At 41.0% G+C, this 72,089-nt stretch overlaps 2 protein-coding genes across 2 annotated transcripts; one reads left to right on the top strand and one right to left on the bottom strand.

Moving 5' to 3' along the window:
• Positions 1-35,893: 35,893 nt before the first annotated feature.
• LOC128659906 (gastrula zinc finger protein XlCGF26.1-like) lies at positions 35,894-41,941 on the bottom strand. The gene is made up of 2 exons (XM_053713495.1): positions 41,882-41,941; positions 35,894-40,225 (listed from the first exon to the last, which is right to left on the bottom strand). The coding sequence occupies exon 2, from the start codon at positions 39,912-39,914 to the stop codon at positions 38,574-38,576; it is 1,341 nt and encodes a 446-aa protein (XP_053569470.1). The 5' UTR covers positions 39,915-40,225; positions 41,882-41,941; the 3' UTR covers positions 35,894-38,573.
• Positions 41,942-54,159: 12,218 nt separating this feature from the next.
• LOC128659215 (serine/threonine-protein kinase PAK 4-like) lies at positions 54,160-56,591 on the top strand. The gene has a single exon (XM_053712893.1). It carries the CDS (start codon positions 54,178-54,180, stop codon positions 56,134-56,136), a length of 1,959 nt encoding a protein of 652 aa, XP_053568868.1. The 5' UTR covers positions 54,160-54,177; the 3' UTR covers positions 56,137-56,591.
• The last annotated feature ends 15,498 nt before the right edge of the window (positions 56,592-72,089 follow it).

The following is a 72,089-nucleotide window of genomic DNA, read 5'->3' as shown; positions in this document are numbered from 1 at the left end:
GTTATATGTGTAAGAACTAGTGTGTGACCTGCTGCCTTATACTGATAATATACTGACAGTTATATGTGTAACACTAGTGTGTGACCTGCTGCCTTATACTGATAGTATACTGACAGTTATATGTGTAACAACTAGTGTCTGATCTGCTGCCTTATACTGATAGTATACTGACAGTTATGTGTATAACAACTAGTGTCTGATCTGCTGCCTTATACTGATAGTATACTAACAGTTATATGTGTAACAACTAGTGTCTGATCTGCTGCCTTATACTGATAGTATACTGACAGTTATATGGGTAACAACTAGTGTCTGACCTGCTGCCTTATACTGATAGTATACTGACAGTTATATGTGTAACAACTAGTGTCTGACCTGCTGCCTTATACTGATAGTATACTGACAGTTATATGTATAACAACTAGTGTCTGATCTGCTGCCTTATACTGATAGTATACTAACAGTTATATGTATAACAACTAGTGTCTGATCTGCTGCCTTATACTGATAGTATACTGACAGTTATATGTATAACAACTAGTGTCTGATCTGCTGCCTTATACTGATAGTATACTGACAGTTATATGTATAACAACTAGTGTCTGTCAGTATACTATCAGTATAAGGCAGCAGGTCAGACACTAGTTGTTATACATATAACTGTCAGTATACTATCAGTATAAGGCAGCAGATCAGACACTAGTTGTTATACATATAACTGTCAGTATACTATCAGTATAAGGCAGCAGATCAGACACTAGTTGTTATACATATAACTGTTAGTATACTATCAGTATAAGGCAGCAGGTCAGACACTAGTTGTTACACATATAACTGTCAGTATACTATCAGTATAAGGCAGCAGGTCAGACACTAGTTGTTACACATATAACTGTCAGTATACTATCAGTATAAGGCAGCAGGTCAGTTATATGTGTAACAACTAGTGTCTGACCTGCTGCCTTATACTGATAGTATACTGACAGTTATATGTGTAACAACTAGTGTCTGATCTGCTGCCTTATACTGATAGTATACTGACAGTTATATGTATAACAACTAGTGTCTGATCTGCTGCCTTATACTGATAGTATACTGACAGTTACATGTGTAACAACTAGTGTCTGACCTGCTGCCTGATAGTGATAGTATACTGACTGTTATATCTGTAACACTAGTGTCTGACCTGCTGCCTTATACTAATAGTATAATGACAGTTATATGTATAACAACTAGTGTCTGACCTGCTGTCGTATACTGATAGTATACTAACAGTTATATGTATAACAACTCGTGCCTTACCTGCTGCCTTATACTGATAGTATACTGACAGTTACATGTGTAATAACTAGTGTCTGACCTGCTGCCTTATACTGATAGTATACTGACAGTTATATGTGTAACACTAGTGTCTGACCTGCTGCCTTATACTGATAGTATACTGACAGTTATATGTATAACAACTAGTGTCTGACCTGCTGCCTTTTACTGATAGTATACTGACAGTTATATGTGTAACAACTAGTGTCTGACCTGCTGCCTTATACTGATAGTATACTGACTGTTATATGTGTAACAACTAGTGTCTGACCTGCTGCCTGATAGTGATAGTATACTGACTGTTATATGTGTAACAACTAGTGCCTGACCTGCTGCCTTATACTGATAGTATACTGACATTTATATGTATAACAACTAGTGTCTGACCTGCTTTATTATACTGATAGTATACTGACAGTTATATGTATAACAACTAGTGTCTAACCTGCTGTATTATACTGATAGTATACTGACAGTTATATATGTGTAACAACTAGTGTCTGACCTGCTGCCTGATAGTGATAGTATACTGACTGTTATATGTGTAACAACTAGTGCCTGACCTGCTGCCTTATACTGATAGTATACTGACATTTATATGTATAACAACTAGTGTCTGACCTGCTGTATTATACTGATAGTATACTGACAGTTATATATGTGTAACAACTAGTGTGTGACCTGCTGCCTTATACTGATTGTATACTGACAGTTATATCTGTAACAACTAGTTTCTGACCTGCTGCCTTATACTGATAGTATACTGACAGTTATATGTATAACATCTAGTGTCTGGCCTGCTGCCTTATACTGATAGTATACTAACAGTTATATGTGTAATAACTAGTGTCTGACCTGCTGCCTTATACTGATAGTATACTGACAGTTACATGTGTAACAACTAGTGTCTGACCTGCTGCCTTATACTGATAGTATACTGACAGTTATATGTATAAAACTAGTGCCTGACCTGTTGCCTTATACTGATAGTATACTGACAGTTATATGTATAACAACTAGTGTCTGACCTGCTGCCTTATACTGATAGAATACTGACAGTTACATGTATAACAACTAGTGTCTGACCTGCTGCCTTATACTGATAGTATACTGACAGTTACATGTATAACAACTAGTGTGTGACCTGCTGCCTTATACTGATAGTATACTGACAGTTATATGTATAACAACTAGTGTCTGACCTGCTGCCTTATACTGATAGTATACTGACAGTTACATGTATAGCAACTAGTGTCTGACCTGCTGCCTTATACTGATAGTATACTGACAGTTACATGTATAACAACTAGTGTGTGACCTGCTGCCTTATACTGATAGTATACTGACAGTTATATGTATAACAACTAGTGTGTGACCTGCTGCCTTATACTGATAGTATACTGACAGTTACATGTATAACAACTAGTGTCTGACCTGCTGCCTTATAGTGATAGTATACTGACAGTTATATGTGTAACAACTAGTGTCTGACCTGTTGCCTTATACTGATAGTATACTGACAGTTATATGTGTAACAACTAGTGTCTAACCTGCTGCCTTATACTGATAGTATACTGACAGTTATATGTGTAACAACTAGTGTCTGACCTGCTGTCTTATACTGATAGTATACTGACAGTTATATGTGTAACAACTAGTGTGTGACCTTCTGCTTTATACTGATAGTATACTGACAGTTATATGTGTAACACTAGTGTCTGACCTGCTGCCTTATACTGATAGTATACTGACAGTTACATGTGTAATAAGTAGTGTCTGACCTGCTGTATTATACTGATAGTATACTGACAGTTATATGTATAACAACTAGTGTGTGACCTTCTGCTTTATACTGATAGTATACTGACAGTTATATGTGTAACACTAGTGTCTGACCTGCTGCCTTATACTGATAGTATACTGACAGTTACATGTATAACAACTAGTGTCTGACCTGCTGTATTATACTGATAGTATACTGACAGTTATATGTATAACAACTAGTGTGTGACCTGCTGCCTTATACTGATAGTAGACTGACAGTTATATGTATAACAACTAGTGCCTGACCTGCTGCCTTATACTGATAGTATACTGACAGTTACATGCGTAATAACTAGTGTGTGACCTGCTGCCTTATACTGATAGTAGACTGACAGTTATATGTATAACAACTAGTGTCTGACCTGCTGCCGTATACTGATAGTATACTAACAGTTATATGTGTAACAACTAGTGTCTTACCTGCTGCCTTATACTGATAGTATACTGACAGTTATATGTATAACAACTCGTGCCTGACCTGCTGCCTTATACTGATAGTATACTGACAGTTACATGTGTAACACTAGTGTCTGACCTGCTGCCTTATACTGATAGTATACTGACAGTTATATGTATAACAACTAGTGTCTGACCTGCTGCCTTTTACTGATAGTATACTGACTGTTATATGTGTAACAACTAGTGTCTGACCTGCTGCCTTATACTGATAGTATACTGACTGTTATATGTGTAACAACTAGTGTCTGACCTGCTACCTTATACTGATAGTATACTGACAGTTATATGTGTAACAACTAGTGTCTGACCTGCTGCCTGATAGTGATAGTATACTGACTGTTATATGTGTAACAACTAGTGTCTGACCTGCTGCCTTATACTGATAGTATACTGACAGTTATATGTGTAACAACTAGTGTCTGACCTGCTGCCTGATAGTGATAGTATACTGACAGTTATATGTGTAACAACTAGTGTCTGATCTGCTGCCTTATACTGATAGTATACTGACATTTATATGTATAACAACTAGTGTCTGACCTGCTTTATTATACTGATAGTATACTGACAGTTATATGTATAACAACTAGTGTCTGACCTGCTGTATTATACTGATAGTATACTGACAGTTATATATGTGTAACAACTAGTGTGTGACCTGCTGCCTTATACTGATTGTATACTGACAGTTATATCTGTAACAACTAGTTTCTGACCTGCTGCCTTATACTGATAGTATACAGACAGTTATATGTGTAACAACTAGTGTCTGACTTGCTGCCTTATACTGTTAGTATACTGACAGTTACATGTTAGTGATGTCGCGAATAGTTCGCCGGCGAATAGTTTCCGGTGAACATAGCTTGTTCGTGTTCGCCGCAGCGGGCGAACATATGCGATGTTCGATCTGCCCCCTATTCGTCATCATTGAGTAAACTTTGACCCTGTATCTCACAGTCTGCAGACACATTTCAGCCAATCAGCAGCAGACACTCCCTCCCAGACCCTGGACAGCAGCCATTTTAGATTCATTCTGATCCTGCATTCTTAGTGAGAGGAGGGATAGTGTAGCTGCTGCTGATTTTATAGGGAAATTGATAGCTAGGCTAGTGTATTCAGTGTCCACTACAGTCCTGAAGGACTCATCTGATCTCTGCTGTAAGGACAGCACCCCAAAAAGCCCTTTTTAGGGCTAGAACATCAGTCTTTTTTTTGTTTTTTTGCCTGTGTAATTTTGACTGTGAAACATCAGTCTGCTAGTGTAATCTAATTGCAGTTGCCTGCCTGCAGTGCCACCACTCATATCTGTTGTAACAGTAGTGTAAATTAAAAAAAAACAAAAAACTTTTTTGACTGTGAAACATCAGTCTGCTAGTGTAATCTAATAGCAGTTGCCTGCCTGCCAGCGTGTGTGCCAGGCCCACTTGCCAACTAGTGCCACCACTCATATCTGTTGTAACAGTAGTGTAATTTTTTTAAAAAAAAAACAAACCTTTTTTGACTGTGAAACATCAGTCTGCTAGTGTAATCTAATTGCAGTTGCCTGCCTGCCAGCGTGTGTGCCAGGCCCACTTGCTAAGTGCCACCACTCATATCTGTTGTAACAGTAGTGTAAATTTAAAAAAAACAAAAACTTTTTCGACTGTGAAACATCAGTCTGCTAGTGTAATCTAATTGCAGTTGCCTGCCTGCCAGCGTGTGTGCCAGGACCACTTGCCAACTACTGCCACCACTCATATCTGTTGTAACAGTAGTGTAAATTAAAAAAAAAAAAAAAATTTGACTGTGAAACATCAGTCTGCTAGTGTAATCTAATTGCAGTTGCCTTCCTGCCAGCGTGTGTGCCAGACCCACTTGCCAACTAGTGCCACCACTCATATCTGTTGTAACAGTAGTGTAAATTTAAAAAAAAAAAACTTTTTTGACTGTGAAACATCAGTCTGCTAGTGTAATCTAATAGCAGTTGCCTGCCTGCCAGCGTGTGTGCCAGGCCCACTTGCCAACTAGTGCCACCACTCATATCTGTTGTAACAGTAGTGTAAATTTTGTAAAAAAACTTTTTTGACTGTGAAACATCAGTCTGCTAGTGTAATCTAATTGCAGTTGACTGCCTGCCAACGTGTGTGGCCGGCCCACTTGCCAAGTGCCACCACTCATATCTGGTGTAACAGTAGTGTAAATAATTAAAAAAAAAAAAACTTTTTTGACTGTGAAACATCAGTCTGCTAGTGTAATCTAATTGCAGTTGCCTGCCTGCTAGCGTGTGTGCCAGGCCCACTTGCCCAGTGCCACCACTCATATCTGGTGTAACAGTAGTGTAAATAATTTAAAAAAAAACTTTTTTGACTGTGAAACATCAGTCTGCTAGTGTAATCTAATTGCAGTTGCCTGCCTGCTAGCGTGTATGCCAGGCCCACTTGCCCAGTGCCACCACTCATATCTGGTGTAACAGTAGTGTAAATAATTTAAAAATAAAAAATGTTTTGACTGTGAAACATCAGTCTGCTAGTGTAATCTAATTGCAGTTGCCTGCCTGCCTGCCAACGTGTGTGCCCGGCCCACTTGCCCATTGCCACCACTCATATCTGGTGTAACAGTAGTGTAAATAATAATAAAAAAAAAAAACTTTTTTGACTGTGAAACATCAGTCTGCTAGTGTAATCTAATTGCAGTTGCCTGCCTGCCAGTGTGTGTGCCAGGCTCACTTGCCCAGTGCCACCACTCATATCTGGTGTAACAGTAGTGTAAATAATTAAAAAAAACAAAACTTTTTTGACTGTGAAACATCAGTCTGCTTGTGTAATCTAATTGCAGTTGCCTGCCTGCCAGTGTGTGTGCCAGGCTCACAGCGTATACTGTGCCCACTTGCCCAGTGCCACCACTCATATCTTGTTTAATAGTAGTGTAAGTGTACATTTAAAAAAAAATGACAGGCAGAGGCAGACCACCCCGCAGGTGCCGTCGTGGTCGTGGTGCTGCGATTCCCTTTGGCCATAGAATAATGCCCAGTGTTCAGAGGCCACGTCCCATGAACTCGAAAAGTTCTGAGGAGGACATAGTTGACTTTTTAACACAGGACATCCAATCTTCTATAGCTTCCGCTCCTAACCTTGACGCACCATCCTCCTCCAGCTTATCTTCAAGCACCTCTCAAGTTACCACCACTCGCCCGCCTGCCGCCACCACTAGCACCATAGCTGCTTCACTTGATCTGTCAGAGGAGTTTTTTACACATCAGTTGGAAGAAATGAGTGATGCGCAACCATCATTAACAGAGGATGTAGATAACAGTGATATGTCTCAGTCAGGCAGCATTACAGACATGGACGTACAGTGTGATGATGATGATGATGATGTTGTACCCGCTGCTGCTTCATTTGTTGATTTGTCAGATACAAGTGAAGCGGTTGATGATGACGATGCGTCCGTGGATGTCACGTGGGTGCCCGCTAGAAGAGAAGAAGAACAGGGGAAAAGTTCAGATGGGGAGACAGAGAGGAGACGAGTTGGAAGCAGGGGGAGGTCGTCGCAAGGAGCTAGTGGCACAGTCAGACAGCATGCATCGGCACCCGGAGTCAGCCAGACAGCACGCCAATCAATGCATGCTATTGCCGCCACCAGAATGCCGTCATCGCAGAGCTCAGCAGTGTGGCATTTTTTGTGTGTGTCTGCCTCTGACAACAGCGATGCCATTTGCAACCTGTGCCAAAAGAGGTGCAACACCCACCTAGGTACAACTGCTTTGCGAAGGCACATGATCGCACATCACAAACGCCTATGGGATCAACACATGAGTAGAAGCAGCACACAAACTCAAAGCCGCCATCTTCCTCCTGGTCCAGCATCTTCAGCCACGTCAACCACTGCTGTCCTCCTTGCCCCCTCTCAACCATCCACCACTCCGTCTCTCTTCCGGAGCAGTTTCCATCTCCCGGTTCCTAAAATCCATGCCATATACACGTCCCCTGGCGCCGCAACTGCCTCTGGGAACCTTACCATGGGTCACAGACCGCACGTCTTGTAATTCTCTGTCTGGGAAATTATATATCTATCAAATCTATCTATTTATCTATCAAATCTATCTAACTATCGTATCTATCAAATGTATATTGCATCTATTGATCTATCTAATCTATGTATCTATCTATTAAATCTATCTATCTCATGGCCGGACTGTTTTGTGACAGCCACTTGTGTTTCGGCCAAATGTCCATCGGCTAAAAGTCCGGCCACGATTGTACGCGCAGTGCCCCAAATTTGAAGTAGGAGCCCGACCAAGCATTTTTTTCCATCTCCCGGTTCCTAAAATCCATGCCATATACACCTCCCCCGATAGGGGGAGTAACAGGTATTAAACTGATCAGAGTAGTACTACTTAACACACCACTCATATCTGGTGGCACAGTAGATTGCATGCGCAGTGCCCCAAATTTGAAGTAGGAGGACCGACCAAGCATCTTTTTCCATCTCCCGGTTCCTAAAATCCATGCCATATACACCTCCCCCGATAGGGGGAGTAACAGGTATTAAACTGATCAGAATAGTACTACTTAACACACCACTCATAACTGGTGGCACAGTAGATTGCATGCGCAGTGCCCCAAATTTGAAGTAGGAGGACCGACCAAGCATCTTTTTCCATCTCCCGGTTCCTAAAATCCATGCCATATACATGTCCCCTGGCGCCGCAACTGCCTCTGGGAACCTTACCATGGGTCCCAGACCGCACGTCTTGTAATTCTCTGTCTGGGAAATTATCTATCTATCAAATCTATCTATTTATCTATCAAATCTATCTATCTGTCTATCATATCTATCAAATGTATATTGCATCTATTGATCTATCTAATCTATGTATCTATCTATCAAATCTATCTATCTCATGGCCGGACTGTTTTGTGACAGCCACTTGTGTTTCGGCCAAATGTCCGTCGGCTAAAAGTCCGGCCACGATTGCACACGCCCCAAATTTGAAGTAGGAGGACCGACCAAGCATCTTTTTCCATCTCCCGGTTCCTAAAATCCATGCCATATACACGTCCCCTGGCGCCACAACTGCCTCTGGGAACCTTACCATGGGTCCCAAGACCGCACGGCTTGTAATTCTCTGTCTGGGAAATTATATATCTATCAAATCTATCTATTTATCTATCAAATCTATCTAACTATCTATCAAATGTATATTGCATCTATTGATCTATCTAATCTATGTATCTATCTATCTATCTCGTGGTTGTGCAAATGGACTGTTTGCGGTTGTTTGCGGTGCGTTAAATGGGGAGTTTGGTCTGTCACTGTGAAGCGGGCATAACCCTTACACTACCTGATCGATACAACATCATACCTGATGTTTTAAAGCACGTTATTCCAAACAATTTAGGAATGTTAGGTGATTTATGCCCTTTATGGATTAAAACCAGACTCTGCATCAACTATGTAATTTTCCGTGGGAGTTTTGCCATGGATCCCCCTCCGGCATGCCACAGTCCAGGTGTTAGTACCATTGAAACAACTTTTCCATCACTATTGTGGCCAGAAAGAGTCCCTGTGGGTTTTAAAATTTGCCTGCCTATTGAAGTCAATGGTGGTTCGCCCGGATCGCCCGCTTGGGAACAGTTGCGGAAGTTCGAGTCCGCCGTTCGCGAACGGAAATTTTTCAGTTCGCGACATCACTATTACATGTGTAACAACTAGTGCCTGACCTGCTGCCTTATACTGATAGTATACTGACAGTTATAAGTGTAACAACTAGTGTCTGACCTGTAGCCTTATACTGATAGTATACTGACAGTTATATGTGTAACAACTAGTGCCTGACCGCTGCCTTATACTGATAGTATACTGACAGTTACATGTGTAACAACTAGTGCCTGACCTGCTGCCTTATACTGATAGTATACTGACAGTTATATGTATAACAACTAGTGTCTGACCTGCTGCCTTATACTGATAGTATACTGACAGTTATATGTATAACAACTAGTGTCTGACCTGCTGCCTTATACTGATAGTATACTGACAGTTACATGTGTAATAAGTAGTGTCTGACCTGCTGTATTATACTGATAGTATATTGACAGTTATATGTGTAACACTAGTGTGTGACCTGCTGCCTTATACTGATAGTATACTGACAGTTATATGTGTAACACTAGTGTCTGACCTGCTGTTTTTATACTGATAGTATACTGACAGTTATATGTGTAACACTAGTGTGTGACCTGCTGCCTTATACTGATAGTATACTGACAGTTATATGTGTAACAATAGTGTCTGACCTGCTGTATTATACTGATAGTATACTGACAGTTATATGTGTAACAACTAGTGTCTGACCTGTAGCCTTATACTGATAGTATACTGACAGTTATATGTGTAACAACTAGTGCCTGACCTGCTGCCTTATACTGATAGTATACTGACAGTTACATGTGTAACAACTAGTGTCTGACCTGCTGCCTTATACTGATAGTATACTGACAGTTATATGTGTAACAACTAGTGTCTGACCTGCTGTATTATACTGATAGTATACTGACAGTTATATGTGTAACACTAGTGTGTGACCTGCTGCCTTATACTGATAGTATACTGACAGTTATATGTGTAACACTAGTGTCTGACCTGCTGTATTATACTGATAGTATACTGACAGTTATATGTGTAACAACTAGTGTCTGACCTGTAGCCTTATACTGATAGTATACTGACAGTTATATGTGTAACAACTAGTGTCTGACCTGCTGCCTTATACTGATAGTATACTGACAGTTATATGTGTAACAACTAGTGTCTGACCTGCTGTATTATACTGATAGTATACTGACAGTTATATGTGTAACCACTAGTGTCTGATCTGCTGCCTTATACTGATAGTATACTGACAGTTATATGTGTAACAACTAGTGTCTGACCTGCTGTATTATACTGATAGTATACTGACAGTTATATGTGTAACCACTAGTGTCTGATCTGCTGCCTTATACTGATAGTATACTGACAGTTATATGTGTAACACTAGTGTCTGACCTGCTGCCTTATACTGATAGTATACTGACAGTTACATGTGTAACAACTAGTGCCTGACCTGCTGCCTTATATTGATAGTATACTGACAGTTATATGTATAATAACTAGTGTCTGACCTGCTACCATATACTGATAGTATACTGACAGTAATATGTATAATAACTAGTGTCTGATCTGCTACCTTATACTGATAGTATACTGACAGTTATATGTGTAACAACTAGTGTCTGACCTGCTGCCTGATAGTGATAGTATACTGACTGTTATATGTGTAACAACTAGTGTCTGACCTGCTACCATATACTGTTTGGATTTAATATAGTGAGACAGACTAAGTTGAAGGAATAAATTATATCTTAAAGTGATATAGTACTATCTAATTTAATTGTTTGTGTTATATAGCAGTTTTCTGGCACACTGGCAGTTGCACTTAAAGGTTAAAACATTCCAGAAAAGGTTTTTAATCTTGCATCTTGCTTCTTTAAACATTTTTGTGCCCTAGTACCTTTTTTGTACTTTAGTTTTGCACAAAGCTGTAACTTTACCTGTAAACCTGTATCTAATGTATTCACTTTAAGCCGGTCAGAATGTGTCTGAGCAGAGATTTAGACATTAAACTTACAAGTGGCAAATCTGTTTATTGAACACATTTCTCAATGTAAAACTTGCAACAAAGAGTATGCATTAAACTGTCAAAAATGTTTATATTTGTAGTTTACTGCAGTGACCATGTGTAAATGGCATCCAACTAGTTACCCACCAGTGATTTTAAAGTAATTGGTATAGATCGGGTTCAATTGAGTACCTACTGCAACGTGAAAGTATGTGGATCTTCAACCTAGACACCCTTACTCCCATTGGTCTAAATGAAGAATTGAATCTTGGTCATTTTTTCTAATATAATTTCTTTGTAGCAAAAATATTTATTAATGACACCGTCAATACTGCTGTATCAATTTAGTATTTATAATGTAAATATTCTGTGAATAGCGTAAATGCTTATTAGACATGTAATTATGTTACGTTAGCTTATTCATGTTATTATTATTATTATCGGTTATTTGTAGAGCGCCAACAGATTCCGCAGCGCTATGTTCTCTTACTTTAAGAGATAACGAATATTCACCGGCACATGTTTCCGGAGGGCAAAGTACATGGATCCCTTTATAAGGAGCGGTCTAAACTGCACTCTGGTGTTTTTCCTCTCCTGTAACTCTATTTAGGTATGTGAATATTTACATAGAGCAAATGATTTTGGTTTGTTAATTTAGTCCTACATTTGTTGTACTGTTATACAATGTCTTATTTCTAATGTTTTAATTACCATGTGATGTTCAATCCTTATCAATACTTGCTATTATTCTAAAATTTATAGCTGTCTTATGCCACATTTTTAACCCCCTCCAAATTGTATTGTCTGTTTACTTAACATCTCACCCTGACCAGACCAGAATCTAACTTTCCAATTGGCCTTTCAAATTGTCTTTGATTAGCAATCAACTAAATTTAGTGGACTCAGCTGCCTGCCCTGCCTGCATATGTTTCACACTAGTATGTGCTGTGCATTGCACTGGGCTGTGCATTGCTACAACAACATATTCACATTTTCAAAGTGAACATTTTATAAGTGAGGCATTAACAAAAGAATTATACAAGAATTAAGTGAACATTTTATAAGTGAGGCATTAACAAAAGAATTATACAAGAATTAAGTGAACATTTTATAAGTGAGGCATTAACAAAAGAATTATACAAGAATTGGGCAAGGGGCAAGACACAAGGCAGGTACTTTTGTAAAATTATGTTTCATATACCTTTTTTTTTTCTTATTCAATTGCTACTGTAATTCTGTGTCTTATGTGTTTAAAGGGACAGTCAACACCAGAATTTTTGTTGTTTAAAAAGAAACATAATCCCTTTATTACCCGTTCCCCAGTTTTGCACAACCAACACAGTTATATTAATATACTTTTTACCTCTGTAATTATCTTGTATCTAAGCTTCTGCTGACTGCCCCCTTATTTCAGTTCTTTTGACAGACATGCAGTTTAGCCAATCAGTGCTCAATCCTAGGTCACTTTACGTGCATGAGCTCAATGTTATCTATATGAAACATGTGAACTAATGCCCTCTAGTGGTCAAAATGCATTCAGATTAGAGGCAGTCTTCAAGGTCTAAGAAATTAGCATATGAACCTCCTAGTTTTAGCTTTCAACTAAGAATAGCAAGAGAACAATGCAAAATTGGTGATAAAAGTAAATTGGGAAGTTGTTTAAAATTGCATGCCCTATTTAAATCATGAAAGTTTTTTTTGGACTTGACTGTCCTTTTAACTGTGTGACTGTCATGTATGTTGCTCACTTCTCAGTTTTGTTTAATAAACTCTACTAATTATATCTCAACATCAGTATGTAACTGCTCCTTTAAATATTCCATTCACATCTGCTATAAATTTCCCATCAACCTTTGGTTCTTCCGCTTGGTATTTTGTTTAACTTGTTGATCCTGAGCCACTCCTTCTGCTACGAGTTGTACTACCTAAAAGTCAGAACCGGAGAGTGGAGACTACCTGTCACAACTTGCGACCAAACTACTTGCCTTCACTCTGCCAGATCTCGAATTCATATGCGCGGTGACATCACACGCCAACTAATCCTGCAGTGAGCTAAAACACGCTGGAGATCTCGGAACTCACCAGACAGCTGTACCGGACCTTCGTTCTCAGTTAATCAGGTACAAATCTCATGCTATCGATCTTATTCATCCTGTACTTGTTGCCAGCTTGTTCTTGCAATTTAATAACGTCCTATACGGACTTAACCAAATTTGCCTGTATATTAGCCAGTAATACTGCAAGTTAGTGGTTATTTAACTATTCCTATCCTGTATATGTACATGTACACATACATTCTGTGTTAACACCTGGTCTCTCAGATCTAGTAACCCTGCTGCATCTCTTCAGTGTCTTGACACATGTGGCAGCCATAGTGTTACTTATCTATAAGGACGTTCTAACAAACAGCTATCTGAATTATGAGGGTTCCACATTACTACCAGTGGTAATTGGTGTAGTTCCCTATAACTCAATCTGCAACAATAACTCATTTCTACCATACTCAGCAGCTGAGGTTCAACAGCTCCTTTTATATTACAGGCATCCTGCTACTGCCTGACAGTAATACCAAGCCCTAAATCATGGACCCAGCTGAGATGGTGTCACATATTCAAACTCTAAACCAGAGGGTAGATATGCTCACTGATGGCATGAATACTCTTAAAGCTGAAAATGATGCCCTAAAAGCATACATTAAAGACTTTATTGAGACTAAAACACATCTCACAGAACCACAGGTTTCACCACCAGTAAAGTTTGATGGTGACAGGTCCCATTTCAGGGATTTTAAAAATGCCTGTCTGTTACTCTTTGCCCTTAGGCCCCATACCTACCCCAATGACAGAATAAAGGTACTAACAACCATCTCCTACCTCAGGGGGGAGCCCAGAACCTGGGCTAATTCCTATTTTGAATCTAATGAAAACATCCTCAACTCCTTAGAATCTTTTTTCACTGCTTTAGGACAGCTTTATGATGACCCCTATAAGCAGCTCACTGCTGAGAACGCTATGAGGGCTCTCAAACAAAAGAAAAGGGTGGTTGAGGAGTATATTACGGATTTTAAAAAATGGGCTAAGGATACCCAATGGAACAATCTCTCCTTAAGAAACCAATTCCGGCTCGGTCTCTCCGATGCTGTGAAAGATGAGCTCTCCCGAACAGAATTACCCCCTACTTTGGAGGAATTGATTAATTTAAGCATAACTATTGATAGACGCCTCAGAGAGAGGCAACATGAGAAATCATATCATGACACACCAGTCAAGAGATACCCTAGCACTAGCTCCACTACACCCACACCTAAAGCTACCACTGAACCAATGGATATAGGGTTCATAAAGGAGCCTCTCACTGCACAAGAAAAGACTAGGAGACGCAACAATAATCTGTGCATGTACTGCGCCGCAGAGGAACACACAGTTAAAGACTGCCCTTCTCTACAGAGACAGCATAGGGGTAAGTCTCATACATTGAATTACTGTTTAGGTACCCATGTCTCTCCTATTAATTACTGTAATATGCCACTTCTTTTACAGTGGGATCATCGCAGGGTCAACATCACCAGGATAATTGATTCTGGGGCAACAGCCTGTTATATAGATAAACACTTTGTTGATGTGAATAAAATTCCACTGGTGAAAAAACGATCTCCCATTTATTTAAGAGGTATAGATGGTAACACCTTTCTCTCTGGCCCTGTCCAATATCAGACTATACCAATTCTCATTTCAACTCAGGATAACTATAGGGAGTATCTCAGTCTAGATGTGATAGCTTCTCCTGTCTTTCCTCTTGTTTTGGGGTTAAAATGGCTCACTATTCACAACCCACACATAAATTGGTTAACACTCACTCTAACATTTGACTCTGTATACTGCACTACAACTTGTATACCTACACATATGCTTCATACAGATGAAACATCCACAGATTGTTCTATACCTGTCAGGATTCCTTAGGTCAAGCTATGAATCAACAGAGATGGTAATAGGTCTGTGGAATAGGTCTAAGGTAAAACATATGAGTTCATATAATTTTGTAGCTGACAACAATCTCAAGAGATCAAACTGTAAGATCTGTGAGATTATTAGTAGCAATTTATTTACTTAAGAGAGAGATGACACACTTATAGGAAAGTGAAAATAATTCTCCCTCATTAAGGTGTTTGTAGAATGGTAAGATATATATCATATAAGCTGCAGAAAGCCAAAAAATATAGGACAAAAAACTATACTGAGATTCTACTCAGAAGCAGGAATATATGTGCTTAAAGGAAAAGCAGAGCCACAAGCTTTTCCTTGAAAATAACAGAATGGACTGAGGTTTATGGTGTTTATACGAAAGTCCCGAGAGGACACTTAACATTGTATCCAAGGATATGATTCCTTTTATTATAAACACTTGTTGCAACAGGAAATGTAGGAGAGAAGGTTTGCTTAACAAAGTTATACCCAATAAGTTAAACCTTAGGTAACGTTTTAAACACTTCTTATATTCCTCCTTTCAGTTATAGTCCTATTCAAGAGTATGACAAGAATATCTTTGGCAAGTAGTACACTGAGAAAGAGTACCTGAGTTGTATGCGAGGAGGGAGCGAGGTTCACTGTGAGACGCTGGAGGCTGAACAGCTGAGAAGCGCTGTGAGGTGCTGACAGGGCTGCACTTTCGGTTTGGCGAAAACTCCAACGCCAAGGGTGAGAAGCTAAGGTACACGTTAGTTCCCAAGTTGTTACCTAAACAGGAGAGGTTGTTGTAAAAGTTCAGCAATGGTAAGTTGAGCCCCTGCAGGATCCTAAGGAGGATCCACAACTTGCGACTGAACTACTTGCCTTCACTCTGCCGGATCTCGGATTCATACGCGCGGTGACGTCACACGCCAACTAATCCTGCACTGAGCTAAAACACGCCGGAGATCTCAGAACTCACCAGTCTCATAGTAGACAGCTGTACCGGACCTTCGTTCTCAGTTAATCAGGTACAAATCTCATGCTATCGATCTTATTCATCCTGTACTTGTTGCCAGCTTGTTCTTGCCATTTAATAACGTCCTATACGGACTTAACCAAATTCGCCTGTATATTAGCCAGTAATACCAACTTCTGTCTCTGCAAGTTAGTGGTTATTTAACTATTCCTATCCTGCATATGTACATGTACACATACATTCTGTGTTAACACCTGGTCTCTCAGATCTAGTAACCCTGCTGCATCTCTTCAGTGTCTTGACACATGTGGCAGCCATAGTGTTACTTATCTATAAGGACGTTCTAACAAACAGCTATCTGAATTATGAGGGTTCCACATTACTATCAGTGGTAATTGGTGTAGTTCCCTATAACTCAATCTGTAACAATAACTCATTTCTACCATACTCAGCAGCTGAGGTTCAACAGCTCCTTTTATATTACAGGCATCCTGCTACTGCCTGACAGTGATGACCAAGGTTAACTAACCCTGCGCCAGTCACCTATTTGGCACAGAAAGGCTTATCAGACCCCTTCTACTGTCACCAATATGTCACAATCTAGCCACACCAGGCAAGCTTGTGATTTATTTCAGTGGGTGCAAGGGTTAACAACACTCTCCAGTTTGTACTAGACATAAAATAAATGCCCAAAACTCCCCTTTAATGCCACCCAACACTAAACTAACTATAATATTTATGCTGCCACCACTTATGATTTATTAAAGGGAAAATCCTAAGGAAAAACCCAGACTTACACATTAACTTTCAGAATACAATTTAGCAGAAAATACCCTAAATTATACAGTTCTAATATTCCAGTCTCTTCAGTACCGTGGTTCAATTATTAGACAAAGGCCAAAGCTTAATAAAGGAATTATTTATTATGCCAAAAATATTATGCACAATGCATTATTAATAAAAAGTTGTTACAAATAAAATTACACACAGCAAACAGGTTAAAATAAAATGAATAAAATAACAGACCTAATACTTTCCTAGCTTATAAGTCTGCCCCAGGGAGATGGGCAAGAGAAGATGGTCACTCACGCTGTAGCAGTCTCCCTTGTAGAATGAACTCTTTCAGTGTTAAAACACAAGACCCTTATACCTTTTTTTCCATAGATCAGGTTGAATGACCACACCCTCCTGGGCGGGCTAAGGAACCCCCCTGTCTTTTATGACCTCCAATAAACTAAGTCTTTGCCTGAAATTATAGAACTCATCATTTCTGCTAGGTAAATCTATTTTCATATGTACAGACTGGGAATCTCTTAGTTTCATTGGGAGAATCAGTTTGATATCAAATATGACATAGGTTGTCATATTTCCCTTAATTTAATGTCATAACAGTTTTAAACACATATATACATTATACCCATGTCCCTTTATTGACCTTATCAGTTTCTGTGACTGAGGCCCTGTTTTGCATCATGCCCGCTGCTGACAGTCTGAGCCATAAAGGTCCCCCCTGTGTGAGCATTTATGAGGCTTCTGGCACTTCAAAGAAAACACAAACACACAGTTCTTGAAAAACAAATCTTTTTTTAGCTCACAGGCTAAACAGAATTAACCCCTTAACAGCTAAATCCTGAGCTATTTGTGACAAACTGGTTCCCACTTTTGTAAAAATGCTCAATATATTACTATTCATTTTTGCAACCTCTTGTCTATAACAAACATTATTCAATTACTCCTTCTCCCTCTCCACCTGCACTGTTTATTAGCCCATCTTTCTTAAACTCACCTTACTTTTGTATTCATGAACTTTACCTATTCCTAAACACTCTCTCTCCCCCCTGCAGCTCGTCTCAAAAGCAGTCTCACCACTGCAAATCTGTATCTCATCTCATGTCACTCTCCCTCTTGCTTTTACTTACTGCTGGTGACATCTCCCCTAATCCTGGTGCCCAACCACTGCCTAGCCATGCACATCCATGTGTACCGTCCCATAGATTCAGAAAACAAAACTCTGCAAACCTTACTCACATTCCTCTTGCATCAAAAGCCACTACCCCTTTCACTTGTGCACTCTGGAACTCTCGCTCTGTTTGCAACAAGCTCACATCTATACATGACCTCTTCACCTCCCGCTCCCTCAACCTTCTGGCCCTAACATAAATCTGGTTCTCTCCCCTAGACACAGCATCCAATGCTGCTCTGTCACATGGGGGTCTCCACTTCAGCCACACTCCTAGGTTTGGTAATAGACAAGGAGGTGGTGTAGGTATTTTACTTTCCTGTTGTTGCACCTTTCAACAAATACATCCCATCTCTTCCTTTATATTTCCCTCATTCGAAACCCACATGATTCGCTTATTCTCCCCTCTCTCTGTACATGTTGCAGTCATATGCCGACCCCCTGACTCCTCAACTCAATTTCTAGATCTCTTGGCTGCCTGGCTATCTTATTTCCATTCCTCAGACACCCCTGCCCTCATTCTTGGTGACTTCAACATCCCTCTTGACAATCCCACTGCCTCATCTGCAAAACAATTTTGTATACCTCCTTGTGGATCAATGTGAGTGCCAATACCTAACTGACCTAGCAGGTCACGTCCCAATAAGTTTACTGGACATTGTGGCATAATACAAAATTTGTGCCTTAGTGTGACGTGTGGTGCAACGGTAGGGTGTACAGTAAGGGTGATTGTTTTGGGACAAAGGAATTGGACTCCACCAATGCCAACAGATCTTTCACATGTATTAGTAAATGGCCCTTGATATTCATATTTAGAAATACTAGCACTAGCTCGTGTGTCAACTAAAAAATCATAAGGAACTTGATTGACAGTCATAGAGAGGAGCGATAGCTCATCCCATGAGTGTGTTATTTGAGCCATATAACATATGAGAGTCCAGTCTGCTGGCTTTCCTAGTAAGTTTTACCAGCATTCCCGGAAATAGGAAAATGTACTGTTTTGTGACTGCATGTGCTGTTGCGGGTGTGTCTGTTCATGCTGATTTGTACCTTGGGATCTTTGTTGTGTGCGCTGTGTCTGTCGTGCGTGTGGGCATTCTCTCTGCCAATGATCTAGGGCCCCACAATGATAACAACTGGTTACCTTGGGAGGAGTTTTGGTTAACGTTTCTAGTCTGATTATTAAATGTGTTACAATTTTGTCCATTAAAATTTTGATTATTAAAATTTCCTTTACATTGTATTTTCAAACTACCTCTTCCTCTTTCCCTATTCCCTCTTCCTCTATTTCCCTGGAAACCTGCAAAGTCTCCACTAATTTGTTCCGTAGGGAACACACCTGCTGCATCTTTCTACAGTTTGCTTAATTATCTGTGCTGTCTGTGGATACATATTATTTAACATGTATTGTACATTCAATTTGCCAATATTATTATCTAAATCCAAACAACATTCCTGTATCCAGCAATCTCTAAACCTTTTCATAATCTCTGAAACCTGTTTACCTGGTTTTTATTTGCATGTTGTCGCCTTAGTAATATCTTTTCTATCTCCACATTTGTCTGTAAAATATTTAGTGATTTGCTCCCACATTGCTTCTACAAGTTCTGGTTTATCCCATGGATATTCCCCTTTATAATCAGGCTTATCATATTGTGGGTATAATTGTGGTGCTACTTCAACAGGGTCTAAGTCAGTATAGTTAGTTAAAAGAAAAAAACAGGAGTCTAATCAGGATCACCTAAACACACGTCTTGGGTTACTCTTTTTAAGTAAACTAAAGCAACAGCAGGACGTTTAAAAGGAGGATCAGATCATTTTTAGCCCATTTTGCAAGTTGTGTTGTGTCTGGGGGACATATCATTATGGAGATACCGACAGTTACAGTGGGGCAAAAAAGTATTTAGTCAGCCACCAATTGTGCAAGTTCTCCCACTTAAGAAGATGAGAGAGGCCTGTAATTATCATCATAGGTATACCTCAACTATGAGAGACAAAATTTGGAAACAAATCCAGACAATCACATTGCCTGATTTGTAAAGAATGTATTTGCATATTATGGTGGAAAATAAGTATTTGGTCACCTACAAACAAGCAAGATTTCTGGCTCTCACAGACCTGTATCTTTTCTTTAAGAGGCTCCTCTGTCCTCCACTCATTACCTGTATTAATGGCACCTTTTTGAACTTGTTATCAGTATAAAAGACAACTGTCCACAACCTCAAACAAACAGTCACACTCCAAACTCCACTATGATGAAGACCAAAAAGCTGTCGAAGGACACCAGAAACAAAATTGTAGACCTGCACCAGGCCGGGAAGACTGAATCTGCAATAGACAAGCAGCTTGGTGTGAAGAAATCAACTGTGGGAGCAATAATTAGAAAATGGAAGACATACAAGACCACTGATAATCTCCCTCGATCTGGGGCTCCACGCAAGATCTCACCCCGTGGGGTCAAAATGATCACAAGAAAGGTGAGCAAACATCCCAGAACCACTCGGGGAACCTAGTGAATGACCTGCAGAGAACTGGGACCAACGTAACAAAGGCTACCATCAGTAACACACTACGCCGCCAGGGACTCAGATCCTGCAGTGCCAGATGTGTCCCCCTGCTTAAGCCAGTAAATGTCCGGGCCCATCTGAAGTATGCTAGAGAGCATTTGGATGATCCAGAAGCGGATTGGGAGAATGTCATATGGTCAGATGAAACCAAAGTAGAACTGTTTGGTAGAAACACAACTCGTCGTGTTTGGAGGAGAGAGAATGCTGAGTTGCAACCAAAGAACACCATACCTACTGTGAAGCATGGGGGTGGCAACATCATGCTTTGGGGCTGTTTCTCTGCAAAGGGAACAGGACGACTGATCTGTGTACATGAAAGAATGAATGGGCCATGTATCTTGAGATTTTGAGTGCAAACCTCCTTCCATCAGCAAGGGCATTGAAGATGAAACGTGGCTGGGTCTTTCAGCATGACAATGATCCCAAACACACCACCCGGGCAACAAAGGTTGGCTTCGTAAGAAGCATTTCAAGGTCCTGGAGTTGCTCCAGATCTCAACCCCATAGAAAACATTTGGAGGGAGTTGAAAGTCTGTGTTGCCCAGCGACAGCCCCAAAACATCACTGCTCTAGAGGAGATCTGCATGCAGGAATGGGCCAACATACCAGCAACAGTGTGTGACAACTTTGTGAAGACTTACAGAAAACATTTGACCTCTGTCATTGCCAACAAAGGATATATAACAAAGTATTGAGATGAACTTTTGATATTGACCAAATACTTATTTTCCACCATAATTTGCAAATAAATTCTTTCCAAATCAGACAATGTGATTGTCTGGATTTGTTTCCACATTTTGTCTCTCATAGTTGAGGTATACCTATGATGAAAATTACAGGCCCCTTTCATCTTCTTAAGTGGGAGAACTTGCACAATTGGTGGCTGACTAAATACTTTTTTGCCCCACTGTATGAATGGATATGCTACGTCCGCACCTCCACTAATCTGTATTATTTCTTCACTAGCCGTGTTAGCATCTTTGTTTTGTCTGCCTGATGCACATTTCGCCTCGCCTTTGACAAAGCTGAGGCGAAATTTACATCAGGTGGGAGTAACCTGGTGTAAGCTATACCGGAGTATGTGTGAAAAATATTTCACATATAGTAATTTTTTTAATCCATATTTGATTGGGATTTTTTTAGAGCATTAATTATAAGTGTGGGGTCTGAGGGGAGTGGAAATAGGTATTGGTTTGGGACCGTGTCCCCATTTAATTTATAGTATCTCCTACACTTGGGAACTGGTGTTCCCTGTTTGTGCTATTTAATGTATTTCATTAGCAATTAATCCTTTTAGTGTACATTACATACAGGTTTCAACTTCTTTCTTTCTGATCTCTGTTATTTACGGATTGTTTTATTTTATGACTTAATAAAAGTTATTTTTTAATAGGTTTTTGCTGTAATTTTTCCTACCTACATAACAAGCAAATGTGCTCTACAGGGTGCTTCTTTCTTTCCTCATTCATACATTCATTCACTGACACTGAGCACCCTCCACACATTCTTGTGTGGATTTACATTTGAAATACTGCTTCACACAATTTATTTTTCTCATTAACACATAATCATTAGTTGATTCTTAAAGTTAGATACCAGCTGATGTATCCTGTAAGTAATAACTCAGCGTTTCTGCTATCTTTAGGTCTAAAGGTAGATTTATCGCTGACAGGACAACAGAACAAATAGGAATCCCAAAATATGCTAAAATGTATATATAGTTCCCCTTTGACCTGCATAATCCGCATTCTGCACATACCTGTCACTGACTTATTCTCTGGCGACTAGCATTTATGTGATTATGGAATGCGATTTTTTTCCCACACAGAAGGCATATCTGCCTATTACTATTTTTCTTTGTATTAGCTTATATGGATATGATATAAAGTGTTAATATTTAATATTCATGAACATACGGCCCAGCAATGCAGTGTTTACATCTTAGTGCCCACTACAAGTAAGGAATAACCACCTGTCTTACATGTGTATATATTTATTTAGGGGTAATGTCTGTGTCCATTTGTGTAATTCTAATTGGACAAATTAATATGTTTCATTTTGGGATAGATTTTGTCGATCTATACATTACCTGACTTTGCCACTTTCTAATATACTTCCACATTGGCTAATAATCACATATATTCTGATCCAAAATGGCTTACCTATGATATAATCTGGTTATGAATTCCCTATCATATTTCTTATGTTTATTCACCCATTCTGTATAAAAATGTGGATGAGCTTGCGTTCACATTGCACTGCATTTAAAATACAAGCGTACAATTGCGTGCACTGGTATTACGAGTGGAGCGCAAATATGACACTTGCGGAAGAGCAAATTTGCACTCCACTCGTAATCTAACTTATCATTATTTCTTGACTCATTTAAGTGTCAGCGCTTGGGCTTTGTTTTGGGTGACTGTCAACTATTTTAATTTAGAGTGACTAGGTCTTCACTTTTCAGTACAGCTGGAATAAAGTACCATTAGAAAGGACAGATAGTGTAAGGGGATGCACTGACTAATGGGATATGGATAACTCTGTCCTGATAATTAAACTTCACTGCAAAATGAATTATGCACCATTTTTTATTATTATTTTTTACATATATATATTTAAATAGATGTTTTTAGTTGGCTCTTGGTCCTTATGATGGTGCTTACAATGAATTATGTCATGCTTGTGATAAAACATAATTTATGCTTACCTGATAAATTCCTTTCTTCTGTTGTGTGATCAGTCCACGGGTCATCATTACTTCTGGGATATAACTCCTCCCCAACAGGAAATGCAAGAGGATTCACCCAGCAGAGCTGCATATAGCTCCTCCCCTCTACGTCACTCCCAGTCATTCGACCAAGAATCAACGAGAAAGGAGAAACCAAGGGTGAAGTGGTGACTGGAGTATAATTTAAAAGATATTTACCTGCCTTAAAACAGGGCGGGCCGTGGACTGATCACACAACAGAAGAAAGGAATTTATCAGGTAAGCATAAATTATGTTTTCTTCTGTTATGTGTGATCAGTCCACGGGTCATCATTACTTCTGGGATACCAATACCAAAGCAAAAGTACACGGATGACGGGAGGGATAGGCAGGCTCATTATACAGAAGGAACCACTGCCTGAAGAACCTTTCTCCCAAAAATAGCCTCCGAAGAAGCAAAAGTGTCAAATTTGTAAAATTTGGAAAAAGTATGAAGCGAAGACCAAGTTGCAGCCTTGCAAATCTGTTCAACAGAGGCCTCATTCTTAAAGGCCCAAGTGGAAGCCACAGCTCTAGTAGAATGAGCTGTAATTCTTTCAGGAGGCTGCTGTCCAGCAGTCTCATAGGCTAAACGAATTATGCTACGAAGCCAGAAGGAGAGAGAGGTAGCCGAAGCCTTATGACCTCTCCTCTGACCAGAGTACACGACAAACAGGGAAGACGTTTGTCGAAAATCCTTAGTTGCCTGCAAGTAGAACTTGAGGGCACGAACTACATCCAGATTGTGTAGAAGACGTTCCTTCTTTGAAGAAGGATTTGGACACAAGGATGGAACAACAATCTCTTGATTGATATTCCTGTTAGTGACTACCTTAGGTAAGAACCCAGGTTTAGTACGCAGAACTACCTTGTCTGAGTGAAAAATCAGATAAGGAGAATCACAATGTAAGGCTGATAACTCAGAGACTCTTCGAGCCGAGGAAATAGCCATTAAAAACAGAACTTTCCAAGATAACAATTTTATATCAATGGAATGAAGGGGTTCAAACGGAACACCCTGTAAAACGTTAAGAACTAAGTTTAAACTCCATGGCGGAGCAACAGTTTTAAACACAGGCTTGATCCTAGCTAAAGCCTGACAAAAGGCCTGGACGTCTGGATTTTCTGACAGACGCCTGAGTAACAAGATGGACAGAGCTGAGATCTGTCCCTTTAATGAGCTAGCCGATAAACCCTTTTCTAAACCTTCTTGTAGAAAGGACAATATCCTAGGAATCCTAACCTTACTCCAGGAGTAACCTTTGGATTCGCACCAGTATAGGTATTTACGCCATATCTTATGGTAAATCCTTCTGGTAACAGGCTTCCTAGCCTGTATCAGGGTATCAATAACCGACTCAGAAAAACCACGTTTTGATAAAATCAAGCGTTCAATTTCCAAGCAGTCAGCTTCAGAGAAGTTAGATTTTGATGTTTGAATGGACCCTGTATCAGAAGGTCCTGTCTTAGAGGTAGAGACCAAGGCGGACAGGATGACATGTCCACTAGATCTGCATACCAAGTCCTGCGTGGCCATGCAGGCGCTATTAGAATCACTGATGCTCTCTCCTGTTTGATTTTGGCAATCAATCGAGGAAGCAGCGGGAAGGGTGGAAACACATAAGCCATCCCGAAGTTCCAAGGTGCTGTCAAGGCATCTATCAGAACCGCTCCCGGATCCCTGGATCTGGACCCGTAGCGAGGAAGTTTGGCGTTCTGGCGAGACGCCATGAGATCTATCTCTGGTTTGCCCCAACGTCGAAGTATTTGGGCAAAGACCTCCGGATGAAGTTCCCACTCCCCCGGATGAAAAGTCTGGCGACTCAAGAAATCCGCCTCCCAGTTCTCCACTCCCGGGATGTGGATTGCTGACAGGTGGCAAGAGTGAGACTCTGCCCAGCGAATTATCTTTGATACTTCCATCATTGCTAGGGAGCTTCTTGTCCCTCCTTGATGGTTGATGTAAGCTACAGTCGTGATGTTGTCCGACTGAAACCTGATGAACCCCCGAGTTTTTAACTGGGGCCAAGCCAGAAGGGCATGGAGAACTGCTCTTAATTCCAGAATGTTTATTGGCAGAAGACTTTCCTCCTGATTCCATTGTCCCTGAGCCTTCAGAGAATTCCAGACAGCGCCCCAACCTAGTAGGCTGGCGTCTGTTGTTACAATTGTCCAGTCCGGCCTGCTGAATGGCATCCCCCTGGACAGATGTGGCCGAGAAAGCCACTGTGAAGGTAAGCATCCTTTAAATCCACTGTGGTCATGTACTGACCCTTTTGGATCATGGGTAAGATTGTCCGAATAGTTTCCATTTTGAACGATGGAACTCTTAGGAATTTGTTTAGGATCTTTAAATCCAAGATTGGCCTGAAAGTTCCCTCTTTTTTGGGAACCACAAACAGGTTTGAGTAAAACCCTTGTCCTTGTTCCGACCGCGGAACCGGATGGATCACTCCCATTAATAACAGATCTTGTACACAGCGTAGAAACGCTTCTTTCTTTATCTGGTTTGTTGACAACCTTGACAGATGAAATCTCCCTCTTGGGGGAGAGAATTTGAAGTCTAGAAGGTATCCCTGAGATATGATCTCTAGCGCCCAGGGATCCTGAACATCTCTTGCCCAAGCCTGGGCGAAGAGAGAGAGTCTGCCCCCCACTAGATCCGGTCCCGGATCGGGGGCCCTCGGTTCATGCTGTCTTTGGGGCAGCAGCAGGTTTCCTGGCCTGCTTGCCCTTGTTCCAGGACTGGTTAGGTTTCCAGCCTTGTCTGTAACGAGCAACAGCTCCTTCCTGTTTTGGTGCAGTGGAAGTTGATGCTGCTCCTGCTTTGAAATTCCGAAAGGGACGAAAATTAGACTGTCTAGCCTTAGCTTTGGCTTTGTCTTGAGGCAGGGCGTGGCCCTTACCTCCTGTAATGTCAGCGATAATTTCTTTCAAACCGGGCCCAAATAAAGTTTGCCCCTTGAAAGGTATATTAAGTAATTTGGACTTAGAAGTTACATCAGCTGACCAGGATTTTAGCCACAGCGCCCTACGTGCCTGAATGGCGAATCCTGAGTTCTTAGCCGTAAGTTTGGTTAAATGTACTACGGCCTCCGAAATGAATGAATTAGCTAGTTTAAGGACTCTAAGCCTGTCCGTAATGTCGTCCAGCGTAGCTGAACTAAGGTTCTCTTCCAGAGACTCAATCCAAAATGCTGCCGCAGCCGTAATCGGCGCGATGCATGCAAGGGGTTGCAATATAAAACCTTGTTGAACAAACATTTTCTTAAGGTAACCCTCTAATTTTTTATCCATTGGATCTGAAAAAGCACAGCTATCCTCCACCGGGATAGTGGTACGCTTAGCTAAAGTAGAAACTGCTCCCTCCACCTTAGGGACCGTTTGCCATAAGGCCCGTGTGGTGGCGTCTATTGGAAACATCTTTCTAAATATTGGAGGGGGTGAGAACGGCACACCGGGTCTATCCCACTCCTTAGTAACAATTTCAGTTAGTCTCTTAGGTATAGGAAAAACGTCAGTACTCGCCGGTACCGCAAAGTATTTATCCAACCTACACAATTTTTCTGGTATTGCAACAGTGTTACAATCATTAAGAGCCGCTAAAACCTCCCCTAGTAATACACGGAGGTTCTCCAATTTAAATTTAAAATTTGAAATATCTGAATCCAATCTGTTTGGATCAGAACCATCACCCACAGAATGAAGCTCTCCGTCCTCATGTTCTGCAAGCTGTGACGCAGTATCAGACATGGCCCTAGTATTATCAGCGCACTCTGTTCTCACCCCAGAGTGATCACGCTTGCCTCTTAGTTCTGGTAATTTAGCCAAAACTTCAGTCATAACAGTAGCCATATGTTGTAATGTTATCTGTAATGGCCGCCCAGAAGTACTAGGCGCCATAATATCACGCACCTCCCGGGCGGGAGATGCAGGTACTGACACGTGAGGCGAGTTAGTCGGCATAACTCTCCCCTCGCTGTTTGGTGAAATTTGTTCAATTTGTACAGATTGGCTTTTATTTAAAGTAGCATCAATACAGTTAGTACATAAATTTCTATTGGGCTCCACCTTGGCATTGGAACAAATGACACAGATATCTTCCTCTGAATCAGACATGTTTAACACACTAGCAATAAACTTGCAACTTGGTTACAATCTTATTTAACAAAAACGTACTGTGCCTCAAAGAAGCACTAAACGATTAAATGACAGTTGAAATAATGAACTGAAAGACAGTTATAGCATCAATCCTTAAAAACAACACAACTTTTAGCAAAGGTTTGTTCCCATTAGTAAAGTAACAATAATTAAATTTGAAACATAAAAATTACAGAGCAACGTTTTTAATCACAGTCAATATATAAGTCTCACAGCTCTGCTGAGAGAATCTACCTCCCTCCAAAGAAGTTTGAAGACCCCTGAGATCTGTTAGAGATGAACCGGATCATGCAGGAAATACAAGAGTAACTGACTGGAATTTTTTGATGCGTAGCAAAGAGCGCCAAAAACGGCCCCTCCCCCTCACACACAGCAGTGAGAGAGAAACGAAACTGTCACAATTAAAACAAGCAACTGCCAAGTGGAAAAATAATGCCCAAATATTTATTCACTCAGTACCTCAGAAAATGCAAACGATTCTACATTCCAGCAAAAACGTTTAACATAATAAATACCTATTAAAAGGTTTAATGTACTTTTAACAGAGTAATTCCGGTGAAATACCATCCCCAGAATACTGAAGTGTAGAGTATACATACATGTCATTATAACGGTATGGCAGGATTTTCTCATCAATTCCATTCAGAAAATAAAAACTGCTACATACCTCAATGCAGATTCATCTGCCCGCTGTCCCCTGATCTGAAGCTTTTACCTCCCTCAGATGGCCGAGAAACAGCAATATGATCTTAACTACTCCGGTTAAAATCATAGTAAAAACTCTGGTAGATTCTTCTTCAAACTCTGCCAGAGAGGCAATAACACGCTCCGGTGCTATTGTAAAATAACAAACTTTTGATTGAAGTTATAAAAACTAAGTATAATCACCATAGTCCTCTCACACATCCTATCTAGTTGCTGGGTGCAAGAGAATGACTGGGAGTGACGTAGAGGGGAGGAGCTATATGCAGCTCTGCTGGGTGAATCCTCTTGCATTTCCTGTTGGGGAGGAGTTATATCCCAGAAGTAATGATGACCCGTGGACTGATCACACATAACAGAAGAAATATAGAATACATCTTTCATCTTTATGTTTATGGCTGATGTCTATTTGATCTACTTGTTATGCCCCCCTCATACCCCTGAATGTTGATTAATCATTATTTCCTCTCTAATTCTTATCTACATATGAATAATAAGTAAAGATTCCAGGAAATAGGAAAGCTGAAACTATGCTGGGAGAAATCTACATTGTGTAAAATGTATAAAAATACTCACTCTCTAACCTCATATGTCCCCTGACTCATCTCTTTCTCCCCCCACCCCCTTTCCCCTGTCTCCGCCTCTTTTTATGTTTTTACTTATTTTTCTTATTTGAAAGAAATAAAAAACAGACAATACATGAACAGTAAACATACAGATTAACCTACTTTGAGAGTAAGTTAAATTAAAAACAGAACAAGCAATTATAATACAATTTCATTATAACAATTACAATATTATCATATCTATATTTTCTTCATACATTGTCTTTAGAAAGAAGGTTAGCCTATCTATTTATATTCATAGGTTACCCTCACTTAAAAGGAAGGACGAGGAAAAAGACAAAAGGAAAAATAAGAGAAAAAAAATAGAGGGGGGTAGGAAACTACATTTTTCATGCTGTAGGGATTTTATTAGAAAGAATCCAAAAAGACATTAGCTCTTATTTCCTTAAGTGATGTGTCATTTGAAGTTGTATATTCAGTGGAAAAGATTCAATCACCTTCAACCACTTATTCTGTAAATGTAATTATTTCCTCCCCTATGTAAATCAAACTTACATCTCCTAACACTGGCATATTAATAAACAACACTGTGGTGCTTTGATGGTGAATGGTTGTGTAAACTGGTCAGTATGAGGAAAGATCTGTATATTCCTGTGTGGTGTTTGGATTCTATCACATTGATATGAGAGAAACTGAGGTGCACATATATAGAGGAACAAAGGACAGCAGGAGAGCACTTAAAATATGGAGGTTTTATAATTTAGAAAGTATTATTTTGCAATAGGGACCTTTTTTTGCCTCTTCTATTAAAAGAGTTTGTCCTCTTTAGGATATATATTTTTTTTCTTAGTAATCTCCATTTTGGTTTTATTAGATTCATATTTTTATTTCTTTGCTCATCCGTAATAATGAAAAAGACAACATACTATCATCTATTGTACCGCAGCTGTGATGTCAGATACAAGTGGTCACACAGTCCACAAGTGCTTAAAGGGATTTTTATTGTTTTAAAAGTTAGATAATCCCCCCACCACATATTCCTCAGCCCTGCACAAAACCCATCATAGTTATACCAACATACTTTTTACCACTGTGATTACCTTGTATCTAAGCCTCTGCAGACTTCCCCCTGATCACATGACTGTGACTATTTAAAATATATTGAGTTGCATTTAGTACTGTGTTGTGCTAACTCTTAAATAACTTCCCGGGCGTGAACACATTGTTATTTATATGGCCCACATAAACTATCAGTCTCCTATTGTTAAAGGAAATACAATAGCATTTGACCAAGATGCTGTCAACAGAACCCTCAAAACAGGCAGAAATTTAAAGGTTTAAGTGTTATAAAGTATATTAATCTAACAATGCCGGCTGGGCAATGGGCAGCAAAGGAGTTATCCATCATTTTTTTATTAGGTTCATCTCAGGGCATACAGGCATTAATTAGCTGTCAGTAGAAAATAATACAGTGCAGAAAAATAAAATGACAAAGCTTACAACCAGAATACATCAAGGAAATTGAACAGTACATGTCTACATGACAGAGTAAACATTTTAGTAAAATATTATTTGCCAAGTAAACGTGAAACCTGCTTAATGACTTATGAGGTCACTCTTGGACCTCCCATGGACTTATAGGATATAAGGCTGTAGCAGGAAATGCAAAACAAAAGGACACCACTTTTGGGTCCCAAAGGGTGAACCTTGTTTTATGTTTTTTTTGCCTATATTAATATAAGGTCACTTTTGGACCTTCAAACTCTAGCAGAACACGATAACAATTGATATATATAGTAACTTTGGATCAGATAAAAAGTTAAATGAAGCTCTGATCATGACTAAGATAGGAAGTGAGTTACTAATTTTAAAGCTGTGTAACTTATTCAGTGATTTGAGGCATTTTGACAAAACATGCTTCTCAGAACTAGGATAAGATATCATAACACAGCATAGGCATAACAGAACAATGTCCGGTGGGTTAACATGAATTATTGTGGATGTTAGTAGAACAGAAGGTACAATAACCATGATACATGTTTAGCCTATGACATATGCATAATTCTAGCTAAAATAAGATGGCTGATTAAGGAGTCAACTATGGAAATGGCGTACTGTCCCGGCCGCTGGCAGCATAGGTATACCTCAACTATGAGAGACAAAATTTGGAAACAAATCCAGACAATCACATTGCCTGATTTGTAAAGAATGTATTTGCATATTATGGTGGAAAATAAGTATTTGGTCACCTACAAACAAGCAAGATTTCTGGCTCTCACAGACCTGTATCTTTTCTTTAAGAGGCTCCTCTGTCCTCCACTCATTACCTGTATTAATGGCACCTTTTTGAACTTGTTATCAGTATAAAAGACAACTGTCCACAACCTCAAACAAACAGTCACACTCCAAACTCCACTATGATGAAGACCAAAAAGCTGTCGAAGGACACCAGAAACAAAATTGTAGACCTGCACCAGGCTGGGAAGACTGAATCTGCAATAGACAAGCAGCTTGGTGTGAAGAAATCAACTGTGGGAGCAATAATTAGAAAATGGAAGACATACAAGACCACTGATAATCTCCCTCGATCTGGGGCTCCACGCAAGATCTCACCCCGTGGGGTCAAAATGATCACAAGAAAGGTGAGCAAACATCCCAGAACCACTCGGGGAACCTAGTGAATGACCTGCAGAGAACTGGGACCAACGTAACAAAGGCTACCATCAGTAACACACTACGCCGCCAGGGACTCAGATCCTGCAGTGCCAGATGTGTCCCCCTGCTTAAGCCAGTAAATGTCCGGGCCCATCTGAAGTATGCTAGAGAGCATTTGGATGATCCAGAAGCGGATTGGGAGAATGTCATATGGTCAGATGAAACCAAAGTAGAACTGTTTGGTAGAAACACAACTCGTCGTGTTTGGAGGAGAGAGAATGCTGAGTTGCAACCAAAGAACACCATACCTACTGTGAAGCATGGGGGTGGCAACATCATGCTTTGGGGCTGTTTCTCTGCAAAGGGAACAGGACGACTGATCTGTGTACATGAAAGAATGAATGGGCCATGTATCTTGAGATTTTGAGTGCAAACCTCCTTCCATCAGCAAGGGCATTGAAGATGAAACGTGGCTGGGTCTTTCAGCATGACAATGATCCCAAACACACCACCCGGGCAACAAAGGTTGGCTTTGTAAGAAGCATTTCAAGGTCCTGGAGTTGCTCCAGATCTCAACCCCATAGAAAACATTTGGAGGGAGTTGAAAGTCTGTGTTGCCCAGCGACAGCCCCAAAACATCACTGCTCTAGAGGAGATCTGCATGCAGGAATGGGCCAACATACCAGCAACAGTGTGTGACAACTTTGTGAAGACTTACAGAAAACATTTGACCTCTGTCATTGCCAACAAAGGATATATAACAAAGTATTGAGATGAACTTTTGATATTGACCAAATACTTATTTTCCACCATAATTTGCAAATAAATTCTTTCCAAATCAGACAATGTGATTGTCTGGATTTGTTTCCACATTTTGTCTCTCATAGTTGAGGTATACCTATGATGAAAATTACAGGCCCCTCTCATCTTCTTAAGTGGGAGAACTTGCACAATTGGTGGCTGACTAAATACTTTTTTGCCCCACTGTATGAATGGATATGCTACGTCCGCACCTCCACTAATCTGTATTATTTCTTCACTAGCCGTGTTAGCATCTTTGTTTTGTCTGCCTGATGCACATTTCGCCTCGCCTTTGACAAAGCTGAGGCGAAATTTACATCAGGTGGGAGTAACCTGGTGTAAGCTATACCGGAGTATGTGTGAAAAATATTTCACATATAGTAATTTTTTTAATCCATATTTGATTGGGATTTTTTTAGAGCATTAATTATAAGTGTGGGGTCTGAGGGGAGTGGAAATAGGTATTGGTTTGGGACCGTGTCCCCATTTAATTTATAGTATCTCCTACACTTGGGAACTGGTGTTCCCTGTTTGTGCTATTTAATGTATTTCATTAGCAATTAATCCTTTTAGTGTACATTACATACAGGTTTCAACTTCTTTCTTTCTGATCTCTGTTATTTACGGATTGTTTTATTTTATGACTTAATAAAAGTTATTTTTTAATAGGTTTTTGCTGTAATTTTTCCTACCTACATAACAAGCAAATGTGCTCTACAGGGTGCTTCTTTCTTTCCTCATTCATACATTCATTCACTGACACTGAGCACCCTCCACACATTCTTGTGTGGATTTACATTTGAAATACTGCTTCACACAATTTATTTTTCTCATTAACACATAATCATTAGTTGATTCTTAAAGTTAGATACCAGCTGATGTATCCTGTAAGTAATAACTCAGCGTTTCTGCTATCTTTAGGTCTAAAGGTAGATTTATCGCTGACAGGACAACAGAACAAATAGGAATCCCAAAATATGCTAAAATGTATATATAGTTCCCCTTTGACCTGCATAATCCGCATTCTGCACATACCTGTCACTGACTTATTCTCTGGCGACTAGCATTTATGTGATTATGGAATGCGATTTTTTTCCCACACAGAAGGCATATCTGCCTATTACTATTTTTCTTTGTATTAGCTTATATGGATATGATATAAAGTGTTAATATTTAATATTCATGAACATACGGCCCAGCAATGCAGTGTTTACATCTTAGTGCCCACTACAAGTAAGGAATAACCACCTGTCTTACATGTGTATATATTTATTTAGGGGTAATGTCTGTGTCCATTTGTGTAATTCTAATTGGACAAATTAATATGTTTCATTTTGGGATAGATTTTGTCGATTTATACATTACCTGACTTTGCCACTTTCTAATATACTTCCACATTGGCTAATAATCACATATATTCTGATCCAAAATGGCTTACCTATGATATAATCTGGTTATGAATTCCCTATCATATTTCTTATGTTTATTCACCCATTCTGTATAAAAATGTGGATGAGCTTGCGTTCACATTGCACTGCATTTAAAATACAAGCGTACAATTGCGTGCACTGGTATTACGAGTGGAGCGCAAATATGACACTTGCGGAAGAGCAAATTTGCACTCCACTCGTAATCTAACTTATCATTATTTCTTGACTCATTTAAGTGTCAGCGCTTGGGCTTTGTTTTGGGTGACTGTCAACTATTTTAATTTAGAGTGACTAGGTCTTCACTTTTCAGTACAGCTGGAATAAAGTACCATTAGAAAGGACAGATAGTGTAAGGGGATGCACTGACTAATGGGATATGGATAACTCTGTCCTGATAATTAAACTTCACTGCAAAATGAATTATGCACCATTTTTTATTATTATTTTTTACATATATATATTTAAATAGATGTTTTTAGTTGGCTCTTGGTCCTTATGATGGTGCTTACAATGAATTATGTCATGCTTGTGATAAATATAGAATACATCTTTCACCTTTATGTTTATGGCTGATGTCTATTTGATCTACTTGTTATGCCCCCCTCATACCCCTGAATGTTGATTAATCATTATTTCCTCTCTAATTCTTATCTACATATGAATAATAAGTAAAGATTCCAGGAAATAGGAAAGCTGAAACTATGCTGGGAGAAATCTACATTGTGTAAAATGTATAAAAATACTCACTCTCTAACCTCATATGTCCCCTGACTCATCTCTTTCTCCCCCCACCCCCTTTCCCCTGTCTCCGCCTCTTTTTATGTTTTTACTTATTTTTCTTATTTGAAAGAAATAAAAAACAGACAATACATGAACAGTAAACATACAGATTAACCTACTTTGAGAGTAAGTTAAATTAAAAACAGAACAAGCAATTATAATACAATTTCATTATAACAATTACAATATTATCATATCTATATTTTCTTCATACATTGTCTTTAGAAAGAAGGTTAGCCTATCTATTTATATTCATAGGTTACCCTCACTTAAAAGGAAGGACGAGGAAAAAGACAAAAGGAAAAATAAGAGAAAAAAAATAGAGGGGGGTAGGAAACTACATTTTTCATGCTGTAGGGATTTTATTAGAAAGAATCCAAAAAGACATTAGCTCTTATTTCCTTAAGTGATGTGTCATTTGAAGTTGTATATTCAGTGGAAAAGATTCAATCACCTTCAACCACTTATTCTGTAAATGTAATTATTTCCTCCCCTATGTAAATCAAACTTACATCTCCTAACACTGGCATATTAATAAACAACACTGTGGTGCTTTGATGGTGAATGGTTGTGTAAACTGGTCAGTATGAGGAAAGATCTGTATATTCCTGTGTGGTGTTTGGATTCTATCACATTGATATGAGAGAAACTGAGGTGCACATATATAGAGGAACAAAGGACAGCAGGAGAGCACTTAAAATATGGAGGTTTTATAATTTAGAAAGTATTATTTTGCAATAGGGACCTTTTTTTGCCTCTTCTATTAAAAGAGTTTGTCCTCTTTAGGATATATATTTTTTTTCTTAGTAATCTCCATTTTGGTTTTATTAGATTCATATTTTTATTTCTTTGCTCATCCGTAATAATGAAAAAGACAACATACTATCATCTATTGTACCGCAGCTGTGATGTCAGATACAAGTGGTCACACAGTCCACAAGTGCTTAAAGGGATTTTTATTGTTTTAAACGTTAGATAATCCCCCCACCACATATTCCTCAGCCCTGCACAAAACCCATCATAGTTATACCAACATACTTTTTACCACTGTGATTACCTTGTATCTAAGCCTCTGCAGACTTCCCCCTGATCACATGACTGTGACTATTTAAAATATATTGAGTTGCATTTAGTACTGTGTTGTGCTAACTCTTAAATAACTTCCCGGGCGTGAACACATTGTTATTTATATGGCCCACATAAACTATCAGTCTCCTATTGTTAAAGGAAATACAATAGCATTTGACCAAGATGCTGTCAACAGAACCCTCAAAACAGGCAGAAATTTAAAGGTTTAAGTGTTATAAAGTATATTAATCTAACAATGCCGGCTGGGCAATGGGCAGCAAAGGAGTTATCCATCATTTTTTTATTAGGTTCATCTCAGGGCATACAGGCATTAATTAGCTGTCAGTAGAAAATAATACAGTGCAGAAAAATAAAATGACAAAGCTTACAACCAGAATACATCAAGGAAATTGAACAGTACATGTCTACATGACAGAGTAAACATTTTAGTAAAATATTATTTGCCAAGTAAACGTGAAACCTGCTTAATGACTTATGAGGTCACTCTTGGACCTCCCATGGACTTATAGGATATAAGGCTGTAGCAGGAAATGCAAAACAAAAGGACACCACTTTTGGGTCCCAAAGGGTGAACCTTGTTTTATGTTTTTTTTGCCTATATTAATATAAGGTCACTTTTGGACCTTCAAACTCTAGCAGAACACGATAACAATTGATATATATAGTAACTTTGGATCAGATAAAAAGTTAAATGAAGCTCTGATCATGACTAAGATAGGAAGTGAGTTACTAATTTTAAAGCTGTGTAACTTATTCAGTGATTTGAGGCATTTTGACAAAACATGCTTCTCAGAACTAGGATAAGATATCATAACACAGCATAGGCATAACAGAACAATGTCCGGTGGGTTAACATGAATTATTGTGGATGTTAGTAGAACAGAAGGTACAATAACCATGATACATGTTTAGCCTATGACATATGCATAATTCTAGCTAAAATAAGATGGCTGATTAAGGAGTCAACTATGGAAATGGCGTACTGTCCCGGCCGCTGGCAGCTCCACCTCCAACAACATGTGTATACTTGAATAGAGGCCATCAGTAACATGCTCTTTCATTGTAGAGAAAGGCAGATATCAGAATTATGTTTTGGAAGGTAGTTGCCCATAGCTAACATGTTAACTCATCCCTTGTGGAATGTAGGGTTAAAATGTAGATATGGTACATTATTATCCTGGTAATTATCAGTTCCAACATTAAACCATAAGTTTAGCTCAAAGAATAAATAAAAAAAGAGGGGTGGTAAACATTTTCATATTATACAGTCATGGTGTTGACCTATCTTAGTGAGAGTGTCAAAATTCCAAATCCTTTTGTACTACTGGGGCTACAATTTATGGAGCATGTGCTAATCTTTACTTTCAGGTGAAAACTTCCTTAATAAAGGGCTAGCATTGCAGCAAAATAAACAGTGAGAGAATGTGTCATAGAAACATCACAGAGATAAATAATAGCACACCATATTGAACATTTGTTCAATACATATTTATAAGGTAGCTTTTGTTGCTTGTCTGCATACTAAAAACCAGGCATACAGCAAGCTATCATTAAGGTCCCAGAGTACAGATCCCTGAAGAGTATCAATTCAGCAGTATTTCAGTCCCAGTGGAACATCATGTATTAGAGTAGATATAATAAATGTAAGAGTCTCACGGATAAGTAGAGGCTTGATGGGCACTTAGTATAAATATGCTCCAGCCCACTCCCATGCGACTCAACAAACTGATCTGTTTGTGCAAAAATAAAAAAGGCACTCCAGAGGGAGCCTAGGGGCAATATATCGTCAGGAAGCATGAAGTGAACAGTCCCACAGTCAAACGGAGACACTGCAGGTTGGAAAAGATGCATTAACCCAGACACTACTCTCTCTGTGTGTTCTTTAGGCTCAGCTGCTGTGGGGTGCATCATCAGTGGAGAAAAACCCATTTCCCCGAAACTGACTTGTAATCCTGAGCTCAATAGAACAGCGCTGCTATCATCTAGTAGGCTTTGCAGGAATGTAGGGCCACTCTCCACAGAAAGATACTGTAGGAGCCTCTTAACTACTTGGTTCTCATATACAGGGTTAGATGCAGCACAAACTCCCTGGGGGCCCATTGTATAATCCATGTTGGCCCAACAAGGAATTTAACTATGTAAGCCATTTTTTTAGTCCTCGGTAACAGAAGTGGCATCATCATCCAAAAGTTCAGTTATCCCCTGATCGCTTCCTCTCAATTGGGAATATGGGTCTATCCGCCCACTTGTTCCAACTCAGGATCGTTGTCTGTACTACAGTCATGTAGAGGCGACTTAATTATGATCTCTTGATGCAGCAAGATTAATGATATGTCGTGCTCTAGGGTCTCAAAATACTCGGTAATCAACTGTGATATGGAAGTTTCCCATATATCAACTGCCTCTATAGTAGTCACTTCCTATGTTACGACCGTTAGAGGTTGCAGCGTATATCCTATAATTAGGCATAGGACATTACTTGAATAGCGCTTGAAAAGATCAGTAGAAAAATTTTATAGCAGCATAGGAGTTGCTCATACCCTGTATTATTATTTGCGGTTGGGGTAGAGATCCTCTACGAGGGTTGCCACAGGCCTTAATGCTTCAGATTAGTTTTCTGGTGTGGAACTGCAAATTTTTGGTATCAAAGAGTTCAGCAGAATCTGCAGAATCCTATCGGCAATGTGTACAAATAAGATGGCTTCATACACAACTGATATGTGGCGCATTATCAGTTTTCCACATGCAGCAACCAATTTTGCTACCACTTAAGGTGCCACCTGAAGAAACCTCTTTAGGATAATTTTTAAAAGCTCTTCACAATGTGCACATAAATTTTATTTTTTAAGTAAATATTTGGTGTTTTGTGATACCTTTTTCCACTTTCTAAACTTGTGTAAGGTTTCTTCCCTTGTGAATCCTTTCATGAGTTTTCAGATGATCATTTAGTCTAAAGCATTTTCCACAGTCTGCACACGTGAAAGATTTTTCTCTGTGTGAATCCTTTCATGAGTGTTTAGATGATGCTTGTTTCTAAAACCTTTTCCACACACTGTACACGTGAAAAGGATTTTCCCTGTGTGACTCCTTTCATGATTTCTCAGAGAAGTCTTTTCTGTAAAACCTTTTCCACACTCTGTACACGTGAAAGGCTTTTCCCCTGTGTGAATCCTTTCATGATTTTTCAGATAATCAAATCGTATAAAACATTTTCCACACTCTGTACATGTAAAAGGCTTTTCTCCTGTGTGAATCCTTTCATGAGTTTTCAGTTTACTTTTTAGTGTAAAACATTTTCCACACTCTGTACATGTGAAAGGCTTTACTCCTTTGTGACTCTTTTCGTGATTTCTCAGGGTAGTCTTTTCTCTAAAACCTTTTCCACACTCTGTACATGTGAAAGGCTTTTCCCCTGTGTGAATCCTTTCATGAGTTTTCAGATAATCAATTCGTATAAAACCTTTTCCACACTCTGTACATATGAAAGGCTTTTCCCCTGTGTGAATCCTTTCATGAGTTTTCAGATAATCAATTCGTGTAAAACATTTTCCACACTCTGTACATGTGAAAGGCTTTTCTCCTGTGTGAATCCTTTCATGAGTTTTCAGCTTACTCTTTAGTGTAAAACATTTTCCACACTCTGTACATGTGAAAGGCGTTTCTTCTGTGTGAATCCTTTCATGATTTTTCAGATTACTCATATGTGTAAAACTTTTTCCACACTCTGTACATGTGAAAGGTTTTTCTCCTGTGTGACTCCTTTCATGCGTTTTCAGATTATCAGATCGTGTAAAACTTTTTCCACACTCTGTACATGGGAAAGGTTTTTCCCCTGTATGGATCTTTTCATGAGATTTGAGACATCCCTTGGATGTGAAATATTTTCCACACTCATTACATGTGAAAGTTTTCTCCCCTGTGTGGATCTTTTCATGAGATATGAGATTTCCCTTGGATGTGAAACATCTCCCACACTCATTACATGTGAAAGGTTTCTCCCCCGTATGGGTCTTTTTGTGATACTTAAGGTTTCCTTTAGATGTGAAACATCTCCCACATTCTGTACACATGTGAGATTGAACAACTGTGTGAAGTGTGTGGTGTTCATGGAGATGCAAATTACATGTGAAGCTTTTCTCACATGCTGTACATTTGAATGGTTCCTCCTTTGTATGAATCATTTGGTTTGACTTAAGACTTTTCTCTTCTTTTAAATGTTTTGAAAACCCAGTAAATGTTTGTGGTTTATCTTCTGGGATAATCATTTCACTAGATAAGGCATACATGTTGTCCTCTTCTTTGATGACTAAATTACTCTCTGTGCATAATGATTGCTGCCCTGTTCCTTCCAATTCACCATATCCTTTAAATATCTGCTATGATTTCCCCAATGTTTGTGTATAGTCAATAGTGTCTAAGACTTTTGGATTCTGCGATATCAAACTGATACTTCCTGTAGTGAGGGATGGATATGAACTATTCAAGTGTTTGTCTACATAAAAATAAATGGAATAAATAAAAATAAGAAAGTTTATTCTTTATAATGGAATCCATCTAAAATGTCTTCAGTTTTGTGTTCATTTTTAAAATGATTAACCTGTAAATCACAAATTAAAACATAATTAGACAAAGAATGTAAATATATCTACATCACAATAAACTAAACCACTGATTACTAATTAAAACAATTTAAGGGTCCCATTAAACAATGAACAATGTTCTCAGCAAGGGAAACAGTACATCTGTATTCTGGTCAAGCGAGGTGGAATCCACCATTCTCATTTAACACTGCACAAGCTAATGCACATAAATCCCTGCCAAGCTCATACTCAACCAGTTGGGTGAGAACATGTCGTCTTAATCATCAAGGACTAATAATCAGTGTGAGATGTTTTGAGATGGTACTAAACAGTGATCTATTGATACTTCTTAGCTTGCTTTATTAGTTTTAATAATACTCCCTGTTAAATTAAACACACTAATCAGTGGTGGTTCTGGGGTGGGGAACACTCAATGGTGGAGTTTTGGGTGTTACACACATGGTAACAAGGTATGCGTAAGTGTAGTTATGGGTGTTCCATGAGCTGGGTCGAAGGTAGAGTTGTAAGCATTCTGAGAGCAGGTGTTGACACAAATGTAATTATAAAAGAGGCAGGTATAAATATAATAGTTTATATTTGTTTAATGAGTGATCTATTCTATTTTCCCAGTAATTAAAGTCAGCATAAAAACATAGTTTATGCTTACCAGATCATTTTATTTCCTTCTTTATAAGGAAAGTCCACGGCATCATTCCTTACTGTTAGGAAATACTGAACCTGGCCACCAGGAGGAGGCAAAGACACCCCAGTCAAAGGATTAAATACCTCTCCCACTTCCCCCATCCCCCAGTCATTCTATTGAGGGAACAAGGAACAGTAGGAGAAATATCAGGGTATAAATAGTGCCAGAAGAAAAATATAACTTAGAGGGCTGCCCATCGGAGAACATGGGCGGGGGCGTGGACTCTCCTTATACAGAAGGAAATTAAATTATCTGATAGCACTGAGAATTAGACAAGATTTGAAAGAAGATTTAAGGCAAGCTAAATATTTTCATTCAAAAAATCTTTTGCACTTAACATTCTGCTATGTTTTCATGAATGCTTTTCCTTTTAACAGTCTCATGTTTATTCCACAGGCATGTTCACATGTTCATACCTTACCCTTCTCCACATGCAATTTATATTGGCCTCTCTCTCCTTACCTTAGCTCTCATGAACTACTTTCTATTTTAAAATCAATGAACTGCACCCCCTCACAAAAATACCCCCACTGCTATAAATCTCATTCTCATCTACTCTTACTTTCCATCTTGCTGCTATTAGCATCAGGCGACATCTCTCCAAATCCTGGGCCCACCCTCATTCCCACCATTACCCAATCACGCACTCCTTATAGAAACTTTAATAAAAGCAACACACATAACCTCATTTTCATCCAATGCATCCCATATGCACACACTCCTTTCACCTGCACACTATGGAATGCTCACTCTGTCTGCAACAAACTTACAGCTATTCATGACCTGTTTATATCAAATGCTTTAACCCTTTTAGCAATTACCAAAACCTGGCTATCTCCTTCTGACACTGTTCCCATTGCTGCTCTCACACACAGTAGTCTTCACTTTAGCCATACCCCTAGGCCAGGTAAGAAACATGTTGGTGGTGTTGGAATCCTGCTCTCCCCCTCCTGCACTTATCAATACATACCTCCAATCCCATCTTTCTCATTCTCCTCCTTTGAAGTCCACTGTATTCGCCTGTTCTCCCCCTTCTTCCTCAAAGTGGCATATAATCGCCCTCCTGGACCGACCTCCCATTTCCTTGACAACTTCGCCGCTTGGCTTCCTCACTTTCTCTCATCAAATATACCAACCCTAATTATTGGGTACTTCAACATTCCCATTGATAACCCATCTGCCCCTGTTGCCTCTAAACTTCTTTCACTCACATCCTCCTTCGGTCTCTCACAATCCACCCTATTCCCGACTCACTGTGATGGACACGCCATCGACCTGGTATTTTCCTACCTCTGCTCTATATCTGACACCACTTGTCACCCTTTTCCCATTTCAGACCATCACTTGGTCACCTATAATATTAATGCAACTGCTAAACCCTCTTCTCCATCCCACCCCCGTACATGTAACGTTTCGGGATCCATTCCGTTAATCATGCATAGATACAACAGGTGTGTGCACATGCTTTATAGGGAAACACATTAACCCTTTAATGACATTTAAGCATTACTTGTATTATAGCATCACCTAGTGGATGCTATAATACAGTGGCCAAAAACCCCTATTTTCTATACAGTACCTAAGGTACATAAGAGCCTTGAGAAACCCCCAGGTCGGCCTATTGTGGCAGGAGTGAATTCTGTTTTCACTAACATTGCCACATATTTGGATAAATTACTTCAGCCAGAAGTGTTAAAATTAACTTCATACATCAGGGATACTAGTGACTTTTTAAATAAAGTGAATAATCTATCTGTCCAGAACACTAAATACATACTATTTACCCTTGATGTATGCAGTTTATACACTGTCATTAACCATGAAAGTGGCATTGAATCCAGTATGTGCACTTTAAAAAACGCTGGCATTTATACCACCCCGCAATTATATTTTGTGGAAGAGCTTTTGAGATTAGTGTTATATCACAATTATTTCCTCTTTGCTGATGATTGGTATGAGCAGGTCAGGGGAACTGCTATGGGGTCCAATGTCGCCCCATCATACGCCAACCTCTTTATGGGACAAATTGAAGAAAAATTTGTATATGAGAATACTTTGTTTAAACTCTATGGAGCAGCCTGGTGGCGCTTCATAGATGACGTGTTTGGCGTGTGGTGGGGTGACATTGGATCCCTTGTATCCTTTGTTGAACAACTTAATAACTCTGTTAATGGGGTTAAGTATACCCTATCACATAGTGAGGAAAAAATTGTTTTTCTAGATACTGTTGTATATAGGAACACTGATGGTCTATTAAATGTAGATCTACATAAGAAACCCACTGACAGAAACACCCTATTGTCATTTGATAGCTATCACCCAGATAGACTGAAAAATTCATTACCTCGTAGCCAAATGTTAAGGGTTAAAAGGATAGTAACTGACAAAACATTGGTAGAGCTGAGGTTAAATGAAATGGCTACAAGATTCAAGGAAAGGGGTTATCCAGCCCCTTTAGTTAACACAGAAAAAGAGAGAATTTTAAAAGAAGAAGTAACCTTTAATAAGAATAGAAAGGATAAAAATCAGCGTATGGTATGTGTTACACAATTCAACCCTTACAGCAAGGAGATTTCTAGAATTGTTAATAAGCATTGGAATGTCCTTAAAAATTGTAATCCTGAAATTACAGCATTTAAAGAAATCCCCATGATGGCATATAAAAGAGTGCCTAACTTAAAGGATAGGTTAGTGAGGAGTGATATAGGATCCAGTAAAGCCCAGAAGCAAACATATATCACTTCTAAAAACACAGGCACATTCCCATGTTTAGGGTGTGCCAGTTGCAATGCTGTCATTAAAGGTAAAGAATTTCTTCATCCATTAACAGGGAAAAAGTTTAAAATTAAGGAACATTATACATGTGACTCATCCTTCGTAATTTATCTCATTAAGTGCCCATGCTCGAAGATCTATTTGGGGGAGACGACCAGAAAAGTAAGAGATAGGATGAGTCAGCACAGATCCAATATACGCTGTAAGGATATGAATGCTCCTGTTGCTTGTCATTTTATAGAAGCAGGCCATAGTATTAGCCAGCTCAGATGGCAAGTCATTGATGGTATAGGAAGACTCCGCAGAGGAGGAAACAGGGAACAGGTATTAAAGCAAAAGGAATCCTTTTGGATTCATAGGTTAAATTCAATGGTTCCCCTAGGTTTAAATAGGGAACTTGATTTTTCTGTGTTCCTGTAAATTGTGGCATCTGTTCTATGTAAGTATTGTTTTTAATACAATCAATGGGTTAAGTGCACTCAGTTTTGTCTTTATAAAAGTTAAAAGCATCAAAATAAATAGTTGTAATTAATAAAATGTAATGATTTTCATTCTCCACTAGGTGATGCTATAATACAAGTAATGCTTAAATGTCATTAAAGGGTTAATGTGTTTCCCTATAAAGCATGTGCACACACCTGTTGTATCTATGCATGATTAAGGGAATGGATCCCGAAACGTTGCATGTTTTAATGTTTGTACCAGAATAAACCTCTTTTCATTTATTTGGTGCTGTGGACACTCTTTTTGTTGGAATACTGAGAGGAAGGCAGTCTCCTCTACCCCACCGGTCACCACTAACCCTGAGTTGAAAAAAGGAATTTGGGAACTTAAGGTGCTGTTTGTGCATTGTTTTGTACCCCCGTACATGTAGAAATACACATGCTGTGGATCCGCTCCAATTTTTAAAAATCATTCAAGATCTCCTCCCTCACACTTCCACTATAACCTGCCCTGATCTCGCTACAGCCCACTATAACAAAATTCTCTACTCTGCATTAGACACACTTGTTACAGCCCTTGCATGCATAGCAAACACGCTATTTGCAAAAATGCTCCCATACTGCTGAGCGTGTCTGGAGGAAAACTCACTCTGAACCTGATTTCATACACTATAAGTTTATTCTTCGTTCATAAAATTTTGCCCTTCACTTAGCCAAGCAAACCTACTTCTCTCATATCTACTCTTTCATCAAACACTAAATGACTCTTCTCCACTTTTAACTCTCTCCTCTACCCACCTGATCCACCCCCCATCTGTCTTTAGTGCTCAAGACCTGGCAGACTACTTTTTAAACAAAACACGTACTATTCAAAGCAACATCCCAATATCAACCTGCAATATTCCAACAGGCCCAGTTACTCCCTCTACCAACCTCTGCATCTTCCATCCAGCCAGAAGTTTCTTCCTTACTATCTCCCTCATGCCTCACTACCTGCCCGTTCGACCCTATCCCTTCCCATTTAATACCCTCCCTGTCTTCCACCCTCACTCCTGCTCTTACTCACATATTCAACCTCTCTCTCTCTACCGGCTCATTCCCATCTTCTTTCAAACATACAAAAGTCACTACCATACTAAAAAAAACCCTCCCTTGACCCTAGTTCTCCTGAAAGCTACTGTCCCATATCACTGCTTCCACTAACATTAAAACTCCTTGAAAAACTAGTTTACAATCGCCTAACCCACTTGTCTGTGTTATTTGCCGGTGACTCCAGCTCTCCTATGCCTCTGTCTGTTGGAGTACCTCAAGGTTCTGTTCTGGGTCCTCTACTCTTCTACATCTATACTTCTTCGCTGGGTAAACTTATCAACAGTTATGGCTTCAAATATCACCTCTATGCTGATTACACCCAAATCTACCTCTCCACCTTTGCTTTCTCTCCCTCTGTCCTTTCTCATGTCAGCGACTGTTTATCTGGTATTTCTTCCTGGATGGCCTCTCACCACCTAAAGATTAACATGTCCAAGACTGAGTTCCTTCTTATCTCCCCCTCAAGCTCTACGCCGACTTCTGACTTCTCTATCCCTGTTGACAGCATCGCCATTTCCCCATCGCCCCAAGTCCGCTGCCTCGGAGTTACACTTGACTCAAATCTATACTTCATCCCCCATATAAAATCACTTTCTACATCCTGCCGTAACCATCTACGCAATATTTCCAAGATTCGCCCTTTTCTGAGCGCTGACACCACCAACCAAACAATCCACTCCCTTGTTATTTCCTGATTTGACTACTGCAATAACCTACTGGCCTTCCTCTTTCCAGCCTCTCCCCCCTTCAATCCATCCTAAATGCCTTTTTCAGGCTGATCCACCTTTCCTGTCGCTCTGTATCTGCTGCACCTCTCTTCGAGTCCCTTCATTGGCTTTCCATTCTAAAGCAGAATTATATTAAAAATTCTCACTCTTACATACAAAGCTCTCACCAACACCACTCCCCTTTACCTATCCTCTCTAATAAACAAGTATACTCCAGCCCGCCCACTAAGATCCAACAATGACCTGCTCCTTGCATCTGCGACTATAACCTTCTCTCATGCTAGACTGCAGAACTTCTGTCGTGCAGCACCTACCCTCTGGAACACTCTCCCTCATGATGTCAGGCTTTGCCCTAATCTTTCTTCCTTTAAATGTACCCTGAAGACTTTTCTGTTCAGGGAAGCCTACCACCCAACTCAATAATAAATTAATTTCACTTACCTAACATGTCCCTCATCTAACGCTCTGTATTAACATCTTTCTCAATCTTGCAGTCTCAACCTACCTACCCTTCTAGATTGTAAGTTCCCATGGGAATAGGGCCCTCAATCCCTCCTGTATGTGTTTGTAAATTTTGTCCTGTCTCTTACAAGTCTTATACTGTTTTATTTAAATGAATTGTATCCATGGACAGCGCTGCAGAACATGTTGGAGCTTCATAAATAAAGTATAATAATAAATAATTAATATAAGGAGAGTCCACTGCATCATTCCTTACTGTTGGGAAACTTATACCCAAGCTCTAGAGGACACTGAATGATAACGGGAGCGACAAAAAGAGACGGACCCTAATCTGAGGGCACCACAGCCTGCAAAACCTTTCTCCTGAAAGCTGCTTCAGCTGAAGCAAAAAAAATGTGTAGAATTTAGAAAAAAGTATGTAAGGAGGACCAGGTAGCTGCCTTACAAATCTGATCCATAGAGGCCTCATTCTTAAAAGTCCAAGAGGAAGCCACTGCTCTAGTAGAATGAGCCGTAATTCTCTGAGGAGGTTTATGTCTCGCTGTCTCATAAGCAAAGCGTATAACACCCCTTAACCAAAAAGATAAGGAAGTCAAAGAGACCTTCTGACTCTTACGCTTCCCATAATAGACAACAAATAAGGAAGAAGTTTGAATAAAATCCTTAGTATCCTGAAGATAGAACTTCAAGGTGGGAACCATGTCCAAATTATGAAGCAAACGTTCCGTTGAAGGAGGAGGTTTGGGACACAAGGAAGGAACCATAATCTCTTGATTGATGTTGCGGTCTGACATGACCTTGGGAAGAAAACCTAACTTACATCAGATAAGGAGGCTCACATTGGAAGGCAACAATCTCAGATACTCTGAGCACAGAAGCAATAGCCAGGACAACAATTTAATGTCAATTTCATGCATAGGGGCCGATTTATCAAGCTCCATATGGGATGCCCCTTGTTTGAAACAGAAGTTATGAAGCAGTAGTCTAAAGATCACTGCTCCATAACTTGTCTGCCTGCTCTGAGGCCGCGAACAGAAATCAACCTGATCAAATACGATCGGGTTGATTGACACCCCCTGCTAGCGGCCACAAATCTGCAGGGGGCGGCTTTGCACCAGCAGTTCACAAGAACTGCTGGTGCAAAGATAAATGCTGACAGCGTATGCTGGTGGCATTTATTTAAGCGCGGCAGACATGATACGCTACATCCTATCAGGTCTGCTCGCACATTAATAAATATACCCCCAAGGCTCAAATGGAGCCTATTGCAAAACCTTAAGAACAAGATTTAGGGGGGGGTGGAGTTTGCAGCTGAGCTGAGCAGACGTGCAGAGAAGGAGCTCTGCCTGATATAAGCTGTTAGCAAGTTATTTCTACCTTTTAAAAAAGTTAAACAAAGCTAAAATCTCTACATATTCGCTGGGTTAGCTGTTGTGCCATCCCTGGGACTCCTCAAAATCCGATTTTGGGAAACCAAGACAGAGCTGCGTCGTGCCTCACAGGAGAACCAGAGTTTCCTTCAGGAAAAGACCGCGGCTGCGGCCTACACCGGAGGTCTCAAGCTGCAGCGGCCAGATCCCTAACAGCAGCAAAAATCTTCAGATAGCTGTATGGAGGTGCTGGAATCTAACACAGGCCAAATTTACAGCAACAGACCACAGAATTGTCCCCAGACGGATGGGCATTAGATTGTGACTGTGAGTACCATTCATCACATAATTACACCAGGGGCAGCCCCCTATAAACAAATAGCCTTTGCTCACAGCCCATTTCTCATAAAAACAGAAATAAAGCCCACTGGGTTCCTGCTTTTTTATTTGACACGTGGAGCACAGAGTGGCGTGAAAGGTAGCCATTTTCCCATTACCACGCAGAAATTGAACTGCACTTTATTTTCTGGTCATTACAGATCTGGATGATGCACATTTACTAGGTGTTTTATTCCGTAATCTCTGCAGCTCCTAACATCCTGCATTATACAGCTTGGCTTTACATTGACTTTACTCCTCAGCTAGAGAATTGCTCACAGAGAAGAGATTGGGAAAGGGAACACTTACTTCCTAAATGTTTGACACCCCTGCTGACTATTGCCACATGTAATACAAGATGAGATGAACCCATAACCTGTAGGGAGGAGGGGGCTCATAGGTCCCTTGACCCCATCCTATTACACTGACCCATCTATTAAGCTTGGTTAAACCCTGCTTATTTAACCAACAACCTGTTTGGTCACGCTAGTTATTCTTAGACTCTGCATTCATGGCGCAGCCTAATAAAAACAGAATTTATGCTTACCTGATAAATTACTTTCTCCAACGGTGTGTCCGGTCCACGGCGTCATCCATAACTTGTGGGAATATTCTCTTCCCCAACAGGAAATGGCAAAGAGCACAGCAAAAGCTGTCCATATAGTCCCTCCTAGGCTCCGCCCACCCCAGTCATTCGACCGACGGACAGGAGAAAAAAACAGGAGAAACCATAAGGTGCCGTGGTGACTGTAGTTAAAGAAAGAAATTCATCAAACCTGATTAAAAAACCAGGGCGGGCCGTGGACCGGACACACCGTTGGAGAAAGTACTTTATCAGGTAAGCATAAATTCTGTTTTCTCCAACATTGGTGTGTCCGGTCCACGGCGTCATCCATAACTTGTGGGAACCAATACCAAAGCTTTAGGACACGGATGAAGGGAGGGAGCCAATCAGGTTACCTAAACAGAAGGCACCACGGCTTGCAAAACCTTTCTCCCAAAAATAGCCTCCGAAGAAGCAAAAGTATCAAATTTGTAGAATTTGGCAAAAGTGTGCAGGGAAGACCAAGTCGCTGCCTTACATATCTGATCAACAGAAGTCTCATTCTTGAAGGCCCATGTGGAAGCCACAGCCCTAGTAGAGTGAGCTGTGATGCGTTCAAGAGGCTGCCGTCCGGCAGTCTCGTAAGCCATTCGGATGATGCTTTTCAGCCAAAAGGAAAGAGAGGTAGCAGTAGCTTTTTGACCTCTCCTCTTGCCAGAATAAACGACAAACAGAGAAGACGTTTGTCTGAAATCCTTTGTTGCTTCTAAATAGAACTTTAAAGCACGAACTACATCTAAATTGTGTAACAAACGTTCCTTCTTTGAAACTGGATTCGGACACAAAGAAGGCACAACTATTTCCTGGTTAATATTCTTGTTGGAAACAACCTTTGGAAGGAAACCAGGTTTAGTACGCAAAACAACCTTATCTGAATGGAACACCAGATAGGGCGGATTACACTGCAAAGCAGATAACTCAGAAACTCTTCTAGCAGAAGAAATAGCAACCAAAAACAGAACTTTCCAAGATAACATCTTGATATCTATGGAATGTAGAGGTTCAAACGGAACCCCTTGAAGAACTGAAAGAACTAAATTCAGACTCCAGGGAGGAGTCAAAGGTCTGTAAACAGGCTTGATCCTGACCAAAGCCTGAACAAAAGCTTGAACATCAGGCACAGCTGCCAGTCGTTTGTGTAACAAGACAGATAAAGCAGAAATCTGTCCCTTTAGAGAACTCGCTGATAATCCCTTATCCAAACCTTCTTGGAGAAAGGAAAGGATCCTAGGAATTTTGATCTTACTCCATGAGAATCCCTTGGATTCACACCAACAGATATATCTTTTCCATATTTTATGGTAAATTTTTCTAGTTACAGGTTTTCTGGCTTGTACCAGAGTATCTATTACAGAATCCGAAAACCCACGCTTCGATAAAATCAAGCGTTCAATTTCCAAGCCGTCAGCTGGAGGGAAACTAGATTTGGATGTTCGAATGGACCTTGTACTAGAAGATCCTGTCTCAAAGGTAGCTTCCATGGTGGAGCCGATGACATATTCACCAGGTCTGCATACCAAGTCCTGCGTGGCCACGCAGGAGCTATCAAGATCACTGAGGCCCTCTCCTGCTTGATCCTGGCTACCAGCCTGGGAATGAGAGGAAACGGTGGAAACACATAAGCTAGGTTGAAGGTCCAAGGCGCTACTAATGCATCCACTAGAGTCGCCTTGGGATCCCTGGATCTGGACCCGTAGCAAGGAACCTTGAAGTTCTGACGAGACGCCATCAGATCCATGTCTGGAATGCCCCATAATTGAGTCAACTGGGCAAATATCTCCGGGTGGAGTTCCCACTCCCCCGGATGGAATGTCTGACGACTCAGATAATCCGCCTCCCAGTTTTCCACTCCTGGGATGTGGATCGCAGATAGGTGGCAGGAGTGATCCTCCGCCCATTTTATGATTTTGGTCACTTCTCTCATCGCCAAGGAACTCCTTGTTCCCCCCTGATGGTTGATGTAAGCAACAGTCGTCATGTTGTCTGATTGGAATCTTATGAATCTGGCCTTTGCTAGTTGAGGCCAAGCCCTGAGAGTATTGAATATCGCTCTCAGTTCCAGAATGTTTATCGGGAGAAGAGACTCTTCCCGAGACCATAGCCCCTGAGCTTTCAGGGAGTCCCAGACCGCGCCCCAGCCCACTAGACTGGCGTCGGTCGTGACGATGACCCACTCTGGTCTGCGGAAGCTCATTCCCTGGGACAGGTGATCCTGGGTTAGCCACCAACGGAGTGAGTCTCTGGTCTTCTGATCTACTTGAATCACTGGAGACAAGTCTGTATAGTCCCCATTCCACTGTTTCAGCATGCACAGTTGTAATGGTCTTAGATGAATTCACGCAAAAGGAACTATGTCCATTGCTGCAACCATCAACCCTACTACTTCCATGCACTGAGCTATGGAAGGTCGTGGAACAGAGTGAAGAACTTGACAAGCGTTTAGAAGTTTTGACTTTCTGACATCTGTCAGGAAAATCTTCATTTCTAAAGAATCTATTATTGTCCCCAAGAAAGCAACTCTTGTCGACGGAGACAGGGAACTTTTTTCTATGTTCACTTTCCATCCGTGAGATCTGAGAAAGGCCAGAACGATGTCTGTGTGAGCCTTTGCCTCTGAAAGAGACGACGCTTGTATCAGAATGTCGTCCAAGTAAGGTGCCACTGCAATGCCCCTTGGTCTAAGAACCGCTAGAAGGGACCCGAGTACCTTTGTGAAAATCCTTGGAGCAGTGGCTAGCCCGAATGGGCGAACCTTAGGAACTGATGATGATCTTTGTGGATAGGAATATGTAGATACGCATCCTTTAGATCCACGGTAGTCATAAATTGACCCTCCTGGATTGTAGGTAAAATCGTTCGAATAGTTTCCATTTTGAACGATGGCACTCTGAGAAATTTGTTTAGGATCTTTAAATCCAGAATTGGTCTGAAAGTTCCCTCTTTTTTGGGAACTACAAACAGATTTGAGTAAAACCCCATTCCTTGTTCCACGGTTGGAACTGGGTGTATCACTCACTGGGTGTATCACTCATTTTTAACAGGTCTTCTACACAATGTAAGAATGCCTGTCTCTTTATTTGGTTTGAAGATAAGTGAGACATGTGGAACCTTCCCCTTGGGGGTACTTCCTTGAATTCCAGAAGATAACCCTGAGAAACTATTTCTAGTGCCCAGGGATCCTGAACATCTCTTGCCCAAGCCTGAGCGAAGAGAGAGAGTCTGCCCCCTACTAGATCCGGTCCCGGATCGGGGGCTACTCCTTCATGCTGTTTTGGTAGCAGCAGCAGGCTTCTTGGCCTGCTTACCCTTGTTCCAGCCTTGCATCGGTTTCCAAGCTGGTTTGGTTTGTGAAGCATTACCCTCTTGTCTAGAGGCTGCAGAGTTGGAGGCCTGTCCGTTCCTGAAATTGCGAAAGGAACGAAAATTAGACTTATTCTTGGCCTTGAAAGGCCTATCTTGTGGGAGGGCGTGGCCCTTACCCCCAGTGATGTCTGAGATAATCTCTTTCAATTCTGGCCCAAAAAGGGTTTTACCCTTGAAAGGGATATTAAGCAATTTTGTCTTGGAAGATACATCCACTGACCAAGACTTTAGCCAGAGCGCTCTGCGCGCCACAATTGCAAACCCTGAATTTTTCGCCGCTAATCTAGCTAACTGCAAAGCGGCATCTAAAATAAAGGAATTAGCTAACTTAAGTGCGTGAATTCTGTCCATAACCTCCTCATACGGAGTCTCTCTACTAAGCGACTTTTCTAGTTCTTCGAACCAGAACCACGCTGCTGTAGTGACAGGAATAATGCACGAAATAGGTTGCAGGAGGTAACCTTGCTGTACAAAAATCTTTTTAAGCAAACCCTCCAATTTTTTATCCATAGGATCTTTGAAAGCACAATTATCCTCAATAGGAATAGTAGTGCGCTTGGCTAGTGTAGAAACTGCCCCCTCGACCTTAGGGACTGTCTGCCATAAGTCCCTTCTGGGGTCGACCATAGGAAATAATTTCTTAAATATAGGAGGGGGGACAAAAGGTATGCCGGGCTTCTCCCACTCCTTATTCACTATGTCCGCCACCCGCTTGGGTATAGGAAAAGTGTTGGGGTGCACCGGAACCTCTAGGAACTTGTCCATCTTGCACAATTTTTCTGGAATGACCAGGTTGTCACAATCATCCAGAGTAGATAGCACCTCCTTAAGCAGTGCGCGGAGATGCTCTAATTTAAATTTAAATGTCACAACATCAGGTTCTGCCTGTTGAGAAATTCTACCTGAATCAGAAATTTCCCCATCTGACAAAACCTCCCTCATGGCCACTTCAGATTGGTGTGAGGGTATGACAGAGCAATTATCATCAGCGCCCTCCTGCTCTACAGTGTTTAAAACAGAGCAATCGCGCTTTCTCTGAAATGCAGGCATTTTGGATAAAATATTTGCTATGGAGTTATCCATTACTGCCGTCAATTGTTGCATAGTAACAAGCATTGGCGCGCTAGAAGTACTAGGGGTCTCCTGCGTGGGCAAAACTGGTGTAGACACAGAAGGAGATGATGTAGAACTAGGTCTACTCCCTTCATCTGATGAATCATCTTGGGCAACTTTACTATCTGTGGCAGTACTGTCCTTACTTTGTTTGGACGCTATGCTATGCAATTATCACACAATTTTGAAGGGGGAGACACATTGGCTTCCATACATACAGAACATAGTTTATCTGAAGGCACAGACATGTTAAACAGGCTTAAACTTGTCAATAAAATACAAAAACCGTTTTAAAACAAAACCGTTACTGTCTCTTTAAATTTTAAACAGGGCACACTTTATTACTGAATATGTGAAAAACTATGAAGGAATTGTTCAAATTTAACCAAATTTTCACCACAGTGTCTTAAAGCATTCAAAGCATTGCACCCCAAATTTCAGACCTTTAACCCTTAAAATGAGGAAACCGGAGCCGTTTACAGTTTTAACCCCTCTACAGTCCCAGCTACAGCATTTGCTGCGACTTTACCAAACCCAGGGGGGTATACGATACCAAATGAAGCCTTCTAGGAACATTTTCAACTACTTTCAGACCCACACACATGCAGCTGCATGTCCTGCTCTCAAAAGTAACTGCGCAGTAATGGCGCGAAAATGAGGCTCTGCCTACTACAGAGAAGGTCCTTCCTGACTGGGAAGGTGTCTAACCAGTGCCTGACGTAAAAAAACGTTCCCCAGACCAGAAGAGTGTGAGGGCGAGAGAGGCACGGGAGTGAGATGAAAGACCCATTTAGTAGATAAAGGTAAAGTCAGCAGGATGCATCAAGTGATTACATGTGACCACCGGGGGCAGGAAGCACAGACTCTAAGACCACAGGCTGATTGCTGCATCCTTGTCTGTAAGGAAGGGTGCAGTTTTGTTAGGTGCGCTAACAGCCATGTTTGCAAAGAAAAAGAAACGCGTTGAGATCTCTGCCCCGTCAAATTTTGAGCACCGGGTACACACTGGATTTGATGAGCAAGAGCAGAAATTCACCGGCCTCCCTCGGCAATGGCAGAGCCTGATCGAGGAGTCGGCTAAGAGGCCCAAACCTCTGGTGGACCCAGCATGCATCACTGCAATTAGACACGCCCCTCAGAAGACCATCGTACGTGGAAACAAGTTATCTCGAGATGGGTCTCTGGCGTGGCTCCTTGACGAGTTTGATAACATGTCTGTGTGCCGCTCCAACTCCTTGCGCAAGGACAGCCCTCCATCTTATCCCCGGGATGACAGATTGCCACAGGAGAATGGAGTGAGTGATCGGCGAATAAGACATTCACACGATGACGTGGGAAGAGGATCTGAAAGAATAAGGCAGGAGCATCACCATGGAAAGGAACGGCCAAGGGAACAACAGAGAGTAGCTCCTCAACAACCTCGGGGGCAGGAACCAAGCAACAAGCACCGCCCTCCCCCACCAGACTACCCTAAATCCCATGAACACAGAGCTTCTCGTACTCATGAAAGAGTTGATGTGAGGAAGGAGAACCTGGAAATTAACCGGGAGTACAGTGAACCTGCTGATCGTGTTGTTAGAAGGGAGAAAGGAGAAGAGAAGAGACCAAAATCCTCTTACACAGGGGGTGAGGGCAGCCCGCAGTCACCCAGAGATAAGCGGCCACTGTCAGGCCCCAATATCAGGACTCCAAGCAACCCTCCTAGTGAGGGATCAGGGAAACCTACACAGCAGGCAGGACGACCGTTCAACACCTACCCAAGGGCAGACACAGATCCCAACAGAGGGGGCTCCAACCAGGAATCTCGCACCACAGTACCACTCGACCAGAAAATCCCAGCTGGCAAAGTTTCATCTAGGCAGCAGCAAGGCCAGACTAAGCCCAAACCTCCTGAGAAACCTCTTCCCTCTGGCCTTTCTCCTCACAGCTCAGACCCTCAGCTTTCAAGACCCGCACAGTCCCAACCACCACCTCCACCCGCTCAACCTCGCTCACCACAAAGAGAACCTCAGTGGGTGTCTCACGAGCAGTTTCGGGCAGCTTTGCAGATGGTGGTGGATCCTGGTGACCCAAGGACATACTTGGACAACTTCATCAAGATTGGGGAAGGTTCAACAGGCATTGTGTGCATTGCTTCTGTCAAAAGCACGGGGAAGTTAGTGGCTGTGAAAAAGATGGACCTGCGCAAGCAACAGAGGAGGGAGCTGCTCTTCAATGAGGTGGTGATAATGAGGGATTACCAGCATGAGAATGTGGTGGAGATGTACAACAGTTACCTAGTGGGTGATGAGCTCTGGGTCGTCATGGAGTTTCTGGAAGGTGGAGCCCTAACTGACATTGTCACTCATACTAGAATGAACGAAGAACAAATAGCGGCCGTCTGTGTGTCTGTACTTAAAGCACTCTCTGTCCTACATGCACAAGGCGTCATCCATCGTGATATTAAGAGCGATTCCATTCTGCTTACACATGATGGCCGGGTAAAGCTTTCAGACTTTGGATTTTGTGCACAAGTCAACAAGGAAGTACCACGTCGTAAGTCTCTGGTTGGGACTCCCTACTGGATGGCTCCTGAACTGATCTCAAGGTTACCTTATGGACCAGAGGTGGACATATGGTCTCTGGGCATTATGGTGATAGAGATGGTGGATGGAGAACCCCCTTATTTTAACGAACCCCCACTGAAAGCAATGAAAATGATTTGGGATAATTTACCCCCTAAACTGAAAAATGCACAGAAGGTTTCCCCATTGCTAAAGGGGTTTCTGGATCGGCTCTTGGTGAGGGAACCTGGCCAACGAGCCCCAGCTAATGAGCTTCTGAAACATCCTTTCCTAGGGAAGGCCGGCCCACCCTCTTGCATCGTTCCTCTGATGAGACAGAATAGAATGAGATGAGGAGTTGGGAGATGTCAGACCAAAGACTGACCTTATTTTGGGGGGCAGGGAGATGAATGTGTCAGCCAAACCCACCTCAATGTTGTTCCAGGAAACCTGGGTAAAAACTACTAAATCATTACTCTTCCAACATAAACTTCTAGATCAGCACCAATCACAACCCTATTTGATCTTTTTATAAGTTGCAGTTAATCTCCCTCCCTAGGAGCATTAAGATGGTAAGACCGACACTGTCTCACCTGCCTTAGAGTGCTCAGGTAATTTATTTGGTAAGGAAACATGAACAGTATGGCCTTATCATGGGAATAAGAAGATACCAAGACAAAACTCAAAATTCATCTCCAACGGGAATGTTTGCACATTGTGTTTAACTAAACTTGGATAATTTTTGTTCTCTGGAGAGCACTTGGATAAACACAAAATATGCACATGTTTATATGAAAATCTGGGAGAATACACTGGAAAACAAACATCAGAACTTAATGCTTTTTCCAGGAATGGCTGGAATGTGAGTACTAGACTGAGGTGACCGCTAACCACGTGAATCTTATTTTTTCATCTCCAGTCAGTCATCACATGGAGCAGCATATGAGCCAGCATTTTAGTGTAGTTAGGCAGGAACTTGTTTTACAAGTTTCTTCATTTAATGCCAGCTCATACAGATTTCTTTATTATTATTATTTTTTTATTATTGGGGAGAGGTAGAAACCTGGCTATGATTGACCTCTTTTGTTCTCTATGTTCTCCAAAACACTGTCCAGCTTCATCTAAGAAGCATAGCCAGCTTTGCCTGAAACTTTCAGAGCCATTTATATAAGGCTATCCTGTTAGTGCACTTAGGACACATGTCAGGTTAGTCGTCTTATCTGTAGGACTGGATGATAGTGTTACTTTACCCCAATGTGTCTGTTGATGCCCCTGAAAATGATATGAAGATTTGAATGTTGCACTGAAACTCACTGGAAACACAAGTATCGGCCTGTGATATATCAGCCCTAGATGCTAGAAGGAATCTCTTCTATTTAATACATTCAAGACCCCTGGTATTAAACAAAACCCTACTGGTTAATGCCCATCTTTATTCTGCACTTTTCTCACCAAATTACAAAACCGTAATCAGATTAAAAAATTATAATATTCCTTACTAAGTTTGTATCCCACCCCAGCAGGGCGGCTATGTGTACCACTGCCTATAACTAGGGATATTTTGTTATTTTCAGGTCAAAAGTCACCCCCTTCTTGTCATTTTAGCATTTCTTCTGTGACTATACAGTTTTATCTCATTTTGTTTTAATTGTAGTTTGTAATTCAAAATTGTCACAAAACTACAGTGACTGCAACGTGTTTGTGGGAAGAATGATATCTAAAAGGTTTGAGTCCATGTTAAAAAAAGAAAAAAAACTATTGGAATGTGCTAGCACACGTTTAGGGCCTATTTGAAAATCTACATTAAAAAAACTGGATATTCAGGGGCGAACATTGTATGAAACAATAAGTGTAGCCAAGAAAAGCTGTATTTCTCACATTTTGTGATGAATTGTATTTTTGCAATACTAAGCACTGAAATAGTGGTATAGAAATGCTTAAGTAATTTAGCGTTAAACACTGACAACGGTTTGACATCCTGTGGGATCTTCTTCTGCTTTGCAATACATTTGAAGAAGTGAGAAAGTGTTTGTATTATGAGTGTATCTGTTTAAATGTCCATTACAGTCAGTAGTGCCTTATTGTATTTTTACTGGTAGAACTATACAATAATTCCTGTATTTGCATTCATATCCCTGTACAGAATGAAGTACCCCGACAATCAGCTAAACTGTGTTATGTAAGCAATACAAAACAAAGACACTAAAACTGGCGCGTAGCATTGGGGAATATTCCCTTGATATGACTTCCAGCTCTTCAGAGACTACTAGTTCTAGTTTTATATATAATATATATTTATAAAATATTTGTTTTGGAACATGAAGTATTCGTACATCTGATTGTGACACAAACAAATCAGGCTGTGATGCTAAATGATCTTTGCTTTTCAATTTATTTGTACAAGAAATTCAACTGTATTTTGCAAAGTTGTTTTTTTTTTGTTTGAACAGAACTTAAATAGACACTACTAGTTTTACAAATACAGTTTTTGGACAAAAAAAAAAAAAAAAAAACGTTCCCCAAAGTTTATAAAGTGTGAATTTCAACATCAAGCTGTATAAAATGCCCAAATAAAGCAATCGATCTAGCCCATAAAAGTGTCTACCAGTTTTATAGCCCATATTAAGCCCTTTATTCTGTTTGAGACTAAGAAAATGGCTTACCGGTCCCCATGAGGGGAAATGACAGCCTTCCAGCATTACACAATCTTGTTAGAAATATGGCTAGTCATACCTTAAGCAGAAAAGTCTGCCAACTGTTTCCCCCAACTGAAGTTATCTCATCTCAACAGTCCTATGTGGAAACAGCAAACGATTTTAGTTACTGCTGCTAAAATCATATTCCTCTCACAAACAGAACTCTTCATCTTTTTCTGTTTCAGAGTAAATAGTACATACCAGCACTATTTTAAAATAACAAACTCTTGATAGTAGAATAAAAAACTACAACTAAACACCACATACTCTTCACCATCTCCGTGGAGATGCTGCTTGTTCAGCGGCAAAGAGAATGACTGGGGTGGGTGGAGCCTAGGAGGGACTATATGGACAGCTTTTGCTGTGCTCTTTGCCATTTCCTGTTGGGGAAGAGAATATTCCCACAAGTTATGGATGACACCAATGTTGGAGAAAGAAAGTCTAAGCCGGCCACTGGCCCCAAGAGAACAGTGGCAGATCATTTTAACCCCATTTCACCATCTGAACAGGAGGACTCACAAGACAGTTTACCTATATCGGCACCCATGTCTTCGTGCCTTACAAGATACTGCACCAACAACTGTGACATCCTCTTTTATATTAGCATCTCTACAATCCTTACTAGAGGCACATCATTCCTCCTTTCAATCTCAAATTACCGCCTCATTGGCAGATCTGCGGCGAGATCTTACCTCTACCACAGAGAGGCTTGACACTGTAGAGAGGAAGCAAGAGGTTATGGTTGTAGACCAAGCTAATGTTCTTTCCTATGCACAAAGTTTGGCAGAGCAGCTCGCTACTCTAGAAAACAAAATGGCAGACATGGAGGACCGCTCTCGCCGCAATAATCTGTGTCTCCAGGGAATCCCGGAGAACGTAGCCCTGGGTGATCTGCTCACCTTTTTGTCTGAGTTATTTGGCTACCTAGCACCACCCTCTACTCCAACTGAAGGTCTCATTGACAGAGCACATAGGGCCCATGCCCCAGAAGCTTAGCCTTGGACAAACCAAGATACATTATTGTGAGATTACACTTTTACACATATAAGGAAAGGCTAGTGAGAGCCTCCTTAACCAAACCAACCCTGCCTGACCAGTTTAAGGATATTAACATCTTCGCAGATTTGTCTTTCATACTCTTCAGCAGCGGAAATCATTTGGAGAATTCACTAAATTCCTTAGAGCCCATGACATCAAATACAGATGGGGTCATCCGACCAGACTTTTTGTTCTTAAGAATAACCAACAACACATTGTCACCACATTGGAACAGAGTCAACACCTGCTTAAAATGTGGAGTTCTGAGCCAGCACATCCTGCCCTGTCACAAAGTGTACTGGATCCACTGGTTCCACAATGGGACCCGCTTCCGCAGAGACACTCCAGCAAAGCTGCGGCCCTAGACCAAGCCTCAGTTGAAGAAGATGACTAAATAAGGACAATACCAGGGGTAATATGTGTTAATGTCTAATTTATTCTACAGACTGTAAGGTACTCTACATCAGCAGAGTTCGGTGCTCTCTGCCCTTACTGGTATTGATAAGATGTGTCAGTGTAATTATTTGACATCCCTTCTTCTCCCCCCCTTTTTTTGTATGTGTGTTGTTTTTGTTTGTTTGCCTTGTCCTGGTCTGGTATGTTTTGTTTACCCCACCTTACTATGTTATGTTTTTTATGTTTGCCCTGTCTTGTTTTAGTATGTCTGTTTGTCCCCTTTGTCTTAATGGGTCTTGTGTTATGTCTTTAGTCTTGTGTTGTGTTGTGTTGTTGATCATGTTCTGCCTCCACACCAGAATGTGAACATGGACTTTTTGTATCTGAGATCTGCTAATACGTGGTTTTAGTAGGTTCAATAAGCTAGAGTGTTTATAACTTTAAGTGTTACGGTACAATTGCACATTGCTGTTTGAACAATGTTTTTTGATCAAAATCTTACCACCAGGTTTTACTGTGCCCATTCAAGTTGTTGTAATGTTCACATAGCTTGGCTAGTTTGGCTTGTTATGACATGTTACATAGATCAAGTGTTGATGCAATTCACCTTGGTACCTACTGCTCCATATACCTCATGTCTATTATGCTCTTACAAGACTTCCTTCCCTACCTGTGTTCATAAGTTAGAGCTTGTTTACTTTAGAGTGTTAAGATACAATTGCACATTGCTGTTTGAACAATGTTTTCATTATATTGCTCTATCACTGAATGTACCTGTTTTTTAAATATGTTTGATAAGCTAGAGTGTTTATGACTTTAAGTGTTACGATACAATTGCACATTACTGTTTGAACATTGTTTTTTTATCAAGATCTTACCACCATGTTATATCATTTAAGCTGTATGTAATGTTTATATAGCTTAGGTTAGTTTAGCTTCTTATGTCATACTACCTAGATCAAGTGTTGATGCAACTCACCACGGTACCTACTGTACCATATACTTTATATTTATTTTGCTGCTACAAGACTTCCTTCCTTTTTTTTCTCTCCTCCTCCTGTCACATTGGGGTCCGGGGACCCTCCCCTCCCTCCTCCCTTTTCTCTCTCTCGCTCATCCCTCTCTCTCCTCTCTAAGTTAACACCACTTGCTACTTGCTGCTTGCTGGTGCATGCTTCCCTCCCCCCCTAAAGTACTCTGAATTGCTTTTTCAGAGGCTACATATGCGGTTTGTCTTTTCTAAATACTGCATCTACTATTTAACCTCCACACGCATACCATTGTTTCCAGAACTTAGCTGAGTAGGGTTTTTTTTCCTCACCCTTTTTCCTCTTGATCCCCTTCCCACCCTCTCTAATCTGAGACAAAAGAAGGCAACATAGAATAAATATGCCATATAATTGTGTCACCCAAAACGTGCGAGGGCTTAACTCCCCAACAAAACGCAGTCTATTCCTCCGATCCTTGGCCAAGACCAGAGCCCAGCTGGCTTTTATCCAGGAAACCCACTGGGTAATGGACATGAAAAACAAAATTTATGCTTACCTGATAAATTTATTTCTCTTGTGGTGTATCCAGTCCACGGGTTCATCCATTACTTGTGGGATATTCTCCTTCCCAACAGGAAGCTGCAAGAGGACACCCACATCAGAGCTGTCTATATAGCTCCTCCCCTAACTGCCACCCCCAGTCATTCGACCGAAGACAAGCAAGAAAAAAAGGAGAAACTATAGGGTGCAGTGGTGACTGTAGTTTAAAAATAGAAACTCCTGCCTTAAAATGACAGGGCGGGCCGTGGACTGGATACACCACAAGAGAAATAAATTTATCAGGTAAGCATAAATTTTGTTTTCTCTTGTAAAGGTGTATCCAGTCCACAGGTTCATCCATTACTTGTGGGATACCAATACCAAAGCTTTAGGACACGGATGAAGGGAGGGACAAGGCAGGAACTTAAACGGAAGGCACCACTGCCTGTAAGACCTTTCTCCCAAAAATAGCCTCTGAAGAAGCAAAAGTATCAAATTTATAGAATTTAGAAAAGGTATGAAGCGAAGACCAAGTCGCCGCCTTACAAATCTGTTCAACAGAGGCCTCATGTTTAAAAGCCCATGTGGAAGCTACTGCTCTAGTAGAATGAGCTGTAATTCTTTCAGGAGGCTGCTGGCCAGCAGTCTCATAAGCTAAGCGTAATATACTTCTTAGCCAAAAAGAAAGAGAAGTTGCTGAAGCCTTTTGGCCTCTCCTCTGTCCAGAGTAGACAACAAACAAAGCAGATGTTTGACGAAAATCCTTTGTAGCTAGTAAATAAAACTTTAAAGCACGAATCACATCAAGATTGTGTAACAGACATTCCTTCTTTAAAGAAGGATTAGGACATAGTGAAGGAACAACAATCTCCTGATTGATATTCTTATTAGATACCACCTTAGGAAGAAACCCAGGTTTGGTACGTAACACTACCTTATCTGCATGGAAAATCAGATAAGGGGAATCACATTGTAAAGCAGATAACTCCAAAACTCTTTGAGCCGAGGAGATAGCTACTAAAAACAGAACTTTCCAAGATAAAAGTTTAATATCTATGGAATGCAAAGGTTCAAACGGAACCCCTTGAAGAACTTTAAGAACTAAATTTAAACTCCATGGCGGAGCAACAGGTTTAAACACAGGCTTGATCCTAACTAAAGCCTGACAAAACACCTGAACGTCTGGAACCTCAGCCAGACGTTTGTGCAAAAGAATAGACAGAGCAGAAATCTGTCCCTTTAAGGAACTAGCTGACAAACCCTTCTCCAATCCTTCTTGGAGAAAAGATAATATCCTAGGAATCCTGAACTTACTCCATGAGTAACCCTTGGATTCACACCAATGAGGATATTTACACCATATCTTATGATAGATTTTCCTGGTGACAGGCTTTCGAGCCTGAATTAAGGTATCAATGACCGATTCGGAAAAACCACGCTTTGATAGAATCAAGCGTTCAATCTCCAAGCAGTCAGACGTAGAGAAATTAGATTTGGATGTTTGAAGGGACCTTGAAGTAGAAGGTCCTGCCTTAGCGGCAGAGTCCATGGTGGAAAGGATGACATGTCCACCAGATCTGCATACCAAGTCCTGCGTGGCCACGCAGGGGCTATCAAGATCACTGAAGCTCTCTCCTGCTTGATCTTGGCAATCAGACGAGGGAGCAGAGGAAACGGTGGAAACACATAAGCCAGGCTGAAGGACCAGGGCGCTGCTAGAGCATCTATCAGCGCTGCCTTGGGATCCCTGGACCTGGACCCGTAACAAGGAAGCTTGGCGTTCTGACGAGACGCCATGAGATCCAGTTCTGGTTTGCCCCAAAGATGGATCAACTGGGCAAATACCTCCGGATGGAGCTCCCACTCCCCCGGATGAAAAGTCTGCCGACTTAGAAAATCCGCCTCCCAGTTCTCTACTCCTGGGATATGGATAGCTGAGAGATGGCAAGAGTGAACCTCTATACATACACCAGATGCTTAGCACCTGTCACGTATCCTTGTTTAGCAATGTCCATACATAAACCCCACTGCTATGTGGCTCCGTTAAATACACCCTTCAACGATGTTCAGTTCACACACTACAGAGAATACCATTATGGATAACACTCACATGCGCCTTATGTCCGGACCTCATCTCCTTATAAAGTGCAAACAAACCCGGTGTTCACCTGTGTTCTGCTCTGGAGACTCCACTATCGCGGATACCCGGCTCGTCTTTTCTCTGCGTCTTGTGTGTCTCTGCTATCCTTCAGTGTGTGTACACGTTGGTGTCCAGGGAGTTCTTCCGTCACAGTACCTGCAGTGGGGCGTGGTGGAGATCGCTGCTGTGTGTGGTCTCCAATGATTACTCAGATAGTACCTGAATGGCAGAAATGAAGCACCATCACAGCTTATGCGATTAAAAAGTCTTGCATTTATTTTCAGAACAGCAATCAAGATATTCACATGTTCAGATTTGGATGGAAAGTTGGAAGGAGGCTTTGCAGACCACACTACGATTACGGCCAGCGAGCCGAAACGCGTCAGTGGGTCACTGGGAATATCCCAAACTTTCCATCCAAAGCTGAACATGTGAATATCTTGATTGCTGTTCTGAAAATAAATGCAAGACTTTTTAATCGCATAAGCTGAGATGGTGCTTCATTTCTGCCATTCAACAGTGAACCTCTGCCCATAGAATTATCTTTGAAACCTCCAACATTGCCAGGGGGCTCCTTGTTCCCCCTGATGGTTGATATAGGCTACAGCCGTGATGTTGTCCGACTGAAATCTGATGAACCTGACCGCAGCTAGCTGAGGCCAAGCCTGAAGAGCATTGAATATCGCTCTTAGTTTCAGAATGTTTATCGGAAGGAGGGCTTCCTCCTGAGTCCACGAACCCTGAGCCTTCAGGGAGTTCCAGACTGCACCCCAGCCCAGAAGGCTGGCATCTGTTGTTACTATAGTCCATTCTGGCCTGCGGAAACTCATTCCCTTGGACAGATGGACCCGAGATAGCCACCAGAGAAGAGAATCCCTGGTCTCTTGATCCAGATTTAGTAGAGGGGACAAATCTGTGTAATCCCCATTCCACCGATTGACCATGCAAAGTTGCAGTGGTCTGAGATGTAGACGGGCAAACGGAACTATGTCCATTGCCGCTACCATTAATCCGATTACCTCCATACACTGAGCCACTGACGGACGAGAAATGGAATAAAGAGCACGGCAGGGAGTTAGAAGTTTTGACAACCTGACCTCTGTCAGATAAATCTTCATTTCTACTGAATCTATCAGAGTTCCTAGGAAGGAAACTCTTGTGAGAAGTGAGAGAGAACTCTTTCCTTCGTTCACCTTCCACTCGTGAGACCTTAGGAATGCCAGAACAATGTCCGTATGGTGGCGATTTGAAAAGTTGAAGCCTCTATCAGGATGTAGTCTAGGTAAGGGGCTACTGCTATACACTGCAGTCTTAGAACCGCCAGAAGGGACCCTAGAACCTTCGTAAAGATTCTTGGTGCCGTGGCTAACCCGAAGGGAAGAGCCACAAACTGGTAATGCCTGTCTAGGAAGGCGAACCTGAGAAACTGATGATGATCCCTGTGTATCAGAATATGTAGATAAGCATCCTTTAAATCCACGGTAGTCATATATTGACCCTCCTGGATCATAAGTAGGATGGTTCGAATAGTCTCCATCTTGAAGGATGGGACCCTGAGAAATTTGTTTAGGATCTTGAGATCCAAGATTGGTCCGAAAGTTCCCTCTTTCTTGGGAACTATAAACAGATTTGAATAGAAGCCCTGCCCCTGTTCCTCCTTTGGAACTGGGTGGATCACTCCCATAACTAGTAGGTCTTGAACGCAATATAAGAATGCCTCTCTCTTTATCTGGTTTGCAGATAATTGTGAGAGATGAAATCTCCCCTTTGGATATGAAGCTTTGAAATCCAGAAGATATCCCTGGGAAACAATCTCCAGAGCCCAGGGATCATGGACGTCTCTTGCCCAAGCCTGGGCAAAGAGAGAAAGTCTGCCCCCCACTAGATCCGGTCCCGGATCGGGGGCTACTCCTTCATGCTGTCTTAGAGGCAGCAGCAGGCTTTTTGGCCTGTTTCCCCTTGTTCCAAGCCTGGTTAGGTCTCCAGACTGGCTTGGACTGGGCAAAATTTCCCTCTTGTTTTGTAGAAGAAGAAGATGAAGCTGCGCCACTCTTGAAGTTTCGAAAGGAACGAAAATTAGTCTGTTTGGTCCTTAACTTGTTGGACCTATCCTGGGGAAGGGCGTGGCCTTTTCCTCCAGTAATATAAGAAATGATCTCCTTCAGTCCAGGCCCAAATAGGGTCTGCCCTTTGAAGGGGATCTTGAGAAGTTTAGACTTTGAAGTGACATCAGCTGACCAGGATTTAAGCCATAGCGCTCTACGTGCCTGAATGGCAAAACCTGAATTTTTAGCCGTTAGCTTGGTTAAATGAAAAACAGCGTCAGAAATAAATGAATTGGCTAACTTAAGAGCTTTAAGCCTGTCAAGGATATCATCCATCAGGGTCTCTACCTGTAAAGCCTCCTCCAGAGACTCAAACCAGAAAGCAGCTGCAGCAGTGACTGGGGCAATGCATGCAAGAGGCTGGAGAATAAAACCTTGTTGTATAAAGATTTTCTTAAGGAAACCCTCTAATTTCTTATCCATAGGATCTAGGAAAGCACAACTGTCCTCGACAGGAATAGTTGTATGCTTAGCTAGGGTAGAGACTGCTCCCTCCACCTTAGGGACCATCTGCCACAAGTCCCGTGTAGCGGCATCTATAGGAAACATTTTCTTAAAAGCAGGAGGGGGAGAGAACGGCACACCTGGTCTATCCCATTCCTTAGTAATTATTTCTGAAAACCTCTTAGGGATTGGAAAAACATCAGTGTAAACAGGCACTGCAAAGTATTTGTCCATTTTACACAATTTCTCTGGGACTACAATGGTGTCACAGTCATCCAGAGTCGCTAAAACCTCCCTGAGCAACACACGGAGGTGTTCAAGCTTAAATTTAAATGCTGTCATTTCAGAGTCAGACTGAAGTCACACCTTCCCTGAATCAGAGAAGTCACCCACAGATAGAAGCTCTCCTGCTTCAACTTCTGCACATTGTGAGGGTATATCAGACATAGCTACTAAAGCATCAGAGAGCTCTGTATTTGTTCTAGCCCCAGAGCTGTCTCGCTTTCCTTGTAACCCTGGCAGTTTGGACAATACCTCTGTGAGGGTATGATTCATAACTGCCATGTCTTGTAAAGTAAACGCATTAGACGCGCTAGATGTACTTGGCGTCCCTTGAGCGGGAGTTACAGGTTCTGACACGTGGGGAGAGCTAGATGGCATAACCTCCCTTTTGTCAGTCTCAGAAATCTCAGGTGATAAATCTTTAAAAGCCATAATATGGTCTTTATAACTTATAGAAAGGTCAGTGCATTTGGTACACATTCTAAGAGGGGGTTCCACAATGGCTTCTAAACATAATGAACAAGGAGTTTCCTCTATGTCAGACATATTTAACAGACTAGTAATGAGACCAGCAAGCTTGGAAAATACTTTAATAAATGTGAAAAAAGCAATAATAAAAAACGGTACTGTGCCTTTAAGAGAAAAAAACTACCACATAAACTGCAAAACAGTGAAAAAAAATTAGTAAACTCTACGAAATTTTTACAGTGTGTATAAGGGACTAAAGCAGCATTGCAACCACTTGCTAATGGATGATTAACCCCTCAGGCCCAAAAACGAATTAGAAAAACATTAAACCTGTTAATAAACAGTCAAACACACTGCCACAGCTCTGCTGTGGCTCCTACCTGCCCTTAAAAACGATTTTTGCAGGAACAAAAGTAATATAGGTATTAAAATGAATATTATCCCTTTTTGCAAGCATGATCCCAGTTGTTGTTAAATCACTGTATCAGGCTTACCTTAAATATACCAGGCACTGTCAGCATTTTCTAGACCTTATCATCTCTCTAGAAAAAAATATACTGAACATAACTCAAAGCAGGCAATCTGCAGACCGCCCCCCCCCAACTGAAGTTTTCTTTCCATACTCTTCAGTTATGTGTGAGAACAGCAATGGACCTTAGTTACAAACCGCTAAGATCATCAAACCTCCAGGCAGAAGTCTTCTTCCAATTTCTGCCTGAGAGTAAAAACAGTACAACGCCGGTACCGTTTAAAAATAACAAACTTTTGATTGAAGGTAAAAACTACAATAAGTCACCACATCTCTCTTGATACTTCCTTTCTTGTCGAGAGCTGCATGAGAATGACTGGGGGTGGCAGTTAGGGGAGGAGCTATATAGACAGCTCTGCTGTGGGTGTTCTCTTGCAGCTTCCTGTTGGGAAGGAGAATATCCCACAAGTAATGGATGAACCCTTGGACTGGATACACCTTTACAAGAGAAATCCCTATTCAATCCAAGCTGTTCCCAGTGGTCGAGGCTGCTAGCTTTTCACAGAAATCTAGAGTGACGGCTATCCTTATTCATAAAGATGTCTCTTATGAGAACATCCTTATTGAATCCGACCCCCAGGGTAGATACTTAATCATTGTTTGCAAGCTTGACGGTGTCATGCATACTTTAGCCTCATATTATGGTCCTAACAAGCAACATATTCGAATTTGCTTAAATTTCTACAGAAATTAGAGTCTATTCGCCAGGGACTCCTAATAATTGCCAGTGATTTCAACATAGTTTGGGATCCTACTTTAGATAGGAAGTCAGATATAGCCCGTAAACCAGTCCAATCAGCACTTGAACTCTCACATAAGTTTTGGAATCTGATGTATCAGTTCAATCTGTTTGATATCTGGCGTGCCCTTAATACATCTGCACAGGATTATACTTATTTCTCCTCAGTACATCATTCGTATTCGCGAATAGATTACATCTTCTGTGACCCGAATCTCCTAGACAATGTGATTCGATCTTGGATCCCCCAATGCCCATGGTCAGACCACGACCCAGTTCACATACTTATACATTCTCCAGTGGAGTTGCAGAGATCTCAGACCTGGCATTTGTCCCCCTATGTATTCTCATCTCCTGAGACTAGAGCTTCCATTATTAAAGACCTTACAGAGTTCCTAGCATTGAATGATAATCACAAAGTAGACAATTTCACTTTGTGGGCCTCGTTGAAAGCGTATGTGCGTGGTTAATTTATAAAAATAGCGGCAGCATTGAAAAAACGAAAAGGGGAAACACTGGCACAGCTCTTGACAAACTTACGTAAAATATCAAATGAACACAAGGCTAGCCCTACGCTTCAGTTATCCAAAAAGCTAGCAGACCTCAAAGCACAGATAGTACGCTTGGAACATGATAAATTGGCGGATAAGCTCCTTAGGCTTAAAGAAATCTATTACCACAAGGGCAATAAGGCGGATAGATTGCTTGCTAACAGGTTGAGACAAAGGACTGCGGCAGCACGTATACCGGCACTAAAAGTAGGGGGACGATATATCACTAAACCCAAAGATATTGGTACAGCCTTTGCTGAGTATTATGCCTCTCTTTATAACTTAAAGCAAGATGACTCGCTTCCTTCCCCGACTCCTAACGCCATCAACGCCTTTCTTTCTACCTTGAGCCTTCCCCTGGTACCTCAAGACCAGATGGCCCTTTTGCAACAGCCTATCTCCGCTTCGGAGATCAAGACTGCCATTAAATCTCTTAAAGCCTTCTTCACTCTAGTGAGCTCTCAAGGCACATTTCCAGCTGAATTCCTACAGGCTGTTATCATTATGCTCCCGAAACAAGGTAGAGATCTCACAATATGTGAGAGCTACTGGCCCATTTCGTTGCTAAATCTGGACGTCAAGCTATATGCCAAAATAATAGCTTCACGCCTCAACACTCTATTGCCCACATTAATTGACCCTGATCAAGTGGGTTTTGTTCTGCGTCGTCAAAGACCGGATAATACCAGACGGCTCTTGAATATCTATTTTGAGGCTAATAGACTATGTTTGCCCTGCTCCACCCTGTCGTTGGACGCTGAGAATGCCTTCGACAGGGTGTGCTGGGACTATATGTTTGCAGTGCTGCAGAAGTTTGGATTTCCGACTCCCTTCATAACATCCATAGCGGCACTATATTCTAACCCATCTGTTATAGTTCGGGGACTGTGTTTCTGCTCCGAACCCTTTGTAATAACTAATGGCACGAGACAAGGGTGTCCGTTATCACCCCTTATATTCACCCTTATAGCCATTCGTACTTGCCCACTGATTAGAGGCATGGAAATACATCATATAGAACAGAAAGTGGCACTTTTCGCAGACGACCTGACTATACTTGTTTCCAATCCCCTCACAGCACTGCCTCACCTGTTTTCTCTGTTAGACAGATTGCCCTAGTCAGCTAATACAAACTTAATGTACAAAAAACAGAAGCGTATACTATAAACTTCTCAGAAGAAACTATTCATACACTCAAACATAAGTTTAAATTTCAGTGGTCCACATCACACATTAAACATCTTGGGGTGTATTTATCGCATAGTATACCGACCATGATTGATCTAAATTTCTCTCCCTTACTCTCCACGATCGCAACCGCTGTTGAGACGTGGAATGTCCCATCCTTATCCTGGCTGGGATGAATAGCAGCTTTTAAAATGAGTCTCCTCCCCAAATTGACTTATCTTTTTCGTTCTTTGCCCATTCCAATTCCTAGAGTTATGATCCTTAAGTTCCAGCCCCCGCAGAGTAGATGGGCTGAAATTGAACAAGCTTCTATTCCACAGGGGTTCACCTTAAGGGACCTAATATGGCTCCCTAAATACACTAGACCATCCACCCTTCTTCTCAACCCTATTGTGATGTTGAATCTGAAATTCTGGTACAAAATTCACATTATGGCTAATATTGCACCCCACCCATCGCCTTCCCACACGCTTAGAGGGCTACTGCTAACCTTACCTGATACCCACCCGAATTTCTGGTCCAATCTAGGTTTGACCAATGTTTCAGACCTTTACAAAGGAGAAAAGCTCCTTACCTTTCAAGCCTTCATTCGGAAGTATAATCCACCTCCCCTCTTACATTTTGAATTCTGGAGGCTACACAGCTTTCTTAAGTCATGGGGTTTTGACAAAGGCCCTTTGAGAGCCAAAACCAAATGGGAAATGAGATAGGATTCGGTCCCACCTTTGAAAAGACTACTCTCCCTCTTGTACCTGGATATCCTAAGTCCTCCACTTTTTTACAAATCCCCTACCATAAGACACTGGGAAACATCCCTTGCTCTTACGCATGAGCCACAGCTATGGAAGACTGCTGTTCAACTGACCAAGAGAGCTGTACAACCCTATATGAGTTGTTTCTTAACATTCTATTACAATGGCACATGACACCTATCCATCTATTTAAAATGTTGCCCATCAATTCTCCTAAGTGTTGGAGAGGATGTGATGCATTGGGGACCCCGCTACATATTTGGTGGTCCTGCCCACAGATTCAAACCCTCTGGCAAAAAGCTACTCAATACTGTATCACAAAGGGTATCCAAATGACTTCGTCTCCGAGCAAGAGGTTATTCCATATCTTACCTGTACATTGGGCACTACCACAGAAGATGTTCTGTATCTATCTATTTCTGGCAATCAAACTAGCCATAGCTAGAATGTGGCTCCAACAGGCCTCGCCCTCCTGGGAACAGGTTGTGAGTATCTTGAATTTTGTAAAGGCAATGGAATCATATGTTTCCCATATTCATGGTTCAGAGGACCTTCAGATTCTGACTTGGGCATATGGCCCCGAGTAAAATCTTTGGTCTGCGTTTACTTGTATCCCATATTATACATTTTGGACTTACACCTCGTCACGTTGTGACACTAAGGAAATCCCTCTCTACCCCCCCTTATCCCTCTTAGACATGACTACATGTTAAATTCACGTGCCTGAGCTCAATGTTATCTATATGAAACAAGTGAACTAATGCCCTCTAGGGGAGAAAAAATGCATTTAGTTTAAAGGTGGCCTTCAAGGTCTAAGAAATTAGCATATGAACCTCCTAGGTGTAGCTTTCAACTAAGAATACCAAGAGAACAAAGCAAACTTGGTGATAAAAGTAAATTGGAAAGTTATTTAAAATTGCATGCCCTATTTGAACTATGAAAGTTTTTTTGGGACTTGACTGTCCCTTTAACAAAGGACTGTACATCTGGAAGCTCTGCGAGCCTCTTGTGCTTGAAAGCAGACAGGGCTGAAATCTAACCCCTCAGGGAACTGGCAGAAAGGCCCTTCTCCAGTCCATCCTGGAGAAACGATAGGATCCTGGCAACCTTAATTTTATGCCAGGACAATCCCCGCTCTTCAAACTAGAATAAGTAGGTTCTCCACACCTTATGATAGATGCAACGAGTAACTGGTTTACGAAATTGAATGAGAGTATCAATAATTCTCTTAGAAAAACCTCTCTTGGCTAGGACTAAGCATTCAATCTCAACAAAGTCAGCCTCAGAGAATCTAGATTTTTATGAACAAAAGGACCTTGTTCCAGCAGATCCCTGCAACAAGGTTACTTTTACGGAGTATATGATGACATCCCCATCAGATCCGCGAACCACATCCTTTGCAGCCATGATGGAGCAATCCGTATCACTGATGCCTGCTCCTGCTTGATGC

The sequence above is a fragment of the Bombina bombina genome, chromosome 5, assembly GCF_027579735.1.
Source record: "Bombina bombina isolate aBomBom1 chromosome 5, aBomBom1.pri, whole genome shotgun sequence".
In the NCBI taxonomy this organism is placed as follows: domain Eukaryota; kingdom Metazoa; phylum Chordata; class Amphibia; order Anura; family Bombinatoridae; genus Bombina; species Bombina bombina.
Note: the sequence above shows the minus strand (reverse complement) of the source record. Positions and strands in the feature narration are given on the sequence as shown.

Bases quoted from the DNA above. Each gene is read 5' to 3' on its own strand.
- LOC128659906 (XM_053713495.1), bottom strand. From the start codon at position 39,914: ATGTATGCCTTATCTAGTGAAATGATTATCCCAGAAGATAAACCACAA.
- LOC128659215 (XM_053712893.1), top strand. From the start codon at position 54,178: ATGTTTGCAAAGAAAAAGAAACGCGTTGAGATCTCTGCCCCGTCAAAT.